The sequence below is a fragment of the Chionomys nivalis genome, chromosome X, assembly GCF_950005125.1.
Source record: "Chionomys nivalis chromosome X, mChiNiv1.1, whole genome shotgun sequence".
Classification (NCBI taxonomy): domain Eukaryota; kingdom Metazoa; phylum Chordata; class Mammalia; order Rodentia; family Cricetidae; genus Chionomys; species Chionomys nivalis.
In genome coordinates, this window is record NC_080112.1 from 44238305 (window position 1) to 44310393 (window position 72089).

Consider the following 72089-nt stretch of genomic DNA (forward strand, 5'->3'; position numbering starts at 1 on the left):
TCCCATGGTGGGTGATGTCACTCCTCGGCTAGAAGTCCTGGATTCTATAAGAAAATAGGCTAAGCAAGCCAGTAAGCAGCACCCCTCCATAGCCTCTGCATCAGCTCCTACCTCCAAGTTCCTGGCTTGAGTTTCTACTTTGACTTCCCTGGATGGTCAACTATAAACTGTAAGCTGAAATAAACCTTTTCCTCCCCAAGTTGCTTTTGGTCATGGTGATTTAGCACAGTAATAGAAAACCCTAGCTAAGATATTGCTCTTACAGAGAAATTGGGTTTGGTTCCCAGTACCTGTATTAGGTGGCTCACAAATGTCTACAACTACAGTTCCAGGGTATCTGATGCCTTCCTCTGGCTTCTGCAGGCACTGCACATATGTGTTACACACATAGACAAACATATACACACATAAAAATTTAAATTGATTATTTTTTTTTAAAAAACTGTATTTCTGAGTGTGCTCAGTTAAATTTAAGGTCTGGTTCGAGAAGGAAGCATGGCTTGGACATTTTAGTGAATACCTAGCTGAAGACATGGAATACATGTTCAAATATGGTGCACAAGAACACATTTAAACAGCATGCTCATCTTGCATCATAAAGATGGTGAAGGAAACACACCTTTTGGGGATGTTGAGCTTTTTTAAACATAACACACTGGAATGATTCTGGTAATGAGCAGATTTCAACATGAAGTTTTAAATGGTAAATAAAACAAAAAAGGACGCTTCGAAGGTGAATTAGTATGAGTCTGCCCCTTCAAGGTGACAGCCTCAATATTTGACATTCTTCCAGATGAGAGGTCTGCTAGGTTCATCTCAGTCAGCAGTTGAGCAAAGTAATTTTTTGAGGGTGTTTACAGCAACCTTTCAGGAGGGCGTGGTCTATGCAATATTAGGGAAAACAGTGATGTGATTGGTGTTCTGTTTTTTAATTCATGACTAAGGACCAGAGCAGTAACTGACCTACATGTGAAAAGTCACCAAACTAAATACATATCCCCTGGCATTGCAAAAAGACTAATTCCACTTACTGCTCTGCCAGATGCTGGCATCTACACCTGGCAGCATTATAGAGTTTCTCTGAGACTCTATCAGACACACACATTCTTTCTGAACATAGTCTTGACAAGGAAATTCACTGTTATCACCCAGTATTTGCTTTTTGGCGGCAAAGAGTGAAACCATTGGTTAACTCGCCACCAGAAAGCAAAAGTTGGTAGGCGAGATGGCAGAAAGAATGTGCAGTTGTTTCTGCTTAGTGTATCTGATGGTTAATACTGAATGTTAACTTGACAGGACCAAGAATGATTTACTGGATGTCAATATGAAATGTTCTAGACTCGACCAGCAAATAAGCCACTTAGTATAGGGATTATCTAGATTAGGTTAATCTTTGGTCATGCTTGGAAGATATTATCTTAACTGTTTTCTTTTTTTTAATTTTTTTATTTTTTTTATTTTATTTTTTTTTAATTAAAATTTCCACCTCCTCCCCGTTTCCCATTTCCCTCCCCCTTCTCCCACATATTGCCCCCTCCCCCCACTCCCCTCCCCCTATCCCCACTCCTCTTCTCCTCCCCCCACTCCATTCCCCCTCCCTCTCGATACTGAAGAGCAGTCCAAATTCCCTACCAAGGTCCTCCCACTTCTATCTAGATCCAGGAAAGTGAGCATCCAAACAGGCTAAGCTCCCACAAAGCCAGTTCATGTATTAGGATCGAAACCTAGTGCCATTGTCCTTGGCTTCTCATCAGCCTTCATTGTCTGCCATGTTCAGAGAGTCCAGTTTCAACCCATACTTATTCAGTCACAGTCCAGCTGGCTTTGGTGGGCTCCCAATAGATCAGTTCCACTGTCACAGTGGGTGGGTGCACCCCTCGTGGTCCTGATTTCCTTGCTCATGTTCTCCCTCCTTCTGCTCCTCATTTGGACCTTATGAGCTCAGTCGTTGCTCCAAATTGGGTCTCTGTCTCTATCTTGATCCATCGCCATCCATCTAAGGTGATATGCAAGATATTCATCAGTATAGGATAGGGTCATTTCAGGTTCCCTCTCCTCAGTTGCCCAAGGTACCAGCTGGGGACATCTCCCTGGACACCTGCGAGCCCCTCTAGAGTCAAGTCTCTTGCCAACCCTAAGATGGCTCCCTTAGTTAGGATATATACTTCGCTGCTCCCGTATCCACCCTTCCTATATCCCAACCATCCCATTCCCCCAAGCTCCTCCCATCCTCCCCTTCTCACGTTTCTCACCCCATTTCCCCTTAGCCCCATGCCACCTCACCCGCAAGTTCCCAGTTTTTGCCAGGCAATCTTGTCTACTTCCCCTATCCAGGAGGATAACTACATGTTTTTCTTTGGGTTCACCTTCTTATTGAGCTTCTCTAGGATCACAAATTATATGCTCAATGTCCTTTATTTATGGCTAGAAACCAATTATGAGTGAGTACATGTACATCCCATGTTCCTCTTTTTGGGTCTGGGATACCTCACTCAGGATAGTGTTTTCTATTTCCATCAATTTGCATGCAAAATTCGAAAAGTCATTGTTTTTTACCGCTGAGTAGTACTCTAATATGTATATTTTCCACACTTTTTTCATCCATTCTTCCATTGAAGGGCATCTAGGTTGTTTCCAAGTTCTGGCTATTACAAACAATGCTGCTATGAACATAGTTGAACAGATACTTTTGTCATATGATAGGGCATCTCTTGGGTATATTCCCAAGAGTGGTATTACTGGATCTTGGAGTAGGTTGATCCCAAATTTCCTGAGAAATCACCACACTGATTTCCAAAGTGGTTGCACAAGTTTGGATTCCCACCAGCAATGGATGAGTGTGCTCCTTACTCCACAACCTCTCCAGCATAGGCTATCATTGGTGTTTTTGATTTTAGCCATTCTGACAGGTGTAAGATGGTATCTCAAAGTTGTTTTAATTTGCATTTTCCCTATCGCTAAGGAGGTTGAGCATGACCTTAAGTGTCTTTTGGCCATTTGAATTTCTTCTGTTGAGAATTCTCTGTTCAGTTCAGTGCCCCATTTTTTAATTGGGTTAATTAGCATTTTAAAGTCTAGTTTCTTGAGTTCTTTATATATTTTGGAGATCAAGAACCACCCTAAAAGAGGGTGGTGGTACCATTCTGTGGGTTGGTGTCTTAGACTGAATAAATAGGAGAAAACAAACTGAGCCACTGTCACTCATCTCTCTGCTTTCTGACTGCATATGCAATGTGACCAGCTGCCTCCTTATGCTTCCCCACCATGATGGACTGTACCCTGAAACTGTGAGCCACAACAGACTCATTCTCCTTTATATTGTTTTCATCAAGGTATTTTATCACAGTGATACAAAAAAACTAAGATAGCCCACCATAGCATAACAGGTATGCACACAGACACACAATTAGGATCTACTTCTGTACACATAAACAACTTATATACTACTAAGAACCACATTGCTATTATAACATGAAAGTAGATATAAACAAGACATAAACCACTTATGTGGCTGTGTCTCGATAAAACTTTCTTTATAAATATAAATGACAGCCATGATGGCTGCAGCTTGCTGAATTCTTCCACACATTCTTTGTGAGAATCATATCAGAATGCTGATGGTGACATTGTTCTTCCTGGGGTCATATCATCATCACCAGTGATGCCCTGTGCACTGCTATTCCACCGTCTCAGAAAATGAAAAGCAAATCTTCCCAGACACATCTTACAAGTGAGGAAGGCAGTGCTTCTGAGGTTGACGCTTATGGCCATGCAGGTAGTATGCTGAAAACAGCTTGTGGACATGTACAAATCATGCTAGGAGCAGCATGTGGCTCCTAGACCTCTAAGATCTCCTCTCTGTCACTGAACTCTGAGAAGCTCAGACCATTATATGTTTGTATGGGATCATTTCACAATCCTGGTACTTCAAGAGATAACTAGCAAACATTTTCACTGCTGAGACACAAAGCTACAAGGATGGAAAAATAGAAAGGCACTTATTTATATTATAGTAAACTTTAAAAATTATTTCCCTGAATAGTCCATTTTCTTCCTTTCTGTCGGTTATTACCATCTTTATTTTCTAGCTGTAAAAGTATATGCTTGCCATTTGTCTGCAGAACAACACAGCCTTCAATGCACAGCCATGCTTGCATGGAGTCATTAGGATAGTATCTGTATGATTAAACAGGCATGCTAAGCCACAATCATCCTTGGAGCATGCCCTTAGCCAGCAGTGCCAAGCATTACCTGACTCATAGTGCAAAGACCCAGACCAAAGGGAGTTTTCAAAAGAGAAATTGTACCTTTCATAGCCAGCAACATTTGTGAAAGCTATTTTCAAGCAATTATGTGAAATAATTTCAGGAGAGCAATTTAATTCTTTCAGCCTGATGATTCAACAAAATGAAAAGCTTCAAAGAAAGAGAGAAAAATAAGGTAATTTTCCCTCTGATCACAACCCCACCCTGTGTTCTCTCAGAGCTACACTGAAAAGTTTATTGGACACAGAGTGTCCTCTGGTTATTTATTTGTAAAATCTCCATTGTCAAATTAGCAAAGCTAGAGTTCATGGCTTCTGGGAGTCCTTGTGGCCAGAAGTTCAATACTGAAAAATGGGACAGGGTTGACCCTGAGTATACTAAAGAGAAAATATCCACAGTCAATCACATTTAACTCAGACACAGCCACCCAGGTCTCAGACTCAGTAAGAGAGGGGAAGAGGAATTGCCTTTCTTGGGTGGATAGATGGATGAACAGATGGAAAAATAAATTACATTAGTTAAATGAATAGATGATAGATAGATAGATAGATAGATAGATAGATAGATAGATAGATAGATAGATAGATAGATAGATGAAAGGAAAGAGAGATGGATGCATACATAATTTGCACAGTATGTGATATATAACTAGATAATGAGATATATAACAGACATTTACATACTTATGCTTTACATAAACATGTGTACACATCAAATACACAGATATATGCATATAAAAACTTCCTTGCCCTACTCTTAAATCAGAATTAAAATTGGGTTTAGGTGGAGAAATTGTCACTCATTTAATGGCTGCTATTTGCCATTCTGCAAATTTCTGGGTGTGATGAAACCCAATTTTAAGAGCCAAGAGCATTCAACCACTAGGAATTGCTACTTTGCCTAGATGACATCCAACAATTACTACTCAAAGAAGAAGATGTAGCAGCCCACATTGCACTTATGAGTCTCCATGGCAACTGAGGTTCAGTGAATTTTGTAACTGGCCTGAAGGTTACAGAACTGTGGGGTTGTTGATCTTGGATTAAAGCCAAAATCTATGGTCAGTGCTGTCTGCTCCACTGTTATCATTCTGAAATTCCATTAGGAAGATCTCATAAAAGCTTCCAACGGTAAGGTATAAACCACCTAGAGCTCCAAATTGACAGAGCTCCCCTTTGTTGGCATTGCTGCACAAAACTGTGACTCATCCAAACATTTGAGAGAAATGAAGCTGCAAGGCATAGAGATAAGAAACCATAGTACTGAGCAAAGACAGTCCTCAAAATTATTCACCTAAGATTGCGGCACCTGCAGCATTCCTTTGTTGCCTGTAGTTGAAGAGGGTTGAGGCTTTGTGAGCTCTTCTCTGTCCAGTTTGGCGTGTTCATTGGTGTCGTCTTTGTTCAGTTCACATGTGGGCAGACATGTTGGTGAGACTTTATGGGTGCAGCTTCTGATTATTATACGGAGACACAATTCCACAACAAACTTCCTGGGCCATCATTCAATGGATCTATGAATAAGTTTCATGAAATGACAACACAGAAAATAGAATTAAAATATAATTATTAGTCATCAGAATGTTGGAGAAAGGGCTTATAAAATTTAGTTTGTGGTAATCAACTAAATGCAAGGCTCAGTCTTTGCATACATTTCTTTTTAAATATTTATTTTTATTTTTGATGTGTGTTAGTGTTTTGCCTATATTAGATGTATATCTAATTGTACCATGTATGTGCTTGGTCCCCAGGAAGGTTAGAAGAAGGTGTTACAAATTGGGATAAAAGGAAGACTATAGAGGGTAATGAGTATGAATATAATCAAGATCTGTTATATGTATGAATGAAAATATCATAATGAAACCCATTATCTATTATGATTAATATAAACTATTAAAATATCTTATGTAGTTGCTTCAGTACTGAGCTTTCAAATGTCAGCAAGTGTTTGAGAAATTTGATTTATAAGGGCTTACAATTTGGTATAACTACATTATTGCAAAATTTTCTATCTTCTATCAAGTATTCACTTAGTAACAAAAGAAATACAGACAATGGGGTCAATGAGATGGCTGAGTTTATCAATGGGGCCATATGGTAGAAATAGAGAACCAATACCTATGTATCCTCTAACCTCCTTGAAAATGTTTTCACTTGTGCACCACCCCCAATACACACATCCAAAGATTACTAAACAAACATATTTTAAGTGAAAATGTTATTCAACTATTCTAGTCACATAGATTTTACTTAGAAAAACCACAAAAGGAATACACCTAAATTGCCTACTTTGATTTCATAACATGCAGAGAAATTCATAAATATTATTTTTATGTCATTTGCTAGATAAAATTAATTTATAGTGAGTCTACTCCCTATATAACCAATATATACTAGTTTCTTGAGCTTTATCATGTGCAAAAGGATCATGCATGGGACTGAGAGATAATTCAATCAGTAAAATGCTAGAAATAGACTTCTGGTCTCCACACACACATGCACACATGTGTACTTGCACACACAAACACACACAGAGAAAGAGAAATCAAATAAAGAACTTGTTGAATTGCAAGTTTCTGCCTTTACTTGAAGCGTCCTTCTGAACTTCTCTGCATAGCCCAGATCCCTACAATGTAGATTTCCACCCCAAATCCTTTTGAAGAGTGATCTGTGCTGTTGTATACATTCATGAAGGACTGCCTGACAATTCTCTGCCTTACCATGTAATAAAAGGGTCCGTAAAAAGTAGTAATGGTTTCAGATATATGTATTCTCTATGCATGACCTTTTCCAATCTTGTCATATTTATGCTATTTGGGCATCTGTATTCTCTTAACTGTGCTATATGTGCGCTCTAAATGCTGAACTCTCAAGCTGCTTGGAATCGCCCACTGCTTCCTGGTACATCCATCACTAGCATTTCACCAGCTACCCTGACAACCCTGGACAGGGTCCCGATTTGTGACTGATTCATCTGTGTTTTTTTCTCTCCTCACAGAGGCAAGCCCACATCTACACAGTTCATGCACAGCTAGGTCACAGTCATGAAGTCCTTGGTTATCATGTGTACTTCTGGAAATACAGAATGGATGAGGGTTCAGATGTATGATTCCCTGGTTTTATCCAATTTCAGAACATGTCAACAGAGTATTTTCCTGCTCAGCCTTGGCCATGAAAAACCAGTCTTAATATAGGTGAGCTTCATTTACATCTATCTCTTCTCTTGTTTCATTTTGAAAGGGTATCTATCTAAGCTAAGTATTGTACATAGTGCCTCATTCCCTCCCTACTCCTCCTCCCTCTCCCTCATCCTTCTTTTCTACCTCCTTCCTCTATCATTCTCCATGCCCCTGCTTCCTCTTCTCTTCTCTCTTTCCATTCTCCCTGTTTGTTTTCTCTCCTCTTTCCTGTCCCCTCCTCCTCTTCTCCTATCTTCTTTTCTCATCCTCTTCTTATTTTTTATCTTTCCCTCATTATGTCTCTTCCTCCTCTCCTCCTTGTAGTTCTCTTTCTCTGTCTCCTCTTTCTCTGCATTTCCTCCACTTTCCTCTACTCCTTTTTCATTTTCCTTCTTCATCTCTCACCAACTTCCTGTTTCTTCTTCCTCTCCTATCCTCCCTCCCCATCTTCCTCCTCCTGTTCCTTTCTTGCCTTCTTTTACTGTGTCACTTCTTCCTTTCTGCTTCCTCTATTTTCCTCCTTTATTATCCTATCTTTCTTCATCCACTCTCCATCCCATCTTCTTTCCTCTCTTTTTCTCTCTTCCTCATTATTCCTTTCTCCTTTTCTCCTGTTACTTTCTCATCTCTCCCACTCCTTCCTTGTGCTGCCATGAAGCTCTTCTTATGTTCCTGGCATTAAAGAAATTATTTAGACCCATAGATTAGTGTCTTGCTCAGCCATCATCAGAGAAGCTTCTTTTTGCAAATAAACTCACAACTGGACAATGTGCACAGAGTGAGAGACTTTGAAATTTTCAGTCCTAAATGGGATGTCTCCATCAAACTTCTTGTCTCAGGGCTCAGGGATATATGTGAAAGAGGAAGTAGAGAGATTGTAAAGGCCAAAAGTGGTGAATTCCCAGGAAACAGTGTTTTCCAGGCACAATATGGCTGATACACATATGAACTCAGACTCTGGCAGCATGCATGGGGCCTACGGAAGTTTGGGCCAGACAGGTTTCCAGTGACAAGAGGGAGAAGTAGATATGCGTCCGTACCCCTAACCAGGAAGCTATCTGCAATTTATACCTGCTAGCAAAAGAAAAAAACAAAAAAAAAACAAAAAACAAACAAACAAAAAAAAAAAAAACGGTTTCTCCACTGGAGTCACATTGCAGGTATTAACCATACTTCAAGGTAGGCTCCCTGTCCAGCAATAGTTAACCAACATGAAATGAACTTAATGTAGCCTTTTCATCTCATTTTGCTTTGTTTTCCCATCTCTTATCTTATTTAACTTTTGTTTGTATGTTTTGGCTTCTATTTTGTGCATTTTTCTGAGGATAGTCTGTTTCTTAGGATTCTGTGTTCATTTGCTTTTTTTAAAGATGTAGAGAGAAAGAACATAAAGTTGTATGGGTAGTAGGGAGGGGAAAGGATCTAGGAGAAATTGGAAAATGCAAAAACATAATCAAAATGTATCATATGAATTTTTTAATAAAAAGAAAAGATTTAACATCCTGGAAACAGAGTTCTCTCAAATGCTGAATAGAAAACAGCATAGTGGATGACTATACAAAGATTAAATGAGTAGAGATGGACCACACCTGTGCAAGCCTAAAATCCAGTAAGCCCTTAGTAAATGTTTGCTTTCCTACTTTCTTCTCCAGCATAGTCTGCAACACAAACAGCTTTTATTTTCACCTGTTAGAAGTCCCTGGCCGTCTCAGATGATATGATAAGTGGGGAATGGCTTTTTCCATGAAAAAAGAAGAAGCTGGTTCCTGGAGCAAGGGGCTTAGCTTCTGTAAAGACATCTGATACTGGTACAGCCAGGGAAAGAATATTGCCAGCCTTGGAGAGCCTGTAAAAAGATTCTGGATGATGCTTCAATCGAAAGCCCACCGAAGCCCTATATTTCAGAGTCTTTTTAAGTATCTTCCTACCACTCTTCCTTGCCTTCACACATAAATATCTCAGGCACATAATTATGCTCTAGCCTGGGCAGGTTCTCATCTAAGACCAATTTTGCTTCCCTTTGTTCCAGAACCAAAAAAGACCCAACATCTGCACAACAAACATTCTACTTTCTAATGCAGTCTCACAAACAAAAAAAAATTAGGAGGGTCTAATTCCTGCCATGAGACTGGTCACCAGGGCCCAGACTGAAACAAGAGCAGGAATGTACCACTGAGAAGGAATAGAACCCAAAATTCAAACACCTGTTCTTAGGAGTTCAGCCTGGGTGTGAAGCTCATGGGTATCCTCACGTATGAGTAAAATATGAGAAACGTGGGTGAACAGACGGCTGCTAACAGAAGTTTGTTTGTATGCAGCAAACAGGTGCTTATAGAGGAGGTAGAAAGAAAACAAAAAAATACTTTCCTGCATTTTGACTCTAATGAAGGAAATTTTAGTTTATAATCTAAGACAATAATATATTTAAAGATAAGGGATAGGGTAGGTAGGTAAGTGATAGAAAGTAGGCAGATAGGTGATAGCAGACAGAAGCCTTGTATGGTGGCACATGCCTGTAATCCCAGGTGTAATCAAGAGGTGGAAGCAAAAGGATTGAGTTCAAAGTCAAGTCATCCTTGGCTACTTTAAGGCCAGTCTTGGTTACACAAAACCCTATCTCAAGGAAGGAAGGAAGGAATGAAGGAAGGAAGGAAGGAAGGAAGGAAGGAAGGAAGGAAGGAAGGAAGGAAGGAAAGATATATAAGGGCTAGAAAGGGACGTGGCTCCATGGATGAGAGTGCTTGTTGTACACTGAATTTGGGTCTCTAGTACCTACATAAAAATCCAGGTCTGACTGCTCATACCTGTAACCACAGTGCTATAGGGGCAGAGATAGAAGGGTTGCTAGCTGCCAGCTTAGTTCCAGATCTTTTCACTTAGAATGAGGTGGAGAGTGATATAGGAGTACACTCTATGTCCTTCTCTGACCTCCACACATGTACACACACACAAACACTTCCCACTATGTGTACAGGTATCTCTTCTTCTCACCCCCCCAACACACATGGGAAGAGAGAGAGAGAGAGAGAGAGAGAGAGAGAGAGAGAGAGAGAGAGAGAGAGAGAGGTGGGATTCCCCCTCTGGATGCTGTGATTACCATTAATGAATAAAGAAACTGCCTTGGCCTTTTAATAGGGCAGAACTTAGGTAGGCGGGGAAAACTAAACTGAATGTTGGGAGAAAGGAGGCAGAGTCAGGGAGGCGCCATGTAGCCCTGGTGGAGAGAGATGCTGAAACTTTACCTGGTAAGCCCCAGCCACGTGGCAATACACAGATTAATAGAGATGGGTTAAACTAAGATGTAAGAGTTAGCCAGTAAGGCTTTCTTGTCCCACCCAGCTTGCATCCAGAACCCTTCTTCCTTCTGCCCCCTTTCCTCTTTGGGCACATAACACCATCCAGCTCAGTCTGTCTGGCGCTGGGGGCTAATCCTCAGGGCAAGTAGGCAGACGAGACTTCCTTTGTCTCTCCAGCCTGCCTGCATCAAGCAAGGTAAGGCCTTTGTTTACAAACTACCCAACCTGCACAGAGATCTGATCTAGGCACCAGGAGAGACAACAGCGGGGTGGGTTTGTGACCTGACTGGCGGCGGCGGAAGCAGCCCTGGACAGGGAACTCTGAAGTTCCTCATCCCCCACCCTATACTCCCTGGGCTCCCTGCAGGACCTCTACACCCTGCATACTGCCTCTCTCTTCTTGTCCCACCCAGCTTGCATCCAGAACCCTTCTTCCTTCTGCCCCCTTTCCTCTTTGGGCACATAACACCATCCAGCTCAGTCTGTCTGGCGCTGGGGGCAAATCCTCAGGGCAAGTAGGCAGGCGAGACTTCCTTTGTTTCTCCAGCCTGCCTGCACCAAGCAAGGTAAGGCCTTTGTTTACAAACTACCCAACCTGCACGGAGATCTGATATAGGCACCAGGAGAGACAGCAGCGGGGTGGGTTTGTGACCTGACTGGCGGCGGCGGAAGCAGCCCTGGACAGGGAACTCTGAAGTTCCTCATCCCCCACCCTATACTCCCTGGGCTCCCTGCAGGGGCTCTACACCCTGCATACTGCCTCTCTCTTCTTGTCCCACCCAGCTTGCATCCAGAACCCTTCTTCCTTCTGCCCCCTTTCCTCTTTGGGCACATAACACCATCCAGCTCAGTCTGTCTGGCGCTGGGGGCAAATCCTCAGGGCAAGTAGGCAGGCGAGACTTCCTTTGGTTCACTGGCCTGCCTACACCAAGCAAGGTAAGGCCTTTGTTTACGAACTACCCAACCTGCACGGAGATCTGATCTTGGCACCAGGAGAGCCATCAGTGGGAGAGCTAATCTGGGTACCAGGAGAGCCGTCTTTGGGCACGGAGATCTGATATTGGTACCAGGAGAGACATCACTGGAGCACCAGGAGAGCTATCACTGCAGGGTGCCATCACTGGAAAAGTACATCAGTAGGCAAGGAGACCTGATCCGGTAAAAGAAGATCCATAGGGGAGCATTCGGAGAAAGAGATGGGCAGGCGCCAATGCAAGAATTCACCCAACAATCTGAAAAACTATATGAAACCACCAGAACCCAGCGACCTCACAACAGGAGGACATGAACACCTTAATCATGAAGAAGTAGATAAAATTGACTTTATGAAAGTGATTGACGCCCTTAAACAGCATGTAAAAAATGCCCTTATAGAAATGGATGAGAAGTATAACAGAAAGTTTGAAGAATTGAGTAAATCAGTGAATGATACCCTAGGAAACCAAGGAAAAACAATCAAACAAATAATGGAAACAGTTCAAGACTTAAAAACTGAAATGGAGGCAAAGAAGAAAACACAAACAGAAGGCCAGCTGGACAGGGAAAATCTAGGTAAACGAATAGAGACTACAGAAACAAGCATAACCAACAGAATACAAGAGATAGAAGAAAGAATCTCAGATTCTGAAGATACCATAGAGAAAATAAACACGCTGATCAAAGAAAACAGCAAGGCCAACAAATTCTCATCACAAAACATTCAGGAAATATGGGACACAATAAAAAGACCAAACCTAAGAATAATAGGAATAGAAGAAGGAGAAGAAGCGCAGCTCAACGGTCCAGAAAATATATTTAATAAAATTATAGAAGAAAACTTTCCCAACCTAAAGAAAGATATACCTATGAAGGTTCAAGAAGCATACAGAACACCGAATAGGCTGGATCAAAAAAAAAACATCCTCGCGCCATATAATAATCAAAACACAAAGCATACAGAATAAAGAAAGAATACTAAGAGCAGCAAAGGAAAAAGGCCAAGTTACTTATAAAGGTAAACCTATCAGACTTACACCTGACTTCTCTATGGAAACCATGAAAGCCAGAAGGTCCTGGATAGATGTACTGCAGAAACTAAGAGACCATGGATGCAAGCCCAGACTACTATACCCAGCCAAGCTTTCGTTCACTATAAATGGAGAAAACAAAATTTTCCAGGATAAAAACAAATTTAAACAATACGTAGCCACAAATCCAGCCTTACAGAAAGTAATAGAAGGAAAATCACTAATCAAGGAGTCCAACAATGACCACAGTAACTCAGACATCTAGAAACCCTTTACCAGCACATCTCAAAGAAGGGAAACACACAAAATCTACTACTAAAAAAAATGACCGGAGTTAACAACCACTGGTCATTAATATCACTTAATGTCAATGGACTCAACTCACCTATAAAAAGGCACAGACTAAGAGATTGGATACGAAAACAGGATCCAACATTCTGCTTTTTACAAGAAACACACCTCAACCACAAAGACAGGCACCTACTCAGAGTAAAGGGCTGGGATAAGGCTTATCAAGTAAATGGACCTAGGAAACAAGCAGGTGTGGCCATACTAATTTCTAACAAAGTTGACTTCAAACTTAAATCAATCAGAAGAGATGGAGAGGGACATTTTCTACTCATAACAGGAACAATTCATCAGGATGAAATCTCAATCCTGAATATCTATGCCCCTAATATAAAAGCACCCACGTACGTAAAAGAAACATTGTTAAAACTCAAGGCAGCCATCAAACCGCACACATTAATAGTAGGAGACTTTAATACTCCTCTCTCACCAATGGACAGGTCAATCAGACAGAAACCTAACAGAGAAATAAGAGAATTAATGGAGGTAATGAATCAAATGGACTTAACAGACATCTATAGAATATTCCACCCAAACAGGAAAGAATATACCTTCTTCTCTGCAGACCATGGAACCTTCTCAAAAATCGACCACATACTCGGTAACAAAGCAAACATTCACAGTTACAAAAAAATATTAATAACCACCTGTATCTTATCAGAACACCATGGATTAAAGCTAGAATTCAGCAACAATGCTACCCCCAGAAAGCCTACAAACTCATGGAAACTGAATAGTCAACTACCGAACCATACCTGGATTAAGGAAGAAATAAAGAAAGAAATTAAAGTCTTCCTTGAAGACAATGAAAATAAAGAAACAACATACTCAAACCTATGGGACACTATGAAAGCAGTCCTGAGAGGAAAGTTCATAGCACTAACTGCCCACTTAAAGAAAACAGAGAGAGCACACATTGGAGACTTAACAGCCCACCTGAAAGCTCTAGAAAAAAAAGAAGCAGACTCACCTAGAAGGGGTAGAAGACTGGAAATAATCAAACTGAGGGCTGAAATCAACAAAATAGAGACACAGAAAACAATTGAAAGAATCAATAAATCCAAAAGCTGGTTCCTGGAGAAAATCAACAAGATTGATAAACACCTATCCAAACTAATCAAACGGCAGAGAGAGAATTTGCAAATTAATAAGATCAGAAATGAAAAGGGAGACATAACCACAGACACAGAGGAAATTCAGAGAATCATTAGATCTTACTACAAAAGCCTGTATGCCACAAAACTGGAAAATGTAAAAGAAATGGACACTTTTTTAGATAAATACCATATACCAAAGTTAAACCAGGACCAGGTGAACAACCTAAATAGACCTGTTAGTCGTGAAGAATTAGAAGCAGTTATCAAAAACCTCCCTTCCAAAAAAAGTCCAGGACCAGATGGTTTCAATGCGGAATTCTACCAGAACTTCCAAGAAGACCTAATACCTATACTCCTTAAGGTATTTCACAATATAGAAACAGAAGAGTCATTGCCAAATTCCTTTTATGAAGCTACAGTAACTCTGATACCAAAACCACACAAAGACCCAACCAAGAAAGAAAATTACAGGCCAATCTCACTCATGAACATCGATGCAAAAATCCTCAACAAAATTCTGGCAAACCGAATCCAAGAACACATCAGAAAAATTATCCATTATGATCAAGTAGGCTTCATACCAGAGATGCAGGGCTGGTTTAACATACGCAAATCTATCAATGTAAATAAACTGAAAGAAAAAAAACCATATGATCGTTTCATTAGACGCTGAAAAAGCATTTGACAAAATTCAACATCCCTTTATGATAAAAGTCTTGGAGAGATTAGGGATACAAGGGTCATACCTAAATTTAATTAAAGCTACATACAGCAAGCCGACAGCTAATATCAAATTAAATGGAGAGAAACTTAAAGCCATCCCACTAAAATCAGGAACACGCCAAGGCTGTCCACTCTCTCCATACCTCTTCAATATAGTTCTCGAAGTTTTAGCAATAGCAATAAGACAACATAAGGGGATAAAGGGGATTCAAATTGGAAAGGAAGAAGTTAAACTTGCATTATTTGCAGATGATATGATAGTGTACATGAGCGACCCCAAAAACTCCACCAAAGAACTCCTACAGCTGATAAACGCCTTTAGTAATGTGGCAGGATACAAGATCAACTCCACAAAATCAGTCGCCCTCTTATACACAAAGGATATGGAAGCAGAGAGGGAAATAAGAGAATCATCACCTTTCACGATAGCCACAAAAAGCATAAACTATCTTGGGGTAACTCTAACCAAGGAAGTGAAAGATCTATTTGACAAGAACTTTAAGGCATTGAAGAAAGAAATTGAAGAGGATACCAGAAAATGGAAATATCTCCCTTGCTCCTGGATTGGGAGGATCAACATAGTAAAAATGGCAGTTCTACCAAGGGCAATTTATAGATTCAATGCAATCCCCATTAAAATCCCATCAAAATTCTTCACAGATCTTGAAAGGACAATAATCAACTTTATATGGAGAAACAAAAAACCCAGGATAGCCAAAACAATCTTATATAATAAAGGAACTTCTGGAGGCATTACCATCCCTGACTTCAAACTCTATTACAGAGCTACAGTAATGAAAACAGCGTGGTACTGGCATAAAAACAGAGCAGTCGACCAATGGAATCGTATAGAAGACCCGGATTTTAACCCACAAACCTATGAACAACTAATTTTCGATAAAGGAGCTAAAAGTATACAATGGAAGAAAGAAAGCATCTTCAACAAATGGTGCTGGCACAATTGGATGTCAACCTGTAGAAGAATGAAAATAGACCCATATCTATCACCATGCACAAAACTCAAGTCCAAATGGATCAAAGACCTCAATATCAATCTGAACACACTGAACCTGATAGAAGAGAAAATGGGAAGTACCCTACAACATATGGGCACAGGAGATCGCTTCCTATGTATAACCCCAGCAGCACAGACATTAAGGGCAACATTGAATAAATGGGACCTCCTGAAACTGAGAAGCTTCTGTAAAGCAAAGGACACTGTCATTAAGACAAAAAGGCAGCCTACTGACTGGGAGAAGATCTTCACCAACCCCGCTACAGACAAAGGTCTGATCTCCAAAATATATAAAGAACTCAAGAAACTAGACTTTAAAAGGATAATTAACCCAATTAAAAAAAAATGGGGCACTGAACTGAACAGAGAATTCTCATCAGTAGAAGTTAAAATGGCCAAAAGATACTTAAGGTCATGCTCAACCTCCTTAGCGATCAGAGAAATGCAAATCAAAACAACTTTGAGATATCATCTTACACCTGTCAGAATGGCTAAAATCAAAAACACCAAGGATAGCCTTTGCTGGAGAGGTTGTGGAGAAAGGGGTACCCTCATCCATTGCTGGTGGGACTGCAAACTTGTGCAACCACTTTGGAAATCAGTGTGGCGGTTTCTCAGAAAAATTGGGATCAACCTACCCCTGGACCCAGCAATAGCACTCTTGGGAATATACCCAAGAGATGCCCTAGCATATGACAAAAGCATTTGTCCAACTATGTTCATAGCAGCATTATTTGTAATAGCCAGAACCTGGAAGCAACCTAGATGCCCTTCAATAGAAGAATGGATGAAGAAAGTGTGGAATATATATACATTAGAGTACTACTCTGCGGTAAAAAACAATGACTTCTTGAATTTTGCATGCAAATGGATGGAAATAGAAAATACGATCCTGAGTGAGGTAACCCAGACCCAAAAAGAAGATCATGGGATGTACTCACTCATAATTGGTTTCTAGCCATGGATAGGGGCCACTGAGTCTATAATTTGTGATCCTAAAGAAGCTAAACAAGAGGGTAAACCCAAGGAAAAACATATAGATATCCTCCCAGCTATGGGAAATAGACAAGATTGATGGGCAAAAAATGGGAATCTTGGGGGGTGGGGTGGGATGGGGATGAGGGGAGATGGGGAGAGAAAAGTGTGAAGGAGAGGATGAGGGGAACTGGGGGAATCGGGGTGATTGGGGGTAAAGGAAGGTTGGATGGGGGAGCAGGGAAACTCATACCTTAGTTAAGGGAGCCACCTAAGGGTTGGCAAGAGACTTGAACCTGGAATGGCTACCAGAAGCTCAGGGCAATGTCCCCAGTTAGTTCATTGGGGCACCTGAGGATAGGGAACCTGAAATGAACCTATCCTATAATCATACTGATGAATATCTTGCATATCGCCATAGAACCGTCATCTAGCGATGGATGGAGATAGAGACAGAGACCCACACTGGAGCACCGGACTGAGCTCCCAAGGTTATAATGAGGAGCAGAAGGAGAGAGAACATGAACAAGGAAGTCAGGACCATGAGGGGTGCACCCAACCACTGAGACAGGGGGGCCGATCTATTGGGAGCTCACCAAGGCCAGCTGGACTGCTACTGAAAAAAACATGGGATAAAACCGGACTCTCTTAATGTGGTGGACAATGAGAGCTGACGAGAGGCCAAGGAGAATGGCACAGGAACTTTCATCTGGCGATGGATCGAGAGAGAGACAGAGACCCAATTTGGATCAACCGTCTGAGCTCTTAAGGTCCAAATGAGGAGCAGAAGGAGGGAGAACATGAGCAAGGAAATCAGGACCACGAGGCGTGCACCCACCCACTGTGACAGTGGAACTGATCTATTGGGAGCTCTCCAAGGCCAGCTGGACTGGGACTGAATAAGCATGGGTTGAAACTGGACTCTCTGAACAAGGCGGACAATGAAGGCTGATGAGAAGCCAAGGACAATGGCACTAGGTTTCGATCCTAATACATGAACTGGCTTTGTGGGAGCGTAGCCTGTTTGGATGCTCACCTTCCTGGACCTAGATAGAAGTGGGAGGACCTTGGTCTTCATGTAGAGCAGGGAATTTGGACTGCTCTTCAGTATCGAGAGGGAGGGGGAGTGGACTAGGGGGAGGAGAAGTGGAGTGGGGATAGGGGGAGGGGGCAATATGTGGGAGGAGGGGGAGGGAAATGGGAAACGGGGAGCAGTTGGAAATTTTAAGTAAAAAAGAATTAAAAAAATAAAATAAAATAAAATAAAATAACTAACATGAAGCATAAATCAAAAAAATGCCATTATGAAATCTACTACTTTGTAGCTAACTTAATAATCTTGTAATGGGAAATACTTGTTCCTGTAGCCATCGTCCCACTTGAAATGGAGTCCATGGGGCAGGTGTTGTGCTATATTAGTTCAGACATCTATTACAGTACCAGGCATATGGTCATGCGTAAAGCATTTGCTGAGCCAGTTGTTGCCATGCATGCATCTAATTCCAGCATTTAGAGGACTAAGGAAGGCCCAAAGATTCTGGCTAGAGACTCACCTAATCTGAGCAAGACCTAATCTTAAATAATAATTGCCTATTTGCCAAATACATTTTGATGGCAATTATTGAGCTTTGTATATTATGTCTGTCGGTGATTGGTTTGATTTTATTATGATGCCTATAAGTTGTTGTACACGCATATAGTAGCCTCTTGATAATTGTGTTTATGTTCTATGACAACTCTCATGTTTAAAAACCATCTGACCTTTAATTATTTGAAAGCATTCATCTGTAAAATAATTTGTTATTAAATCTTTTTGTGAGAGTTAATATTTGATTTTTTTCTGGTTATTTTGACTTTTCCATTTTGATATTTTATTGTTTATGCTGTAATCCCTCTTAATATCTATTTTCTAAAATTTAGAAAGGTTTTTGCTATACATACCAGGGTAACCTTGGACTTGTTATGTAGCTCAGGCTAACCTTGAACTCAAGATTCTCCTCTCAGCTTCCAGAGTGCTGGGATTACTGGCATGCACCACCATGTCTTGCTCAATTATTTTTAAAATAAATTATGTGTCTAGGTGTTTTGTAAACTTTGTACATCATGTGCACACAATGTTCAAGTAGGCCAGAAGAGGGCATCAGATCCAGGGGACTGGAGTTACTGAGGGTTGTGATTGACCAAGCAGGTGCTGGCAATGAACACAGGCCCTTTGGAAGAACAAGTGCTCTTAACTGCTGAGCTACCTCTTCAGCCTCTCGTCAATTATTATGTACATGTATATTTATGCATATAAACATCTTCACTGCATGTAAAAAAAAAAGAGTTAGCCAGTAAGAAGCTAGAGCTAATGGGCCAAGCAATGATTTAAATAATATTGTTTCTGTGTAATTATTTCGGGGCTGAGCAGCTGGGAACCAACAAGCAGCCTCATTACAAGACAGACAGAGAGAGGGAGGGGAGGTTATTTCTTGCATTTTAGAAGGCAATAATGCAAGCAGTGATTTCTCTCTCAAATCCCCTCTTAGAGCTGTTTTTGACAGGCTAGAGGCAAAGAGACACACATGCATGCTTGAAGGTCTCTTTGCTACTGGGGGAAGAATTCATGGGTTATGTTGTATGCTCTGTCCCACAAATGCATTTCATGCTGTGCCTTTCAAGACAAACAGCCTTGCAAATACAGACGCAGTTCAGGACTGACAGACAAACTAAGACAAAATAACACTGGGTATTTTGTGGTCTAGTCATTACATTGAAGATATCTATATTCTACTCAATTTCTGAACCTTCCAATTAACAGGATTCCATTATTTACCACTTCTCACCTATCCTTCCAACTACATAAATATGGCTTCTCTAATCCAATTAGATAATTCTCTAATTCAACTAGAGGGGATTTCAATATACCAATTAACATGAGGCCATCCATATTTTTGACTATTGAAGGAAAAATAGATCAGCAAATGATGTCATGATATACAGTGACATTTGTCAAGTTTGCATTGCAAGTCATGGGAAAACCATGCCTGGTACTGAAAACCTAATACCTACTCCATGCTAGTGAACTAATGGTTATTGAAGAAGAATCTACATCTTCTAATTTAATAAACAACATAATCCCCAAAACAATCTATGTACATGTGTCCTTATATCAACAGATAAGTCTAGTATTCACCCCTCATCCAGGAAACCTATCTTTGTAACAGATTGAGACCACTACAGAAAACTACAACCAATTAAAATGCAGACTTTTTGATCCCAGACCCATTATATACATTTACAAAACAATTCCTGCACCTAAGGATCACAGAACATTGTGGAAGAGGAGACAGAAAAATCCTAAAAGCTAGAGGATCAGGGAGTTTGCTGTGAGGCTATGTTTCTTCATAATGTCAGGAACTACACACATAAAGTCTGATCAAATGGACTATCCAAATGTAACCCAAACAATGATGACATCAATAGATATGCCAGAGTGGACTGGAGAAAACCAGTGAGGCCTCAACCCTGCACAAAGAACTTTAAGCAAATAAAGAATGCTGAGAATGAAAGAAGTAGTCTTCCCCCAAGGAAGAGCACACCAATTGGTTATCCAATACTAAATGATCCATCCTAAAAACATGTAGACAACTAATACTGTAAATCTAAGTATTTTATATTTAAGAATATATACAGACACGTATGTGCATGTAACAGCAATGGATAAAGAGGCCGTGAATGTGAAAGAGATCAAGGAATGATATATGGCAGTGTTTGGAGGGAGAAGAAGAAGCATAAAATGTAATTATATTTAATATCAAAAATAAAATGAATAATTTTTAAAAAGAAAGCAGAGCATAGTGACACATACTTGTAATGTTAGCCCTGAGGAGACAGAGACAGCAGGATTCCTGGGGCACACTGGTCAACTAGACTAGCAAAATTAGTAAGCCCCATCCCAAAGGATAGGCTCTATTCAAACAACCAGTGGATGTCTGTGGGGCAATATTATATAGGCCACATATTCTGCATTGTACCAGCAGCCAGCCTCTCAAGTCACAATAGCAACAGAGGTGCTAAAAGCATCTTCAAACTGGCTGTCTCAGGAGCTCAGGATATGCTGTTCCTTTCTTTGTAATTATGTAGATCACCAGAGAATGCCAACTTCAAGCTAGTGACAGAGCTGTGGACAAGATGACAAGACTTTAGTCCTGCTACCCTGGAAACAGAATGCTAATGAACTTCCCCCTCAGTTTACCTTGGGAGATAAAAGATGTTTGGAAAACAAACACGGGTGATCTTCAGGATTTGAATGAACCCGAACCCTGAGATTCCCTTCCGATATTGCTGTGTGAACTGTGTCTCAATTATTCCTACACCTTTACGCTGGTGCAGAGAGTTAGTTTATGTTGGGGTTCAGGCCCCAACAGATGTCATCCTGAGGAATGACACCTAAGGCTGATCTCTGGCCTCCACACCTACATGTATATCATGTGCACCTGCTCATACAAGAGCATTAATATATACAATACCCAGTTTTATGGAAATAATCTTTCACTTGTGGGCAAATAACATGCAAATTTATGACTGTGCTCGGCTTTCACTCCATGGTATGGGGTCCTCATCTTGTGGGAACTGGAAGTTGGAGGATGTGTTTTGTCAGTATTACTATGGCTGCTACTATGGCTCTAGCCTTTGTTTCTGAGACATGTTTCCCCTTCCGGCTAATTTGAACCACTACTAGATTAACATGCTAGTATGGTAATACTTCCTTAGTTGGTTGGAGTTCTTTGACACATCTAAGCTCCATGCTCAAAGAAATCATCTCAACCGAGCATCACAACATCTCCATTGGGATTAGCAGTGTCTTAACTGTCCTCGTTATGTAGTCCAGGACCCAAGCTTATGGGGTAGTGTAGCCACATTGAGGACAGGTTTTCTAATCTTAACTATCCCAATCTAGAAACTTCCCTACAGGTATGACCAGAGGCTTGCCTCCTAGGTGTTTCTAGAACTTGTGAATTTGACAATCAAGACTAACCGCCCCAAAGGACATTCCAAATTCAAACTAAGGCAGAAGCACTGTCTTGGGGGAAGAGGCCAACTGTATACAAGAATATGTTAAGGTGAGTTAGATTATGAAGAACTTGAAATGACAAGATATAACATCACAGCTGTAGAGCAGCAAGCAGTGGGAATTTGTTTTGTGATATTATGTAAATTAAAAGAAGTGCTGAAACAATTTTATTCCCAAGTTGGCACAGTATACTTCTGTGCAGCTTATCAATCCAGGGCCTGACTGATGGATAAACTGTAAGCAGATGGGAAGAAAGATGGAGGGCTTTCTCGGTGGCTCAGCAGCATCTGCAGGAGCAAGGTGGCTTGGAACTTAAGTCTGCTTGGCAATCTCTCTTTCATTTCTCTTATTTCTCCGCTCCTCTATCATCTGTTATCTGTCATCTATCTGTTAATATGTTTATATAACTTTTAAATATTATCTACCCATCATCGTCTATATATCTATCATCTACTCTTTTACCTATTATCTATCTATATCCATCATCTAAATATCTTGCTATGATCTATGTGTATATGTATGTGTTGTTGTAAACAAATGTGTATGTGAGGACACATGTGCCCATGTATGCATGTGTGTAGCTTAGAAGTTGATTCTGGGTGGCTTCCCTTATCCTTCTCCACCTTGTTTTTTGACATGGCCTTGCGCTGAACCCAGAGCTCAATCACCATTTTGGTTAGATTAGATGGCTATCAATCCCCTGGGATCTTCCTATGTTCCTCTCTTCCATCCACTGAATACTAGTGCTACAAGCAGCTGCTGCCATGTCCAGTTTTCATGCATATGCATCCTGGGTATCGAAACTCAAATCTTCCTACTTGCACAGCAAGCACTGTACCCAGTGTTTCCAGTTTAAAAAAAAAAAAAAACTGGCAATGTCATTAGTGAAAAACTAGAAATAAGAGGAAAGCAAAAGAGTTTCTTGCCAAGACATTAGCAGTCTGTATTGAACAACAGCATAGCTGCATTTCCCTAAGTAAACCGTGGTGGTTTGAATGAGAAGTATGCCCCAGATGCTTAAGTATTTGAACTCTTAGTCCCATGTTGGTGGTACTGTTTAAGAAGGTTATGGAACCATAAGATGGTGAAGACTTGCTTAAAAAGTACATCACTGAGAGTGGAATTTGAGGCTTTACAGAGTCACTCTACTTCCTGTTCACTTTCTACTTCCTGTGTACAGATAAAATCAGATCAGCAAGCTTCCTACCTCTGCTGTCATGCCATGCCTTCCTTTTTTTGATGAACTCTAGCCTTCTGGAACTGTAAACCAAATCAACACTTGCTTCCTTAAGTTGTATTTGGTCATGGCATTTTGTCACAGCAATAGAAAAGTAACTAATGCAGAAACCCATCTCTTTTCTGCTGTAGCATGTGAAACATCACCAGGGAATTCACTTGCGGATGTCACTCCCTGTCCTTTGATCAGTCACAAGATTCTTGCCCTGCGTCTTAATTGGGGTTACTATATCTGTGATGTAACACCATGACTAAAAGCAAGTTGGGGAGGAAAGGGTTTATTTGGTTTATGCTTTCATATCACAGTTCATCATTGAAGGACATTATAGGTTCCCTCCTCTCCTTTCAAATAACTTTAGCTTGTGTCAATTTGACATCAACTATCCAGTACACCCTAGGATTATTTACTATTTTCAAGTATAAAAACTAAGTAACCAGGACTAGGTAGGTGGTTCAGTAGGTAACGTGCTTGCCATGAATACACAAGGACCTGAGTTCAAATCCCAAAGACCACATAAAAAGGAAGGTATGATAACATAAATTTGTAAACCCAGGATAGGGATGGCAGAGACAGACAGATCTCTGGGGCTCACTGTCCAGTTAGTCTAGCCCATGTGGTAAATGCCAGGAGAGTGAGAAACCATGTTTCAAAACCAAAACAAACCACAAGATGGACCGCTTCTGAGAAACAACAACCAAGATGCATGTGTTCACATGTGCACACACATGAGCACATACATAACCCAAAGACAAACGATCAAGGTGCCTAGTGTCAAGAAACCTTGAGCAAGCATAAGAAGCAGAGATAAAATAAAAGCTCTGCATATTTAAAGTATGGTTGTTATTAAAGTAAGGGATATAAAATTTGAAATGGATCAGTGCCAGTGCGCCCCATGGCTTGGTTAGCAGTGTAGGCAACCTCAGACTTACAACAAGCCTGCTTCAAAATGCTGATGCTCTGCCCCAGAATCATCACAAAAGGACCAGAGAGTAGAAAGATTGGAAATGGCCCAGGCATGGGCAAAAGTATACAGGAAGAAATCACGCTGGGAGTAGAGCTTGGAGAAAATTCTTAGTGCATTGAACCACATGTGGGTGGCTCTGCAAATAGTTACTATTTTAGAGAGTTTGAAAGGTTAAGGGTAATTCATTCACAGCTTGTGCTTCATATTAAAAGCTTCATATTAAACATGCATTAAATATAGTTTGCTCAATTAAAAGCAAAAGGAAAGAAGTTTTCATAATCTCAGGACTGCATTCTCTCTGAGTGGGAAACACACCAGCATCTGAAGGCTGGTAGGGGACATGTTTCCTGCTGTCAGCCTCAAATCCACCCTCAGGAGTAAAACCATTTGAGCCCAAGCCTTTTAAATCCTTACCCGCTCCTTGGAGATTCTACACAATGGCCTTGCCTTAGTCCCTGGACCTCTTCCTAATGATGGAGCATGTGAAGAGGGTGATGGATAGAGAGAGGATGATGGGTACCATGTAAAGATATTGAAAGTGTCCTGGGTACCAAGAAGAAAGCTTTCACTCAGCTTTCACTTTCCCTGTATGACAGTAACAGTCTCCACTCTGCCTGTGGGAAAGCAGAAATCACACCTCTGGGTATCCATCCTAACTTTCTCTCTTTCATGCTATAACTAACATTAATGAGATACTCTGGCTCCACGGTGCATTATGTATTTGTTGTTCATTACTATAATGATATTCATGAAGCAGGTTTACAAGGAAAAGCTGTTCATTTAGTTCATAGTTTTGGAGGGAAGTCTAATTAGCAACGGGACTGATTCTAGAAGGGCCCACATCACTTGGAAGGAATGTAAGCAGATAAAAGGCATCATGTGTCAAAGTAGGAAGCTAAGGAAGCTAGGAATCCCATAATCCTCTTGGAGTACATATACACCCATAACATAACGTCCTCCCATTATGCACTATTTCTTAAAGGTAACACTACCTCCCAGCCTTGAAACACTGAGAATCAGATTACTGACACGAGAAACTTTGTGAGACATGTTAAACCACATCCACACACTACAGTAAGTACCTGCTAACTGCTGGACCATTTTACTCAGGTGAGTATCTACCATTGCTGCTGCCTGGCTGCTTCCTCTTATATCTTGCAACATAAATAAACTACATTTCCCAGCTTCCCTTGAAGACATATGTGCATATGAGAGAAAAAAACTAAAAATGTAAAAGAAGGGGTAGAGTGGAAGAGAAAGGTATGCTGTTTGGTTTGGTGTGTAATCTGCTGGGCTTTTCTGAAGCCACAGGAAACACGTTCTGGTTGGGAAGGACATTCCCAGAGCCATGAACTTGGAGAAGTAATAGGACAATCAGAATAATGCACTTTCCAAGAACTCACATCTAGTTTCCATTCTGCTGGAGTGCTTTCAGGAAGATCAGTAAAACTTGCTGCAATTTAGATGTTGGGGTCTACCTCTAAAACCCATGTAGTAAAAGTTTTGTGTCCAGAGTGGTATGTTGAGGGACAGTAGAACTTTGTGGAGGGAGAGCTCTTACTGAAGGTCTTTGGGTCATTATAGGTGTGCCTTTGTAGGTGGTGGGACCTTGGTTCCCCTCACTCACTCCTTGATCCTTGATTCATGTGTGTGTGTGGTTCTGCTTTACCACACACTCCCGCTACACGGCCTCCTCACTACAGACCAAGCCCTTTTTTAAAACAGAAATGGAGGAGGAGTGGTTGGGGGTAGGGAAAGAGGGGATACTTGGAGGGAGTTAGGGAAAGGAGGGAGGGAAAACTATAGCCAAGAAATAAAATAAATAAATAAATAAATTTTATTAAAAATAAACAAAGGAAAGGCATTTGAGCATCTATGGGGCAAGGAAACTAAGCCCTGTGAACACTAAGGGCTAAGTGTACATTATCTTGTATCCCCTATCATAGCTCTAGACAAGCTGAAGATCCCAGTACCCCATGAAAGACACAGAATGAAGCAGTTATGTGTGCAAAATATAAAACATGAGAGGCAGAACTGGCTGAACTAAACACTTTTCTTCACTCCTTCCCACTCAGATATACCCTGTTCCTAAAACAATTGATCACCATGGTCAGTTGCCTTATGAGTTCTCAAGCATTAATAATGTAGGAAAATGTAATTTATAGTTTTCTCACGGTGTTTTTGTAAACTAAGACAAAATTTTAAAGACATCAACTCCCAAAAATACATTCCTAAAAGCTTCTGGGGGCATGGGATTTTGGCAAAGCTTGAGTTTGTACACAATACTGTATAAAATAGCCAATGAAGACCACCAGTTAAGAGTTTTCATTGAGCCGAGCAATGGTGGCGCACGCCTTTAATCCCAGCACTCGGGAGGCAGAGGCAGGCAGATCTCTGTGAGTTTGAGGCCAGTCTGATCTACAAGAGCCAGTTTCAGGACAGGCTCCAAAGCTACAGAGAAACCCTGTCTCAAAAAAAAAAAGTTATCATTGAGGCTGGCAATTCGGTTTAATAGGTAAAGGTGATTGCCACCAAGTTTGATGACCTGAGTTTGAAACTTAGGACTCACATGTTGGAAAGAGAGCACCAACTCTCACAAGTTTTCATCTGACATACACACTACTGGAAAGCACTAGAATGTGTGCTCACAAGTGTGCATGCATGCACACACACACACACACACACACACATAATAAATAAATTTTAAACTAAGAATTAGTATTGAAGTTAACTTAGTGGTGGTACATGCATGTAACCCCAGCCCTCAGGAAGCTGAGACAGGAGAAGTGCTGTAAGTGTGAGGTCAAGTAGGGCTACAGGAAGTATCCAGCCAGCCACAGCTCACTGCAAGACCTGGTCTCAAAAAGAACCCAAAAGGAAAAATAAAAGACTTAACACTGAAGAAATGTGTGAATGAGGTCTCAGCTACAAGTGTCATTTTGTCTGACTCATTTCTTCATTAAATAACATCCAGATAAATGTTTGATTGACTTTTTCACACATCTCAATCATTTCAACACATTTCCCAAACCTATTGGCACCTTACTGAGCTGTGCCAGACACAAACAGCACTTGCCCACAGCAAACTCAAAACTATAGCCTTTTACTGAGGCCTTCATTGTTTGTGGTGTGTCTGTGTGTAAGTGGTGTATATGAGTGTGTCTATCACTGTTTACATGTGTGTGGATGTACATGAGTGTACAGGTACACATACACAGGTTCAAATACATGCAAAGGCCCAAAAGTTGATGTTAGGAGTCTTCTTCAATCAACCTCCATTTTCCTTACAGATGTAATATCTCTTAATCGAGCCCAGAACTTGCTGGACAGCTAACTAGCTAGCTTGCCGCAGGGATACCCTGACTCTGTCTCCTGAGTGCTGGGATTGCTGGTGACCACTATAGCAACTCAGCTTTTTGGTGTGAGTTCTAGGGATCTGAACTCCAGTCCCTATGTTTGTATGTTGAGAGCTTCATCTGCTGAGCATCTCCCCAGCCCCTGGGGTCTTTACTGGTTCGTTTTACAGCTAGAAAGAATTTTTAACTGTTTTCATTAAAAACAAAATTTTTACTCAATATATTTGATCATGTGTTTATCCTACCAGAACCTCCCTACTTTCTTACTCACCCAACTTTATATTCTCTTTGTCTTGCTCTGTCTTTAAAATAAACAAAAACTAAACAACAACAAAACACATACACACGCATCTCACAAAAACAAAAAATCCAAGTAAATAAGCAAAAAAATGCCCAAACAAAGCAAAATGAGACAAAAAGTCTACAAAAATACCATAAGTTCATTTTGCACTGGCCATTTAATGTTGGGCACGAGGCCTACCCTGAGGTGTGGTTAATACACCCAGTGAGATTTCACTGGAGAAAACTGATTCATCCTTTGTCAGAAAATACTGATTACAGATGGCTTCCTGATTATGGGTGGAAGCCCATATCCCCTCCCCCATCTCAGTGCTTGGATTGTGTCTGGTTTTCCAAAGGGTCCAAAATGGAATTTTACTACATTTTTTATTTATGCAAATGCGTATGTACAGATGTATGTGTGCACATGCAAATGTTACACATGTTGAAGTCAGAGTATAGAGCACTGAGGAAGCCCTGAGTGAGTGAACTCTTGAGTGAATGTGTACCATTGACATGAGACAGCCATGTCAACGATTCCAAGGCCTCAGACACATGGAATACCAGCAAAGCCATTCCCTATAGGGGTCAAGTTCAGAGAAATAACCAAGCTTTCCTTGGGGTTCCAATTGCAAGCAAGCAAGTGGCCAGTATTACAAAAACTGGCAACTATAGCTTCCCTCTTCTGGATGTTTACAGCCTGAGACTGCTGACCTACAGAGCCTGCCCACTAAAACTAGCTAATCCATACCCCTCTGCTGTACCTAATAAACACACTGAGGTTCCAGGTTGCCAGTAGTAGTAGTGCCATTCCATAGGAATGAGCACACCAATACACACCTAACCCCACCTTTCCCGTGTCTGTGTGTCTGTTCTTTCTCCATCCCCTCACTGCTCCTAGTCATAGTTCCAGGACCCAAACAACACAGGGCACAGCATCAGAGGAGGACTTATGGTAAACAGTTCTCTCCCACTGTATGCCCAGGCTCATATCACTGGCCTGGAAGCAAATGCCTTCACCCACTGGGCCATATCCCTGGCCTAGATCTTTAACAAAATAAAAATGAGGAAACTGTGACTGGGGAAATGTCTGTCGGCAAAGTGCCTGCTGTGGAAGCTGGGGGATTGGAGGTCAGGCCCTCAACAGTCACATGAAAACTGGACACAGCAGTGTGTGTCTATAATCCCAGTTTGGGGATCAGAAACATCGGATCCCTAGAGTTCACTGGGTAGCCATAACAATGATGAACTCTGCCGGGCGGTGGTGGCGCACGCCTTTAATCCCAGCACTCGGGAGGCAGAGGCAGGCGGATCTCTGTGAGTTCGAGGCCAGCCTGGTCTACAAGAGCTAGTTCCAGGACAGGCTCCAAAACCACAGAGAAACCCTGTCTCAAAAAAACCAAAAAAAAAAAAAAAAGAAAGAAAAAAAAATGATGAACTCCAGGTTCAGTGAGAGACCCTAGCTCAAAATTAAGTTGGAGAGTAATTGAGGAGAGTATCTGACGCCAGCCTCTGGCCTACACACACACACACACAGAGAGAGAGAGAGAGAGAGAGAGAGAGAGAGAGAGAGAGAGAGAGGTACATATATACATAATATATACATATATACTCACATGAACAGACACATATGACACACACAAAAGAGGGGATAAGGAAACAGAGGTGGGGGAAGTAAGAATGAGGGGAGAAAAGATAAAGAGATAGACAGACATAGGGAGACAAAGAACAAGATGCAGGAACATGCAAACAGAGAAACAAAGAAGGAGATACGGTGCTGTCAGATAAAAGCCCCCTCATACCTGGGGTTCCCACTACTTTCAAAGCTTGGCCCACATGTGGGAGAGGCTAGCATCACCGCAAGTGCACGGAAAGTTGCCAAGCAAAAAGAAAAACAATCACAGAGTAACGAGCGTATGAGCCTTTTTGCCTCTTCCAAGGAATCAAACAGTGACTCAGAACAGTGCATAGAAATCAAAGACGGCTGCTTCAAAGCTTCAACGAAGATGAAAAGAGGACAGAAAGCAGCATGACTAACAGCAGCAGGCGGAGCCAAGATGAAGCCCACTCCATCATTATCTCCTGAAAGTCAGCTTCGACTTTGAAAATCCACTCAGAGATTTGTACGGGGAGCTTTATGGAAAGTTCCATAGCAGACACAAGGACGAGGCATCCTAGGTAGGGGGAAGTGGAAAATAAAACTGCACTTATAAAAAGCTTCCAGATCAATGCATGCCCTGACTCCAAAGAAGGATGGTCTTCCACTATGTCATGTAGCTTAAGCTCAATTTTAGATGATAGTCCCAGAGGTAGATGATGGAAAAATGGCTCTCAAGTTAATATATACTCCGCATTCCCCTTTTTAAAGTGACTTTTCTGTAATGTCTCCAAGTGTGGGAAAGGAATACATGTTAGTCCTACGCTATTTTTAAAGACTTAGGATTTGACAGTGGGTTTCAATAGAAAGCAAGTGAAATGATCTCTCTCTCTCCCCCTCTCTCCATCATAAAATATTTCCCTGTCACTCATGCTTACAGAGAGAGAGAGAGAGAGAGAGAGAGAGAGAGAGAGAGAGAGAGTTACTGCAGAGAGAGTTCCATCAGCTCTACATGTGATAGCACTCCTAGAACTTCACACCATTCATGGAAAACTGAGCAGTTGTACTTAGTGATGGATACAAGCTATTAGGCCTCTTGTGAAAGGTGAACTTCAAGAACAGAGGTATGTTGTTTCTGATGACAGGATGATGCGTCACCTGAATTCTGGGCTCTATCTTCCTTACTTTGGAAGTCTCATAAACTCTCTACACTCAAACATTATTCATGATGTTGTCCTTCTTGAAATATTTCTAGAACTGCATATTTCAGGCTGGCTGTAAAGGAACACATGAGTAAATAGCCAAGCACACAGTGGAGCTAAGGCGATGGCTCAGGACATGAAACACTTGCTACACAAGCAAGAGGTGTCAAGTTCAGATCTTCACAACAGACTGAAAAAGCAGGGCGGTTATGGTTGCAGCCTGCAATCTGAGCACTGAGGAGGAAAAGGCAGGAAATACTCCTGACAAGTTGACTACCTAGAATAGCTAGAATTGGACACCTCCAGGTTCAGTAAGAGCTCTATTTCAACAATTACAGGGGAAAGCAATAGACAAAGATGCTCACTGTCCATTTTGAACCTCTGTATGAACTCATACATCCATGCATACATACCCACACACATGTATGTGACCCACACACATCCAAATATGCATGCACTAATTCACATTACACATACACACATTTAAAATATAAAAGTAAAATAATTTTTAAAAGTCAGGCAGTGGTGGTGTACACCTTTAATTTCAGCACTCGGTAGGCAGAAGCAGACAGATCTCTGAGTTTTAGGCCAGCTTGATTTACACAGTGAGTTCCAGGACAGCAAGGGCTACACAGAAAAACCCTGGTGTCAAAAAACAAACAAAACAAAACAAACAAAAATTTTTTTAAGAATATAATATAGTACCTGAACATAAGCTCAATAAAAAATTCATTTAAAATAGTTCCTTTTTTAAAAAAAGAAAGAAACCTTGATGCTGTTCTTTCATAAGAGTGAAAACACATACATTTCTAATCTCATGCTCTTCTTGATTTTTCCCATATATTAAATCCTTCTCACTACCTTGGGGGACCACAACCTTCAGGTTCCTAAGAACACCTTCACATTACTTCAGTGGACTAAAGCTTCCAGTGTTTGATACTTGACTCTTAAGCAATTTGCACAGAACAGACACACACTACACACTACATACACACACACACACACACACTACATATGAAGATCCAAAGCTGTTAGAAAATATCTGTTCTTCCTGACAATGTTCTGTACCTTATCATGTCACATGAAGTCTTCCTCTGTGGTTAAATATGACTGGAACCCACATCTGCCTTTTTTTCTGGTTTGACAAGATTACAAGTAAACATGCAAGGAAAAAGAGAAAGCGGTGTGTATGCCACTGGATGGTTCTCACTTTATTGATTCATTTTATCGCATTATAGTTAGCTAGTTCTATAAATGCTGCCAAGTTTACCAGACCAAAAGCATTACTCTTTCAGAAAAACTATATTGACCCTGTTTTTTCCTATTGTTCTGTTCTTTGCCAATTTAACACATGTATATAATACATTATGATTATTCTTCTCCCCAGCTTTGTTTATGTCCCTCTCACCCTGTATTGCTTCCCTCCCTCTTTCCTAAATAACTACTTCCCAGATTTGTGGGGTTTTGTTTTGTGACCCACTGAATTTAACCGAGGTCATCTGTTTGCCCATGAGTTTGGACTTATTCACTGGAACATATTGGGCTTATGGGTGATAGACAACTAAAGCAATGACTCCCCCTCTCCCAGAATCTATCAGTGGTCAATAATTCAGCAGGGAGAGGCAGTCTCCTGGGGCCCTCCCCATCTACTGGCTGAATTTTCAGTGCAACCTGCTGAACAGAAACAGATGGTGTGTGATGTGCCTAATTAGATAACGAGGACAGAATCTTACTCCCTCAACAAAGCTGTCTTTGGATGAGGCGTGCTACACAGCACGTACACCAGCCATAAAAATGAGTCTGCCAAGCAGGGCATCCCCCTTGATATCATCAATCAAATCAGTTCTCATTCCCTTCCCTTGTCTCTCCTCTGCCCCTGGGCTACATCTTCCTGTTTTTATACACATTGACAAATATGAACAAAGATGGAAAGATGCCAGTAGTTAGTCACTAACTCTTAAGTCAATATAAGAATACCTGGAAATTTGAAAACTTTCCCAAGTGAGCATGCTTCTACTGCCAATAAATTTTCAGGGCTTGGGGTGTAACATGCATTTTTTGTACATAGGTAAGAAGGTTAATACTGAGTGACCACACCAAGACATCAAACCAACTCTTAAGTTCCCTGCATCTCTCTGCATAAAAACATACCAGAAGTGCTGCCTGGGGATTATCAATGCTATGTGTAATCCTTATGCTGCCAGACTGTCCTGCGTCACACAACCCCTTCCCAAAATACAAAGACTCCCAAAAGTTCAGGCACATATAGAAGCTTATCTATTTTTCTATACTAACAAGTCGGTACTGATAATTAGAGGGTAAAACATTTGTCACAGCAACTTTATAGACTGTAGTATTTGGTTCCTTTATTCTGCATCATTATGGACTTTCTAGAAATAAAAAGGGATGCATTGTGGGCCACAAGTCCTTTCATCTTCACTCTACTGTGATGGTAAGAGAAACGTCAATAATGCAGTAAATCACCCACAAGAACTTCATTAACTTCGGGTAAGTGGTATCTGTGACTAGCCAACAGAAGCTGGCTTTAATGGTTTGAATGAGAATGGCCCCATAGGCTAATATGTTTAAGTATTTGGTCTCCAGTTGGGGGTACTGTTTGGGAAGAATTGGGAGGTGTGGCCTTGTTGGAGGAGGCGCATCACTGGAAACGGATTTTGAGGTTTCATTAACTTCCTTAGTTGTAGCTCTTTTTATGGGTGGGGGATGTCTAATTTGGTCTTTGTGTTACCTATTATTAACAAATCTTTTCCTCTCCAAGTTCTGCTCATTGCTCAGATGGAGCACAAAGAAGGTAGGTACAAGTTAGCCATCCTCTTAATCTTAGACTCCCAGAACACTCACTGTTCAGCATAAATGGTACTCAGGTAAGTGGCATCTGTGATTGGCCAACAGAAGCTGGTTGTAATGGCTTGAATGAGAATGGCCACATAGTCTCATATTAAGTACTTGGTCCCCAGTTGGTGGTACAGTTGGGGAAGGATTAGGAGGTAGTGTGTCCCTGGAGGTGAACTTTGAGATTTCAAAAGATCATTTCATTGCCAGTTACACATCTCATCCTTATTGTTCAAGACTCATGCTTGCAGATCAAGATGTGAGTTTTCAGCTACTACTTCAGTGTCATGCCTTGTCACCTGCTGCCATACTCCCCACAATGACTGTCATGGACTCCAATCTTCTGAAACTGTTAGCCCCCAATAAACTTTTTCATGGTGTCTTATCACAGCAATAGAAAAGTAACTAAGACAGGGACTGTTGCTTTCTTTACCTGTAGTATTTACAGATGCCTTGAAGCCCTACCTTCCCCATCAGTGCATTCTCCTCTCAAACACAATCTCCAAGATGAGTACCCAGATTAGCTCTGTTTCCCTGGATAGTACAATCAACTATGATCAGGGTTTCATTGTACCAAATGATAAAAATGTGTTGCAATTCATGCCCAAAGATAAGGTTTGAACTTATTTTGTCCTGTCTTTTGCGATTGCCATTGGTATTTCAAGGAAGATAAAGTCACAGTACTGTGTAACTGTTAAAGCCCATAAATCTGAATGTACATGAACAAAAGAATGATTTAGTAAAACTGAGATTCAACACAGCCTGTTCCCATCAAAATCAAGTAATATCATAGATGTAGAGACTCCCTAACTACAAGGGCTTTCCAGACTGGGGTCTGGGCAAGAGGAAGACAAAGAAAGCATTAGTGTTTTGTGTCACGGCCCCTTCATCCAGCAAGGAAGACGCGCAACACCGGAGCTCTTCTTGCTAAGCAGTTTATTTCAGGACTTTATTCACAGCAATCTTTTCCCTTCTCTTTCTCTCCCTCTCTCTCCGGGCAAAACCTCTCCCAGCCCTTAAGTAGGCCTGGGCCGCCAACCCCAGATTGCCAGGTGGGCATTGCTCATAGGTCCACGCATATGCAAGCAGCTGACAATCATTGCGTGATAATAGCATATGTCAGGCTTTAGCCATAGGAGTTGATTATCACAGAGAGCACTCGCTTTCGGGATCGCGGAGGGTGGGAGCCAGCACCATCAGGTGTGACTCCACACAGCTCTCTACATTGCCATCAGGTGTGGCTTCACGCAGCTCGCTACAGTTTTGGTCAGGGGTCTCTTGAGTAACAGGACTGATAGAATGAACACATATTACATGGGGATTTACTATACTGGCTTACACCATTTTGATAGGAAATTCAAATATGCTGAAGGTGCTACAAACTTACTGATTGCTCAGTCCACAAATCTAGATGTCTTATCAGTTCCAGTTTGGTACTGAAGGACTGGAAGAGACTCTTGGTCTTGGTCCATGCTGAAAAACAAAGGAAGCTAAGGTTCAATGACAATAAAGAACAGCACCATCAGCAGCAAAAATAAAGCATATATGTCTTCCAGAAGCGAGAGAAGGTAGACTTAAAAAGTAACAGCTTTTGCAGCTAGAGAGATAGTTCAGCAGCTAAGGGCACTTGTTGCCCTTGCAGAGGACCCAGATTTGTTCCCAGAAATCATATGGCAGCTCATAACCATTAATTAGTAGCTCCAGTTCCAAGGAATTGAGACACCCTTTTCTGGCCTCTTAAAGCTCCAAGAAGGCACATGGTACACAGATATACATGCAAGAAAATCATTCATACACATAAAAATTAATCTTTTAAAAGTAACAACAGTTTTTCCCTTGAATGTTCTTCTATCGACACACATACACACCACCACCTCCACAAAAAAAAAAAAAAAAAAATTGCCAACTGTAAGGGAAGATTTTTCTCCTCTGTTATCCCTTCAAGGAAACACCTTCACTGTCCATCCAGAAGCATGTCTTATACTTGATTCCAGATCCAGTCAAGTTGACAACCAAGGTTAACCACCATAATCAGGAACTCTGGCCAACTCAGAAACAAATGAACCCTAAATCACAGATTTGGACCATGAAACTCAACTGTGAAAAAGGAAAGAGAAGTTCATGCCAGTTTTACTATTTTACCTCACACTGCAAAAAATTACAACCATGGTGATCCATGAGAACTCAGTTACCACCCTTGCCTTGTCTGTCACGGAAGTAGGCATGGCACAATTTCACATCACAACAACAGGAAACATGGAGAGAAAGGAGCATGATGCCATATGATACTTTAATTGTAATACCAGTTATTTGTTGTGTGTATGGTACATGTATGTTTGCACACATGTGTGTTTACATGCACTCATGTACAAAGGGCCAAGCAGAAATTCAAGGATCTTCTTCTATTACTCTTCACCTGATTACCTTGAGGCCAAGTCTCTCAGAGAACTTGGAGCTTGACTATGGGGGACAGGAGCATTAAGCCAGTGGCCAGTGACCCTTGGCTATCCTTATCTCTGTGGTAATCCCACCAACACCCAGTACTCAGGTTATCTCAGCACACAGCTATGCACAGCTTTTATATGAATACTGGTTCAGGTCTCCATGCTTCCACATCTCTCCAGTACCCTAAATGTCCTACATTATTACTAGTAATTTTCAATAGTCTCTTAGTATGCCTAACTTATAAATAATATTAACAAAGGCTTGTGAGCATAAAAACAGTGTATATACATATGGTTTTATGTTATGCATAATTTCAGTTACATAAACATAAAGAAGTTATTAGATACAAAAGCAAGACTAAAAGAATTTCATTCCACAAACTCCTGGAACAGACCCAGTAAGGTTTCCTTCAGGACAGAGTCCTCATAAAGCAAGAAGAGTCCCAGTTGACTAGGACAGCAAGAAGAAAAACAAAGATGAGGCAGCCCAGTAAAATCATAATCTTGTTAACTCTACACAGAAATAACCAAGCAGAACAATTTATGTCATTAACATGCCATTTGGAGCACAGCTTTTTCTTAAAGCTCAGAAAAAAATAATTTTATGTAAAATGAACAATAAGATGATGTGATTCGAATGTATTACACAAATAGGCAGAATAAAGCAGAGTAACACCCCATGGACAAGAAAAAGTATTCCAGAAAATGTATTCTTATTACACACTTGAAAATTGCATTTTCATGTCAAACAGAACAAAAGGGCATCAATGGCATGTATCATGGAAATAGAGCACAACTCAGATACTAAAAAACTCAGAAATCTTATGACAAAATGCATTAAAATAAGAAAAGGTAATTTCAAAAGTAAAGAATAAACTAGAAAAATACAAAGCAATATACTAACCATAAGTAGAAAAATAAATTTCAGGAGTTTAACATTTTTCTATTTTATTTTATACATATGAGTGCTTTGCCTGTTATATGTCTATGTGTCACATACATGCCTGGTACTCAAGATGGCCAGAAACCTGTGCTGGATCCCCAGGAACTGGAGTTACAGATAGTTGTGAGCTGCCACATGGGTGCTGGGAACCAAGTCCAGGTCCTCCAGAAGAGCAATTGATGCTCTGAACAACTGAGCATTCTCTGTGGCCCATAGAATTTTAATTTTTCAAATGTAAAAACATAAATAGATCAGAAGAGAAATGCATATATATTTAAATAAGGAAATAAGCTGTGAATAGTGGAAAGAAGTCCCTGAAAACTCAGCACCTGAGTGGTTAAGACAAGAGGATCAAGAATTCAAGGTCTCCCAGGGATACATGGAGACCCTGGATCCTATACATACACCCAGGCAAATACCACACAACAGGAAAATAAATAAATCTTTAAAAGAAACTTCAGCTCCCCCTCCACCCATGATGTCTTAGAGACAAAGACTACCCAGCAGCAATGACAACCCTTGGCATCAAAGACTATGTTCATGAGACCTGATTTCTCAGGGAAGGATGCCAAGTGAAAAAATGGCCAGTGTCGAACATGGAGCATAAAATGTACAAGATGGCCTCTAAGATCTTGTCACAGCACGCATTTATCAAGCCATCAAGGAATTTGTGTGTGGAAAGGACTGACGAACCAATATAAAGAGGTTTCCAGTGACCACACACAGGAAAAACTGGCTGTCAACCATATAAACAGCACTAGATAAGTCTTGTGTGTATAAAACCAGAAGTTCATGACTAATTGTCATAGTTTCTTTAGTTCCTTTTTTTGAGAATCATCTTGAAATCTGGAAAACATGGATTCTTTTTACTCATTACTGGGTTTCACGTAATCACAGACATGTGCATCTACACGCACATATGATATCACTGCTGATACATGGTGGAGTTAGAATTGAGTTGAATTCCAGACCAAAAGCAGGTGCTGGCGCACGCCTTTAATCCCAGCACTCGGGAGGCAGAGGCAGGTGGATCTCTGGGAGTTCAAGGCCAGCCTGGTCTACAAGAGCTAGTTCCGGGACGGGCACCAAAGCTACAGAGAAACCCTGTCTCGAAAAAAACCAAAAAAAAAAAAAAAAAAAAAAAGCAGGTAAACAAAGTAAAAGAGCCAAGTTTTCATCCTGCTTTTTCTGTTTTTTTTTAACTACCTGGCAACAATAAGAGGTGAGTCTTTAAAGATTATTACAACTAATAAATGAAACACAATGACAGGATGGGTTCAGAGATTCATTCCCCCAGTCAAAGGCAGAACCACTGGGAAGAGACAAAAGATCAGAGGTTGGTGACTAAATTGCTTGCCTTGCAAGCATAAAGGCCTGAGTTCAGATCCGTGGCACTCATGTACATGGTGGCATTTTCCTGCACTTCAGAACTAGAGGAGGGGTAGAATGGCTGATCCTTGGGGCTCCTTGAAAGAACAATAGTGAACTTCATATAAAAAAGCAAAAAGCCCAGAATAATCAAAACAATCCTGTACAATAAAGGAACTTCTGGAGACATCACAATCCCTGATTTCAAATTCTACTACAGAGCTACAGTACTGAAAACAGCCTGGTATTGGCATAAAAACAGACAGGAGGACTAATGGAACTGAATCAAAGACCCAGATAGTAGTCCACACACCTTTGAACACTTGATTTTTGACAACAAAGAAAAAAATAGAAAATAGAAAAAAGAAAGCATATTTAACAAGTGGTGCTGGCATAATTGGATATCAACATGTAGAAGAATGAAAATAGATCCATATCTATCACCATACATAAAACTCAGGTCCAAATGGATTAAAAACCTCAACATAAAACCAACTACACTGAACTTCATAGAAGAGAAAGTGGGAAATACACTTGAATGCAATGGCACAGGAGACCACTTCTTAAATATAACACCAGTAGCACAGACACTGAGAGCAACAATTAATAAATGGGACCTCCTGAAACTGAAAAGCTTCTGTAAAGCAAAGGACATGGTCAACAAGACAAAAAAGGCATAACCCACTAAATAAATATCCAACCTTACTGTGCATGGTGTGTCTATCCATCTCAGTCTTCACCCACATTGCAGCTCCCTGCCTAGGGCCCACTGACCCTCATGACTCACAGACCACTTGGGGACTCCCTGACTGGGACTCACTGCCCCTCATGGCCTGCATGCACGACTAGGGAAATGGCAGCACCTTTTAATTTTTACCATTACAGAACGTAGAAAAAGACAAGATTTCCTGAGTAAAGTAGGAACGTGTGTATCATGGGAAAGGGTAGAAGGGGAGGAAGGAGGAAGAGAAGGGAGCAGAGAAAAATATAAAACTCAATTTAAAAAAAATAATAAAAATGTGCAAATTGAAAGATACAGAAAAACGAGGACACATAGCTTTGCATGCCCTTGGATCTTTCCCAGTAACTTCCAGAAGATTCCTTTCAACAAGAGGGACATTAATTATTTTAATTGATATGTGGGTGCTAACATCTTACAGTTCCAGATGCTACCATTGAAAAATCTTTGTAATGCCATAGGCAAGGACATACCTCTAAACATAAGAAAACTCATGTTCATTGGAAAGCCGGTTTCATAGATTCCTCCATGTCAATGAACACTCTGTGTGTGTTCTTGTGGGTGTATGTTGCAAGGTACCTGCATATGTGTGCTTGTAGAGACCATAGTTTGGAACTTGTCTTCCTCAATGACTCTTCATCTTATTTTTTCAGAGTCTCTTACAGAACCTAGAGCTCACTGACTGAGCTAGGATAGTGAGTTCTAGGGATCTACTTTTCTTTGTCCTACCCTGAAATATCCCATTCCTATTCTGAACAGATGTGCCAAGATTTTATGTGAGTGCTAGGGACCTAAATGTATGTCCTTGTGTTTTCAGGACAAACCCTTTATCAACTGAGTTGTCTTCCCAACCTAAATGACCTTCAGGACCGCGAGGGTGCACCCACACACTGAGACAATGGGGATATTCTATTGGGAACTCACCAAGGCCAGCTGGCCCGGGTCTGAAAAAGCATGGGATAAAACCGGACTCGCTGAACATAGCGGACAATGAGGACTACTGAGAACTCAAGAACAATGGCAATGGGTTTTGGATCCTACTGCACATACTGGCTTGGTGGGAGCCTAGGCAGTTTGGATACTCACCTTAATAGACCTGGATGGAGGTGGGGGGTCCTTGGACTTCCCACAGGACAGAGAACCCTGATTGCTCTTCGGGCTGATGAGGGAGTGGGACTTGATTGGGGGAGGGGGAGGGAAATGGGAGGCGGTGGCGAGGGGGAGGCAGAAATCTTTAATAAATAAATAAATTTAAAAAAAAAGAAAATCAAAATTTTGCCAATCCGTTTATACTTATAGTCTCAACTGGTAATGACAGTGTGTTGGGGTTATATCCATCCTAAATTTAAGTTTCAGCCTAAACATGAATCTCACATCAGATCCAATTTAAGAATGTCCCTTTATGTCAAAAATATAAATTGTATTTTAATGCATTTATTCATAGTCAAAAAGGCAAACATGCACTGGTGATTCATTTAAAAATGCATTCAACCCAGGTACCTTCAATTATGTGTTGTAGCTACTTAGTATTGCACTAAGTTAGGCTTGCTTCTGCCCAAAGTCCAAATAAAAAAAAATAAAGTTGGAACTTCTATATACTTTCATGATTATAGACGGAAAAACTTTACCATCTGGGGAATTTTCCTCTCCTATTCCCTAACTCTTTAATCATCTTCCAAATAAACAAGTGTGATTGATTAGAAGTGAACAACAGATTGTACCCTATTTGGGGACTCAAAGGCAACCACCTCCCATGAGCATAAGCCTAGGGTTGACTAGAAGGCATACATTTATGGAAAGCCAAAATATAATGAACTTCATGACTCTCATAAGGTAGAAAACTGACCCATTTTTACCTCGATATCAGTATACACTTGAGTTGCTTCTTAAGGAGGGGAAATTAAATTATATTTGTCAGTCATCCTTGATCATTGTCTGGAAACTATTTGAGACACAGTAAAATCTCAGCAAATTCTACCTTATGTTCAGTAAATGCTGATAAGCTTAAGCCAAAAACAATAAAAACTGCACCGGGGGCTGGCATTCAGCCATCCTGCCAGTTAAGTTGGTTGATCTGTTTTGTTAGATAGATTGGATGATGTTATTTTTCTTATGTCATATTTCTGGAATAAAATTTCAAACATGATTGTGTATATTATTTTAGTGAGTATAAAACTAATCTGGAACTGGAGTGATGCCTCAGTGGTTAAGAGCACTTCTACAGGACCTGGGTTCTGTTCCCAGTATCCAGATGATGGCTCATAATAGTCCATAACTCCAGTTCCAGAAAAACTGATGCCTGTTCTGATTTCAGTAGGCACCTTGCACTCATACAATATACATACATATATACATACACATACATACACACATATATGCATACATACAAACAATGCATAAGTCCATAAATAAAATGCATAATCAAATGCATGACATAAAGAAACCGAAAGATCTTAGATAAAGATATCTGCAATCTAGGAGATACCTTACCTTTATCTTAGATAAAGATAGATAGATAGATAGATAGATAGATAGATAGATAGATAGATAGATAGATATAGAGAGATGATAGATGTTTCATTTCAGACAGATATAGTAGTGAATGTCTGTCATCCTAGCACTAATGGAGATTAGATCATGAGGATCCTGAGCTACATAGTGCAACACTGTCTCAAAAAAAATGAAAGAAGGTAAAGAAAAAGTGGAAGGAAGGATGGGGGAGAAAAGAAGGGAAGTAATGAAGGGTAGAAAAAAGGAAGAAAGGAAAGAAGAAAGAAAACACACAAAATGTTTCCAAATAGCATTTTTTAAATTCTTAAGTCTCTTCTCGTTATAATGTTAATTTAAAATACTTTATCCATGAATTATTTTATGTGTCTAGGTATATAATATATTGTTGTCACCAAAAGCTATGGCAGAAATCGAAACTTTCATTCATCATAAATACAAACTGAAAATCAGTTTTACTAACATACAATTCATAAGACAAGTCTTCCCACAGGTCCTAGTTAGGGTGAAAATTGCTCTTATAAAACACCATGACCAAAACCAACTTGGAGAGGAAAGGGTTTATTTGTTTTACACTTCCACATCATAGTTCACTGCTGGAGGTAGTGAACACAGGAAGCAAAAAGGCCAAGAGCCTGGAGGCAGGAACTGAAACAGAAGCCATGAGGAGCCTATCACAATGCTCTACCTGCTTTTTATAGCACTGGAGGGGGGCATCAGCCCAGGGGTGAGACTGCCCACAGTAAGCTGGACACACCCACATCAATCATTAATCAAGAAAATGCACTACAGACTTGACTATTGGCAACTGTTACAGAAACATTTTCTCAACTGAATCTCTCTTTCCAGTGACTCTCTCTGGTTTATGTTAAGCTGACATAAAACTAGCCCATAAAACTAGTATACTATGGCAGGCCAATCAGTAGATATTCTCCTCTTCGGCAATTTGAACCTGAGACTCAAGAGATACCCTGCCTTCTCACATACTTAAACACACATATCTGAAAAGACTTCCATTGTAAAATGAAGACCTGTATTTTCAACATGAATAGAACTTAATTAAGCAAGGCAAAAACATCTTGCTGGCAACTGTGCTGACAAGCCTCGGTAAGCAAAACCACTTTCTCCTAAGCAAAATGGCCATATAAAATAATCAAGTATGGTAGAGCTTTCTTAGTGACAACCCATAGGTTGGAGACTGTGAACTCTGCTGTCTAGGTAAGTTTTGACAGTACTGTCTTTTAGCTTGCATTTCCCAGTCACACTGATTTTTTTCCCCTCTGCCTGTCTCCTTTTCAAATGTTAAGGGACTTGATCTTCAGACGCTGTTTGGATTGCTGATGAAGAGTATGAATATTTAGAAAGCTTTCCTCTGAAAGAGTTCTCAGCGTGTGGTATTGCCAAGTACAGACCCAAAGCCCTTCAATATTTATGCTCCTTCTATCTACACTCCTTAACAGAGAACTGTAATACCTGAATGATCCGAACCATCTGCTTCGTTGCATTCTTCAAAATGAGCTGGTGCTGGAATTTTACAAGCACTTTCTCTTATCTCTTGTTGCCAAGGAAACCGCTTTTCTTTTTTTGGTGGTGGTGGAGGGGTACCTATAATTCAAGCATCTCTCCAGCACCAAGGCACAACCTTCCTTCTTCCCCCACTTCTTCAAATAAAATAAGCATCTCTCCCAGGGAAGTCTCCTTCTCGGTCATGCTGGGCACTCGGTCCCCAAGGACATTAGAAAGAGCCCAGGTCACTGAAAATGCAGCGACGAATGCTTGTGCTGAGCCTTTCCCCTACGCAAAACGAAGGAGGCTGGGAAGCTCGAATTGCCCAGCAAAATGATTGCTCACTTGCTGGAGTTTATGAGGTGTTATTTTGTCATTTGTGCACATAAGACTCTGGAGAAATGAAAAGATTCATTCTGTACCCTCGCCCCATCCAATTGGAAGTTATTTTACCAAAAGGACCCCTTGCGTGATAAACACAAAATAAAAAATAATTGTGCTCGGCTCCGTGTTGCTTTCTAACTGAAAACATAAAAGAGAATCACCAAGCAATGTGGGAAACTACCCACGGTGTTTATACCCTCAGGGTCTTGAAAGCATTAGTCTGCTAAGGAGGCAGCCCACATCCTACCATGGGCGAGAACACGCCGAAAGAGCTATTGAAATGCATCATTTATGTGTCATGAGTTTGTTTACTTGGGAACAGGCTAAGTGCCAGCGGCACAGCTTGTACTAGGAAGGTGGTTGTGCCCGGAACAACAGAAGATGGCAGTGAACAAAAAAAAAAAAAAAAAAAAAAAAAAAAGGCATTCTGTCTTTAAAGACACCGGAATAACATGTGACATTTGCAGAAGTCATTTACACATCTCCTCATTTTCTTGTTCCCAGAGTAGCTGTGAGGGTAAAAATTGTTTTAATTTCTCCCCCACATAATCTCTGAAACAGAAACCTTTACACACAGGTAAGCAAGAGAAACCTTTTATGGGTTTTTTTTGTTGTTGTATTTTGGGGGTTTTTTGTTTGCTTGGTTGGCTGGTTAGGTTTTTGTTTTGTTTGTTTTATTTTTTGAGTGAGGGAGAGAAAAGGGTGGGGGTCTAATGCATCTCAGACTGACTTTGTTGTAACAAACAACAAGCTTGAATGGAACTGCTGGTCCTCCTGCTTCCCCCTCCTCAGTGTGGGCTTGCACCAGTGTGTCTGCACTTCCCCTTCCTCAGTGTGGGCTTGCACCAACATGTCTGCACTTCCACCTCCTCAGTGTGAGCTTGCACCAGTGTGCAAGACCTAGTCCAAGACCCTATTTAATATGCGTGACTCTACAGTTCATAACATTTGCAATCATAAACAAGACTGAAGGAAAACAGAAATATGATGGATGAGTTAGAAGAAATGAAGAAAGAATGCTGTCATTACAGTGGGGATTGAGGACTGCAGAGATGACTCAGCACTGGAGAGCTGGTTTGATTCCCAGCAGCCCCATGGCATCTCACAACCAGTTCCAGGTCATCTAGTGTCCTTTTCTGATTTCCTTGTTGCAAAAACATGTGGTGCATAGACTCATATGAGGGAAAAACGTCCTCACACATGAAGTAAAAGTAAAACAGAATATTTTAAAATTTTTACAAAGTGGAGACTAAAAGGAGCACATAAAAAGTCAAGAATGTATTAACCTTAGTGAAAGGAAAAGCAACACTATCCATGCAATAGCATCTCAGAACACAGGTCAGAGAACGGAAAGACTGGGAGAGACTCGTGAGCAGAAAAGCAATGTCTTCTCTTCTCTTTGGAGTTCTGACAGGTATGTTTCATCTTAGCCATGGAGTTACTGCTTCTTGGGTAGAAGTTACCATTAAAAATATACAGTCAGAGGCTGGGGTGGTAACTCAGTCAGTAAAGTGCTTGCCATGCAAGCAGGAAGACCTGCTTCAAACCCTCAGAACTTATTTTTAAACAAAAGCCAGATGTGATGGCATGCACTTGATATCGCTACAGAGGAGGAAACAGGTGGATCCTTGTGGCTTAATGGCCAGCAGCCTAGCCTATTTTTCAAGCTTCAGACTAGTAAGAACTCTGTTTTAAAAAAAATAGTGGACAGTGCCTGAGGAACAAAAATAAAAATTGTCTTCTGGCCTCTATGCTTGTGGATGCACAACCGCCACACAGAGACACACAAAAAAGAAGTAAAATAAAATACTAAAATGAATATACAGTCAAGACTAGTCTATAGCTTACTAATGCAAAAATGAAGGTCACCATCATTTCCCATGACTAAAGTTTTATACAGGCTGACATACTCCAGATAGAAAGTAAAGCTTGGTGTCCCCTGGGTCAAGCAGAAACAGGTTCATACTATATTATTTTAATAGAACTTGCTGTGGAACACATCATACACATTAGAAAATTATCCTGACAGCCCAGAAGTACTCTAGAAAACTATATTCAAGTTTAGCCTTTAGACTCATTTTCTACCCAAATGGATTTCACTTAAAGGGAAGGCTCATCAGGGGTAGGACATCTATATATAAACTCATACCTTCCAGTTCTCCCCTCTGTCTCATCTACCACCTAAGTATGATGGGAAGTCAAAACACCTAAGAACACAATTCCTAAATAAAGCAGTGCTTTGATTGTTATCCCTATCAAGGTGTGTATCCCAGATTAAAAGTCTCAGGGACTTCAAACTTTCAGATTCAAAAAAAGCAGAAATCAAACTAATACTCAAAAGCCTTAAAAGCTGATGTTATCAGAGCTCTTTGGGTCAGAGCCCGGCCTATGGCAACCCTAACAAACCACCCCTCACCCATCTTCAAGTAAAGTAAAAAGCAGAGAAAGGAGGTTTAATCAATGTGGCCCCAAGTTCACCAGCAGGGCTCCAATATGAGGGCAAGAGGTGTGGATGACTCAGCAGTGAATGTATGACCCCAACTGTAGCTGACCCATCTTCTCCTGGCTCTGTCTGGTCTCTTTTGCAAGGTTGTCTGACAAGTTGTCAAAAGTAAGTAAAATCTTTTCGTAGGTGACAAGTTCCTGGTTGACAACTGCCTTTAACCATTTCCTTTTCCCAGCATGAGACTCCCAGGGAAATTCCAGTTTCATGGGGCCCATTGTCTCAATATTCTGATAGTGGGAAAAAGGAGTGCAAGTGTCTCTTGGAATATCTTCATTGCTGCAAGGACCATTGTTATCATTTCCTCCTCAATTACCAGGACCTAAAGAAAAAGTTCTTCTTCCTAAACTCAGTCTTGTCCTCTGCTCTGCCTATACCTCACCAGGTCCAAGAGACACTGGGACAGTTCCACAAAGCCTGGACCACAGTGAAGAAACCAGATACCCCAGGACATGGCCAGTATCCCAGCTTTCTCAGGTCCCCCAAGGTTTTGACGCCCACACATCAGCAGGAAGCAGTTTCTAGAACTTGACTCGCTCATCCCCTTAACCTGCCGTGTCTAACTCCTCACTGTTTTATTATAAGAAAAATATGGGAATGTTATGATTATGCTGGCCTGTCGTGTCACCTGTGTACCCTGTCCCTTTAAGAGACAAGCTCCGCTCACTGCCAATCCCCTTCCCCTTTCCATTGAGGCAAGCTGGTCTCAGCCCCCCCCTCTCCCTCCCTCCCTACCTCCTCTTCTGAAGAGGCAGAAGCCCTCTGACTCCCTCCTCCCCTCTCTTCTTCCTTCTCTCTCTCTGTCCCTCTATTCCCCTCTATACCCTCCTACCCTTATACCCTCCCAGTACCCACTAAATAAACTCTCCATACCCAAGCTCTCTCTGCATGGTATATCTGTCTGTCCCTTGCCCACTGCAGTCTTCCATCTGCCAGGGGATCCACCAAGGGTCATTTATGCCATAAATCATAACAACTATTACAATTGTTTCCCCACAGTTTTGAAAATGCCCCTGAGCTACCTCAAGCAAACTCCCTCAGAGAATCCTCTGTCACTGAAATGGTCCCCATTTTACTTCACACTAGTCACTTTAGGTTATAAATGACAAGAGGCATCAAAGAGTGACCAATTAGTCTAGATTCAGAAGGTGTCTAAATTTAGTCTGGGAACTTCTGACTCTGGGACAAGTACTAACCATATTTACTTCGTTAGAGATTCTGCAGTCTTCTACAAACTGAGAATGAGGACTGCCTTACAAGGCCCTTTGGTAGGTCTTGTAAGAATGATAAAAGCAATATGCTCCCATGCAACATGGCTCTGCATAAAGGAATAGGTTGACACCAAACAATAGCATCTGGTGTAACAGCTAATCTTGGCTAACAACTCAATTCAGTTCAGAGACACCAAGAAGATTAATAAAACCATACTCTGGGTGTGTCCATGAGGATGTATCAGAGAGGACTTAATTCCAAAGGCTCTGATCCTATGAATGGTTGGGTCTACTGATGAATTTGAAATTTGGAGACTATTGGTAAGTAGTGGAATTGAGAAAGGTGTAGCCCGATTAGCGGAACTAAGACACTGGGACATGTCCCTGAGAGCTACCTTTCCCTAACTCCTTTTTGCTGTTTCATTCTGTTTCCTATCTACCTATATGTGTTTCCTATCACATTCCTATAATGTGAGTTTACCCACCACAGTTTCTCTACTGAATGGACCAAAACCTCTCAAACAATGAGCAAAATAAGTCTCTCCTCCATCAAGCTGTTTCTGTGACCAAGAAAACCCTTTCTCTCTTAAATTATTTTTGATCAGGGTAATTTTTGAATCATGCTTTTATTTATTATTTGGGAACAAATATTGATCATATTCTTTACCGTCCCCAACTCCTCCCAGATTCTCCCCCACCTCTCTAACACACACAACTTAATATTCTTTCTCTTTATATAAAAAATGGGGTCTACTCTTGGGAACTCCAAAGGACTCTATATCCTACTACATTTGCTCGCCCATGTTCAGTGCTTCTCTATTCGTGACAGTCAGAAACTGGAAACAACCTAGATATCTGTCAATGGATTAATGGATAAAGAAAATGTGGTAAACTTACACAATGCAGCATTACGCCAGAGTTAAAACATGTGAAATTGACATATGAATGGATAGAACTAGGAAAAAGTCATCCTGAATGAGGTATCCCAGACTCAAAAGATAAATACGGTATGTGTTTGCTTATATGTGGATATTAGCTGTGAAGTCAATGATAACAAGCTACAATCTGTAGAACTACAGACAGTAGGTATAGCGTAAGGGACTAGGAGGGACACATAGATCTAGTTAGAAAAAGAAATACAAGAGACATGGATGGATGGGGGCTAGAATGGGAGAATCAAATCAGGAGAAAGAGGGGAGAGGTGGATTAGGGAGAGAATGTGGGGAAAGACAAATAAAATTAAGGGCCATTGGAATGGTAGTATGTAAACCTACTACAGTAGAAGCTTCTTAAAATATATACATATATGATGGTGATCCAAATAGAATCACCAAATAATGGGGGACACAAAGTCATAAATGAAACTTCCAGTGACAGGGATGGATTACATATAATTTGGCTTGTTGGCCAAAGGGGCCCATGAACATTCTCAAACAACCCAGGCTATGGCCAAGGCTATTGGTTGATCTCCACAAACTGAAGGTAAGGCCATATTGCTGAAGACAACACCTATAGAGTTTATTTAATATAGAAAGGTCAAGCTGATGCAGACATGGAGCTTTCACCCATACTGACTAGCGTTCATGATACTAGAAGGTACTCTGTATGCTACCAGTGGAAAAAGGTAAACACTAACCAAGTTATAAACCTTTCAGTCTACAACAGTGACCTTCCTGCAAGATGCAGTAGTGCAATAATAAGACAATAACCAACCAATATCTGATTAGATTTAAGGCACACTCCATGAAATGGAATCCATGCTTGACACTGCTTAAATGTCCAAGAATCTGAGACTAGATAAGCCATGGATCTAGGGGAAAACCAAATACTACTGTTCTAAATAGTGGTTCTCAACCTATGGGTTGTGACTCCTTTGGGGTCACCAATCAGATATCCTTCATATCAGATATTTACATTATGATTCATAACAGCAAAATTACAGTTATAAAGAAGCAACAAAACAATTTTATGGTTGGGGATCTCCACAACATGAGGAACTGTATTAAAAAGCAATAGCATTAGAAAGGTTGAGGACCATTGTGCTAAAGGAACACAGGAATAAAATGACACCTAATGGCATTCTATTATGTGCATAGATCAATGTTTTATTCAGCCATCATCAGATAAGCTTCCTCCTGTAGCAGACAGGAACTAAAACAGAGACCCACAGCCCAACAATATTCGGAGAGTGAGAAATCTTGGAACACTCAGCTCTAAATGGGATGTCTCCATCAAATCCCTCCTTTCAGATCTCAGGGAACTCTGTGGATGAGAGGGCATGAAAAGTATAAGAGCCAATGGGAATGGAAGGAAACAAGACCTTCTAACCGTAATAGGACTGATGCACAAATGAAATCAGGGAGACTGTGGCACTATGCAAGAGCCTTCAGGAGTCTAAGCTAGATGGAGTTGCAGCATTGAGAGGGAAAGTGGACACAAGCTCCTTACCCCTAATCTAGAAGTTATATTCGATTAACATCCTCTCAAAAAAGGAAAAGTAGTTTTTTCTAATGGGTCTCACTGGGTACACAGACCACACTTAATGGCAGCTCCATACCTACTAGTAGATGGGCAACATGAAAGGAACTCAATGGTATGGTATTTTTGTAGGTTTTGGGGGTCTATTGCTGTTTTGTTTTGTTTTGTTTGTTGTTTGTCTCATAATGCTTTGTCTGGGCATTTTTTTAACCTTACAGGTCTATTGTTTTTTTTTTTCTTGCTGATTTTTTTTATTAATTAATTAATTTAATTATTAAAGATTTCTGCCTCTTCCCCGCCACCACCTCCCATTCCCTCCCCCTCCCCCAATCAAGTCTTCCTTCCTCCTCAGCCCAAAGAGCAAGCAGGTTTCTCTGCCCTGTGGGAGGTCCAAGGACCACCCACCTCCATCCAGGTCTATTAAGGTGAGCATCCAAACTACCTGGGCTCCCACAAAGCCATTACGTGCAATAGGATCAAGAACCCATTGCCATTGTTCTTCAGTTCTCAGTAGTCCTCATTGTCCATTATGTTCAGCGAGACCGGTTTTGTCCCATGCTTTTTCAGTCCCCGGCCAGCTGGCCTTGGTGAGTTCCCGATAGATCATCCCCATTGCCTCAGTGTGTGGGTGCACCCCTCGCCGTCCTGAGTTCCTTACTCGTGCTCACTCTCCTTCTGCTCCTCCTTTGGATCGTGAGACTTCAGTCCAGTGCTCCAATGTTGGTCTCTGTCTCTGTCTTCTTTCATCGCCTGATGAAGGTTAATATTCAGGGGGATGCTTATATGTTTTTCTTTGGGTTCACCTTCTTATTTAGCTTCTCTAGAGTCACGAATTATAGTCTCAATGTCCTTTATTTATGGCTAGAAACCAAATATGAGTGAGTACATCCCATGTTCCTCTTTTTGGGTCTGGCTTACCTCACTCAGGATAGTGTTTTCAATTTCCGTCCATTTGTATGCAAAATTCAAGAAGTCATTGTTTTTTACTGCTGAGTAGTACTCTAATATGTACATATTCCATACTTTCCTCATCCATTCTTCCATTGAAGGACATCTAGGTTGTTTCCAGGTTCTGGCAATTACGAACAATGCTGCTATAAACATAGTTGAGCATATACTTTTGTTGTATGTTTGGGCATCTCTTGGGTATATTCCCAGTAGTGGTATTGCTGGGTCAAGAGGTAGGTTGAACCCGACTTTCCTGAGAAACCGCCACACTGCTTTCCAAAGTGGTTGCACAAGTTTGCATTCCCACCAGCAATGGATGAGAGTGCCCCTTTCTCCACAACCTCTCCAGCAGAGGCTATCATTGGTGTTTTTGATTTTAGCCATTCTGACCGGTGTAAGATGGTATCTTAATGTTGTCTTGATTTGCATTTCCCTGATTGCTAAGGAAGTTGAGCATGATCTTAAGTGACTTTTGGCCATTTGAACTTCTTCTGTTGAAAAGTCTCTGTTCAGCTCAGTGCCCCATTTTATAATTGGATTGATTAACCTTTTACGGTCTAATTTTTTGAGTTCTTTGTATATTTTGGATATCAGACCTTTGTCAGTTGCGGGGTTGGTGAAGATCTTCTCCCAGTCAGTGGGTTGCCTTTCTGTCTTAGTGACAGTGTCCTTTGCTTTACAGAAGCTTCTCAGTCTCAGGAGGTCCCATTTATTCAATGATGTCCTTAGTGTTTGTGCTGCTGGGGTTGTACGTAGGAAGTGTTCTCCTGTGCCCATGTGTTGTAGAGTACTTCCCACTTTCTCTTCTATCAGATTCAGTGTGTTTGGACTGATATTGAGGTCTTTAATCCATTTGGACTTGAGTTTTGTGCATGGTGATATATATAGATCTATTTTCATTCTTCTACAGATTGACTTCCAGTTCTGCCAGCACAATTTGTTGAAGATGCTCTCTTTTTTCCATTGTATACTTTTAGCTCCTTTATCGAAAATCAGGTGTTCATAGGTTTGTGGGCTAAAGTCAGGGTCTTCTATTCTATTCCATTGGTCGACTTCTCTGTTTTTATGCCAGTACCAAGCCGTTTTCAGTACTGTAGCTCTATAATAGAGTTTGAAGTCAGGGATGGTAATGCCTCCAGACAATCCTTTATTGTATAAGATTGTTTTGGCTATCCTGGGTTTTTTGTTTTTCCATATAAAGTTGATTATTGTCTTCTCCAGATCTGTGAAGAATTTTGATGGGATTTTGATGGGGATTGCGTTGAATCTATAGATTGCTTTTGGTAGAATTGCCATTTTTACTATGTTGATCCTCCCAATCCAAGAGCAAGGGAGGTCCTTCCATTTTCTGGTGTCCTCTTCAATTTCTTTCTTCAAAGACTTAAAGTTCTTGCCAAATAGATCTTTCACTTCCTTGGCCAGAGTTACCCCAAGGTATTTTATGCTATTTGTGGCTATCGTGAAAGGTGATGCTTCTCTGATTTCCCTCTCTGCTTCCTTATCCTTAGTGTATAGGAAGGCAACTGATTTTTTGGAGTTGATTTTGTATCCTGCCACATTACCAAAGGTGTTTATCAGCTGTAGGAGTTCTTTGGTAGAGTTTTTGGGGTCGGTTATGTATGCTATCATATCATCTGCAAATAATGAAAGCTTAACTTCTTCCTTTCCAATACGGATCCCCTTGATCCCCTTATGTTGTCTTATTGCTATTGCTAGAACTTCAAGCACTATATTGAAGAGGTATGGAGAGAGTGGACATCCTTGTCGTGTTCCTGATTTTAGTGGGATGGCTTTGAGTTTTTCTCCATTTAATTTAATGTTAGCTGTCGGCTTGCTGTAAATAGCTTTTATTATATTTAGGTATGACCCTTGTATCCCTAATCTCTCCAAGACCTTTATCATAAAGGAGTGTTGAATTTTGTCGAATGCTTTTTCAGCATCTAATGAAATGATCATATGGTTTTTTTCTTTCAGTTTATTTATATGGTTGATTACATTGATAGATTTGCGTATGTTGAACCAGCCCTGCATCTCTGGAATGAAGCCTACTTGATCATAATGGATAACTTTTCTAATGTGTTCTTGGATTCGGTTTGCCAGTATTTTATTGAGAATTTTTGCGTCGATGTTCATGAGTGAGATAGGCCTGTAATTCTCTTTCTTGGTTGGGTCTTTGTGTGGTTTTGGTATCAGGGTAACTGTAGCTTCATAAAAGGAATTTGGCAATGACTCTTCTGTTTCTATATTGTGAAATACATTAAGAAGTATAGGTATTAGCTCTTCTTGGAAGTTCTGGTAGAATTCTGCATTGAAACCATCTGGCCCTGGGCTTTTTTTGGAAGGGAGATTTTTGATAACTGTTTCTAATTCTTCGCGACTAACAGGTCTATTTAGATCGTTCACCTGGTCTTGGTTTAGGTTTGGTATATGGTACTTATCTAAAAAGTGTCCATTTCTTTTGCATTTTCCAGTTTTGTGGCATACAGGCTTTTGTAGTAAGATCTAATGATTCTCTGAATTTCCTCTGTGTCTGTGGTTATGTCCCCCTTTTCATTTCTGATCTTATTTATTTGCGTGTTCTCTCTCTGTCGTTTAATTAGTTTGGATAGGGGTTTGTCAATCTTGTTGATTTTCTCCAAGAACCAACTTTTTGTTTCATTGATTCTTTGGACTGTTTTCTGTGTTTCTATTTTGTTGATTTCTGCCCTCAGTTTGATTATTTCCAGTCTTCTACTCCTCCTGGGCGCGTCTGCTTCTTTTTTTTCTAGAGCTTTCAGGTGTGCTGTTAAGTCCCCAATGTATGCTTTCTCCGTTTTCTTTAAGTGGGCACTTAGTGCTATGAACTTTCCTCTTAGCACTGCTTTCATCGTGTCCCATAGGTTTGAGTATGTTGTCTCTTTGTTTTCATTAAATTCAAGGAAGACTTTAATTTCTTTCTTAATTTCTTCCTTGACCCAGGTGTGGTTCAGTAGTTGACTGTTCAGTTTCCATGAGTTTGTCAGCTTTCTGGGGGTAGCTTTGTTGGTGGCTTCTAACTTTAATCCGTGGTGATCTGATAAGACACAGGTGGACACTGATATTTTTTTGTATCTGTGGAGGTTTCCTTTGTTTCCAAGTATGTGGTCAATTTTCGAGAAGGTTCCATGAGCTGCAGAGAAGAAGGTGTATTCTTTCCTATTTGGGTGGAGTGTTCTATAGATGTCTGTTAAGTCCATTTGATTCATTACCTCCAACAATTCTCTTAATTCTCTATTAGTTTTCTGTCTGATTGACCTGTCCATTGGTGAGAGAGGTGTGTTGAAGTCTCCTACTACTAGTGTGTGTGATTTGATGTCTGCCTTGAGTTTTAGCAATATTTCTTTTACATAAGTGGGTGCTTTTATATTAGGGGCATAGATATTCAGGATTGAGACTTCATCCTGCTGAATCGTTCCTGTTATGAGTATAAAGTGTCCCTGTCGATCTCTTCTGATTGATTTTAGTTTGAAGTCAGTTTTGTTAGAAATTAGTATGGCCACACCTGCTTTTTTCTTAGGACCATTTGCTTGAAAAACCTTTTCCCAACCCTTTACTCTGAGTAGATGCCTGTCTTTGTGGTTGAGATGAGTTTCTTGCAAGCAGCAGACTGTTGGATCCTGTTTTCGTATCCAATCTCTTAGCCTGTGCCTTTTTATTGGTGAATTGAGACCATTAATATTAAGTGATATTAATGACCAGTGGTTGTTAACTCCGGTTATTCTTACTGCTTTTGGTAGAAGAGTTTGTGTGTCTCCCTTCTTTGAGTTGTGCTGTTGAAGGGTCGCTAGATGCCTGGGTTATTGTAGGCAGTGTTGGCAATGTTGGATTCCTTGGGTTGTGATTTTCCTTCTATTACTTTCTGTAGGGCTGGATTTGTGGCAACGTATTGTTTAAATTTGTTCTTATCCTGGAATGTCTTGTTTTCTCCATTGATAGTGAACGATAGCTTGGCTGGGTATAGTAGTTTGGGTTTGCATCCATGGTCTCTTAGTTTCTGTAGTACCTCTATCCAGGACCTTCTGGCTTTCATGGTTTCCATAGAGAAGTCAGGTGTAAGTCTGATCGGTTTACCCTTATAAGTTACTTGGCCTTTTTCCTTTGCAGCTCTTAATATTCTTTCTTTAATCTGTATATTTTGTGTTTTGATTATTATATGGCGAGGGGACGTTTTTTTTTTGATCCAGTCTGTTTGGTGTTCTGTATGCTTCTTGAATATTCAAAGGAATATCTTTCTTTATGTTGGGGAAGTTTTCTTCCATAATTTTGTTAAAAATGTTTTCTGGACCTTTGAGCTGTGCCTCTTCTCCTTCTTCTATCCCTATTATTCTTAGGTTTGGTCTTTTTATTGTGTCCCATATTTCCTGAATGTTTTGTGATGAGAATTTGTTGGTTTTGGTATTTTCTTTGATCAGTCCGTTTATTTTCTCTATGTTGTCTTCAGAATCTAAGATTCTTTCTTCTATCTCTTGTATTCTATTGATTATGCTTGTTTCTGTAGTCTCTGCTCGTTGACCTATATTTGCCATATCCAGCTGGTCCTCAGTTTGTGTTTTCTTCCTTGCTTCCATTTCAGTTTTCAATTCTTGGACTGTTTCCATTACCTGTTTGATCGTTTTTTCTTGGCTTCCCAGGGTATCATTTACGTATTTACTCATTTCTTCAAACTTTTTGTTATACTTCTCATCCATTTCTATGAGGGCGTTTTTTACATGTTGTTTAAGGGACTCTATTGCTTTCAAAAAGTCAGTTTTTTCCTCTTCTCCTGTGTTAGGGTGTTCAAGTCCTTGTGTTGTAAGATCATTGGGTTCTGGTGTTTTCATGTTGTTTTTCAGATTGTTGGGTGAATTCTTGCCTTGGCGTCTGCCCATCTCTTCTTACCGATGCTATCTATTGGGTTTGATTTAATTGTAGCGGGGCAATCTGTTCTCAGTGCAGGCTTCACTGTTTCTTGCCCGCACTATCCTGTATCCAGTGCCTCCGCTGCCCATGCCTGCCTGCCGGTGCCTCCGCCGCCCGGAACTGTCTGTGCGCCGGTGTTTCCGCCGCCTAGGCCTGCCTGCCGGTGCCTCCGCCACCTGGTCCTGCCTGCGCGCTGATGCTTCCGCCGCCTAGGCCTGCCTGCCCGGCCTGACTGTCGGTGCCTCCGCCACCCGGGCCCGCCTGCACGCCGGTGCCTCTGCCGCCCGGACTTGCCTGCGTGCTGGTGCCTCCGCCGCCCGGGCCTGTCTGTGCGCCGGTGCTTCCGCTCCTAGGCCTGCCTGCCGGGCCTGACTGCCGGTGCCTCCGCCACCCGGGCCTGCCTGCACGCCGGTGCCTCTGCCGCCAGGACTTGCCTGCGTGCTGGTGCCTCCGCTGCCCGGGCCTGCCTGCGCGCCGTTGCTTCCGCCGCCTAGGCCTGCCTGCCGGTGCCTCCGCCACCTGGGCCTGCCTGCGCGCCGTTGCTTCCGCCGCCTAGGCCTGCCTGCCGGTGCCTCCGCCACCTGGGCCTGCCTGCGCGCCGGTGCTTCCGCCGCCTAGGCCTGCCTGCCGGGCCTGACTGCCGGTGCCTCCGCCACCCGGGCCTGCCTGCACGCCGGTGCCTCTGCCGCCAGGACTTGCCTGCGTGCTGGTGCCTCCGCTGCCCGGGCCTGCCTGTGCGCCGTTGCTTCCGCCGCCTAGGCCTGCCTGCTGGTGCCTCCGCCGGCCGGAACTGTCTGCGCGCCGGTGCTTCCGCCGCCTAGGCCTGCCTGCCGGTGCCTCCGCCACCTGGGCCTGCCTGCGCGCCGGTGCTTCCGCCGCCTAGGCCTCAGGTCTATTGTTTTTATATGGTATTTTTCAGTTTTGTGTTTTTATGAGATTTCTGTGTATGCAAATATGTGTGTCTCTGCATCTTTGTGTGTTTCTTGTGGTCTTATTTGGCTCTTTTTGGTTCATTTGTTTGTTTTGCTCTGTTCTGATTTATCATCTTATCATTATCATTTTTAGATGCCTGTTTGTTTTCTGATGAGAAAGAGCAAGACAGGGGATGAATTTGGATGTGTGAGAAGGTAGGGAGGCAATGGAAAGAGTTGGGGAGGGGCAATTGTAATCAGAATATATAGTAGGGAAAAATCTATTTTGAATTCTAAAAATAATAAATTATAATGGCTAACTACACATGAGCATGGACATGCTCTCAAGTGTGGTTGATATTGCCGGAGTCACTCCATTGAACAGATTTTTTTCCCTCTCCTAGAAGCTATCAATTGAGAATAATGCCTTGGTTAGGGGTTGCACTTTGAGCCCACTTTCTCTCCTCCATGCTGAATTCTGTCCAACTTGTCCCACTGTCACAGCTTCTTTGAGTTCATATGTGTGTCTGCTCCATTATGTTTGGAAAACAAGATACTTTCTTTGAAGGGATCCATCCACCACCTCCAGCTCTTAGGATCTTTCTGGCCCCTCTTTTGCATAGATTCCTGAGCCTTGAGGGGTGGAGTATGATAAAGATATCCCATTCAGAGCTGAATATCCACCAGTTTCTTTTTCTCTGCAAACTGTACAATTGTAGCTTTCTGTGTTAATTGCCATCTACTGCAGAGAGAAGCTTCTCTGATGAGAGTTGAGTGAGGCATTGATCTAAAGTTCTGGTTAAACCTCCAGGTTCAGACTCTAAGTAATCCCAGACCAGCATGGTGATTGATGTCACAGGGTGTTGTCTCACAGCAAAGGAAATGAAACTGACACAGCTCAGCAGGTAAAGCGCTTGCATGAATTTGAGTTCAACACTTAAAACCCACGTAAGAAGCTAGATGTGGGCCAGATGGGGTAATGGCACACACCTTAAATCACAGCACTCAGGAAGCAGAGGCAGGCAGATCACTGAGTTTAAGGCCAGCCTGCCTGGTCTGTAGACTGAGTTCCAGGACAGCTAAGGGCTATACAGAAAAATCTTGTCTCAAAAAAGACAGACAGACAGACAGACAGACAGACAGACAGACAGACAGAAAGAAAGAAAGAAAGAAAGAAAGAAAGAAAGAAAGAAAGAAAGAAAGTCAGATGTGGTGGCATGTGTTTGTAATCCCAGAGCTAAGAAACTGGAAACAAATGAATCCCTGGGGCTCCCACCAAACTAACCTACTTGCTGAGCTCCAGGCCTGTACATGACCCTGTTTCAAAAACAGGTGAGTGGTGCCTAAGAACAACCTTTGATTACACACACAGACACAACCACACACACACACACCACAACTAGAGGCTCTGGTATCATTCTGCCTGGGTGTTAGACACTCCATGGGGCAATATAAAAATGCCCTGTAGCATAATTATCTTCAAGAAGACAGATACAGAGACCTGGACTCCCCTAACCTCCATGACTTTAAACTGTCTTCAGTGAGAAGGATGTGGAACAACAAGCCAGCGGCAGAGATAATGACCAGTACAGCCTGGAGATGCTCCCTGTATTTTCCTTTGCTTGAAAGGTAAGAAGAAAATTGTTTACTGCTCTAGTGAGGTCTACTGACAGTTCTAAATACTGAAGATGATACTGCACACAAACAATATTTACAAAGGGAAAAAGAAAAGGCGACATGCCACTATAATGATCTTAGAAAAGGCAACATGCCACTGTGAAGCTCTTAGCTCCCTTCATGTTTTCATTTTGGGAGCACAGCATAATTTCTGCAGGCTTTCTGTCCTCTGTTGTTTGTAAAAGACAGCAAAGAGCAGCTTCTAAGAGACAACACAAACATATAAATTGCCCTCCCCAGATCTGGGGAGGCTCAGGTCTCTGGAAACTGCTTGCCTGGAACTTACCTTTCTTTTAAGGGACCCTGCTCTGTTATTTTCAAAGAGAACAGAGAGCCTTTCTGGAGACTGTTTAGGTTCCTACAAAAGATAAATAATCATTAAAATCATCTTGCCCAAATTTATATTACAAATGACTTTTAAAACCCAGTGAGAAAGTCTGTTTATTTTTTATTCAAATTGCATCATTTCCTTCCCACAAATAAACTCGAGTTCTCTATGCAGCTTGAAAAAATATCTAAACCACACATGTAATCTCAAAACATGATGTGGGCTCCAGGTCAGCATGAACTGAATAGTGAGAGCCCATCAAAAAAAATTCAGAAAAACAGTGTGCATAATGTATCCTGCATTATGTATCTGTTCTATTCTTCTAACTAAAAAAGAGATATATTTGATATGTTTATATAACTATACATTACTGCATATAAGCTATATAATATATACTAATATATTATAATTAAACTATATAATTATATGTTTAGAATATAAGTATATAGAAAATATGTATAATACATAATTATATAATATATAGTAGTATGTTACTATATATTTATATATGATCTTGTCATGTATGTTTCTATAAAATAGTCAAATATCTATTATGTAATTTTAATATAAAAGTATATCTATAAAATATATTATTATAGCATTACATACAATATAGATGCATCTACAACATAATTATAATTTTATAATTAGAAGTACTGGTTTTAGAACTCAGTGGTAGATCATTTGCCCTAAGTTTAATTCCCAATACTACCAAAAGAATTCCTCATATAATTCTACAATATAGGTATTATAGATTAATATGCATGCTATGTGTAACATTACATATATATGTGTATATATATATACATATATTACTTGGTTGTAAACAGAAGGAAGTGGGAATGGAGGTAATAAGGGGGAAACAATAAAGGAAGGAGAGAAAGAAAGAGGGAGGAAGGCTAGCTGACATATATAATATAATAACATAATATATTTTATATATATATATATATATATAAACTTATATTGTTGCTGTGACAAAATCTCTGATGGAACTAACTTAAGGAAGATGGGCTCATTTTGGTTCACAGTTTGAAAGTACAGTTAGTCCATTATGGTGGAGACATCATAATGGAAGGAAATTGAGGCAGCCAGTCCCATTGCATCCCCAGTCAGGAAACAGAGATGAATGCTGGAGCTCATCTCCTCATTTTTCCGCAGTTCAGGACCCCAGCCTGTCAGGAGTGCTGCCCTCATCTAAAGTAGATCTTACTTTTTCACTTAAGCCTTCCTGGAAATGCCTTCCAAGACACATCCGGAGCTATGTTTCCATGGCGACTCTGAATCTAATCAAGTTAACAATGAATATTAACTACCACACTATATTGCCCAGATTCTTGCCAACACTTTCAGAAACAGTTTCTATCTGGCCTTTGTAACCTATACTTATACTCACATATGTGTTTACTCTGCTTGTTTTAGAGACTGGCAGAATGTCTTGGTGTGCTTATTTTACAAGTAATGAATGGTTCGGTTCCACTTATATTTCCTCTGTGACCAAGGCAGGGGTTGGCAACTATTGTATATGAGGAGCTAAATGGTAAATAGTTCAGGTTTTTTGGGCCACACGTTATCTGTGGTAGATGCTCTGCCATGCTGTTGCAACTGATTACAGGCTTAAAAGTATACTGCTCAGTGAAAGCAGCTAATCTGAAAACATATTGGAGCTGGGAAAATGGCTCTATAGGCAAAGTACTTGCCTTGCAAGTACAGGACCTTAGTTTAAGTCCCAGAACAGAGCACTGTGGTACATGCCTATAACCCCAGTACTAGGAGCAAAGGGAGCTGGGACGAACCATAGCCAGCCAACAGAGTCCAATCAGTGAGTTCCTGATTCAGTGAAAGACCCTGTCTCAAAAATACAAGGTAGAAAGCAATTGGGAAAAACATTTAACATTGATCTATAGCCTCTATGTGCTCAGAATCGCATGTGCATGCATACCCAAACACCTGTATACACATATGAACATGCATATATACTCACAAAAAGGCAACATAATCTGCATTCTAGTTCTGTTTATGTTGCTGTGGTAAAATACTCTGACTGAAAGCAAACTTTAGGAGGAAAGAGGTCTATCAGTCTTAAAATTCCATACACTCCATGTAGGTAGTTGGAATGTAGTTGGCCCCCATAATCTCATATGGAGTAGCATTATTAGGAGGTGTGGCTTTGTCGAAGTAGGTGTGGCCTTGTTAGAGGAAGTGTGTCACTGTAGAGGTGGGTTTTGAGGTTTCCTATGCTCAGAATACTGCCCAGTATCTCTTCCCAGTTGACTTCCTGTTGCCTGCAAGCCAAGATGAAGCCAACACCACATGTGCCTGCACACCACCGTGCTCCCTGCCATGATTATAATGAACTGGACCTCTGAAACTATAAGCAAGCCACCCTAATTAAATGTTTTCTTTATAAGAGTTACCCTGGTCATGGTGTCTCTTCACAGCAATAAAAACTCCTAACTAAGATATTCACCACTGAAGGAATTCAAGGCAGAAACTTTAAAGCAGGCCTGCTTGTCATTCTACATATCATTACCTCTAATCAAGGACCTTACTTCACAGCCAAAGAACTGTGGCAAGAATGATGAAAGATGCTGCTTGCTGACTGGCAAGCTGTTTTGTACTCAGCTAGATTTCTTCTACAGTTCAAGATGAGTTGCCCAGGGATTGGTGCTACCCACTGTGGACTGAGCCCTTCGTTATAAATTCAAGAACAAGACAATACCCCACAGATATGTCCACAGGCCAATTGAGCTAGGGACTTTCTCAACTGAGGCTCTTTGCCCAGATCATTCTAGGTTATAAAAAGATGAGAGTTAAGGCTAGCCAGGACATTGTATGGCACCAATGTTATCATGCTGTGGGAAGAACAAAACTACAAAGACAGTAAAAATATTTTAAAATCAGTTGTTTCCAGGGCCCGGGGGAAAATGAATGGGTAAGGTGGCCGGGGGTCTTTAGGGCTATGAACAACTGTGTATCATACTGGCATGGTGAATGCAGGGCATTGTCCATCTGTCAACCAGTACAGAATATACAACACAAGTGGTAGCCAATGTCAACTCTGTAGTAAATGGATTCATCCTATAGGAGGATATCCACAGCACATAGGACAAAAATGAAATTGAAAATAAGACAGGTGCTCTTCAAAGCAAAAAATAATAAAATAAAAAATAAACCAAACACAGACTTACTATATAATCTAGCCATGCCACTTCCAGGTGCATGCCTAGAACAATGGAAAGCAGGAACATGGAAGCATACTTGAGCAACTATGTGTTTAGCAAAATTATTTCTATGCCCAAAACAGAAGGCCAGCAAAGTGCTCACTGAGAAGCAAAAGGCTAAACAAAATGTGATTTATCTGTACAATGGAACTTTACTATGCCTTTACAGGAAATAAATCACGAAATATAGTACAACATAAATGAACCTTAAAGACATTATGCTAAGTGAAATGACTCCATCACAAATGACAGATATTGTATGATTACACATGTTGTGGCTTGGATGAGAAATGTCCACCATAAGTTCATGTGTTTGAACACTATTTCGCTAGATAGTGGTACTGTTTGGGAAGATTGTGAAACTTTCAGGAGGTGGAACCTTGCTGTAGGAAGTGGATTACTAGGGAAAGGCCTCAATGTTTATGGCTCTTCCCCCATTTCCTGTTCTCTGCTTCCTAAGTGTGGACGCCAGGTGATTAGCCAGTCTCTCACTCCTGCCACTACATTCCGTAGTGCTAGCATTCCTTCTCCACCATAATGGGCTGACTCCCTCTGACTGCAATCTAACACAAAGCCTATTCTCTTTACATTGCTTCTGGTCAGGTATTTGGTTGGAGCAGGGGGGAAAGTATGATAGTCAGATTTATAAAGACGGAGAATACAATGGGAAAAATGAGGAGTTCAGGAAACAGAGTTTCTATTTCATGATCACAGAATTTCTATCTGGAAGAACAGAAAATTCTAAAGATGAATGTGAATGAGAGACTGATGGTAATATAAATGATCTGCATCATAAAATGGCTGATATAGTAAATTGTATAAGTATTTTACTATAATTAAACATTTTGTAGACATGAAGTATTGTAAATGGAGGAACAAATAGCATTTTGCTATAAAGTTTTCAATAAGCAAGTCATTATAAAAATGACTAATTTGCGGTTTGGAGAAATATCTCAGCAGATAAGAACACTGACTGCTCTTCCAAAAGACGTGGGTTCAATTCCCAGCACCCACATAGCAGTTTACAACTTTCTGTAACTCCAGTTCCAGAGGATCTGGCATCCTCACACAGACATACATACAGGCAAAAGGCCAATGCACATAGAAATAAATAATTTTTAAAAACTAGTAATACATTTTTCTGTGTTTGTGTGTGTCTGTGTATGTTATATGTACGTTTCCTTGTATGTGTGTGTACATGCGCAAGTGCATATGCATGAGTCTTCATACTCATAAAGATGCCAGAGGTAGACATTAGATGTTTTCCTTAGTGGATCTCCATCTCATTTTTTAAAACAAGGTCTTTCACTGAGCCAGAAGCTCATCAATTCCTCTAGACAGACTGGATAACAAGCTCCAAGATCCTCCTACCTCTGCCTTGCCAGCACTCGGATTACTGGTGTATACCACTGTGCCCTGTGTTTCATATGGGTTCTGGGGAGGATCAAACTCAGGTATCCGTGCTTGCACAGATAACACTTTACTAACTTAGCCATCTCTCTAACCTCTGTGTCTGTTTTTAAAATGAAAATTCAAAATTATATACCCTATATTTTCAGTGGCCCAAGTACTACAATTCAGTTACATGAGCTTCCAGGTCCTGGGAGGGAAAAACAAGCAAGCAGCCTTTTCAGGATTCACTGATGGGTCTTTTTTTCCAAGAGACTCATCCACTATCTTATTCCTGAAATATTTACATTCCAGCTTTTCAAAGACAGGTCTGTGATCTGTGCTCCCTAAAAAGATAGCACCACTATCTTCGGGGTTGAATTGGGCTCAGGAGAAGCAACCATCACTCTGGAGGTTTTGCTGTTCAGATAGCAAGTGGTAACCTGTCTGCTAGTAACAAAATCTTGAAAAGCTAGGAAGAGCTGTCCAATTTGGGACTGATGATGTCTTTGTAAAGATAAACCACACATTGTCAAAAACGTCCTGGATCTATGCATAATGACTACTTGTCTGGAATTTATAATGTTTCCTCTTAGAAGTGTTTATCTGGCTGGCCTAGTAATTGTTTTTATTTCTCATCAAAGACGTTGCAAAAAACACAGGATGCATGCAGAACGAGACAATGATAAAAATCATTTAATGTACTTGGGGAAACCCTAGAATCCCCAGGAGAAAATACAATTACATGAGAGTATAGCTCTAGTGTTGTTCTTTTTATTTTACCAGATGTATGATACATCTCTGGTTTGATTTCCTACCTGATCTTACTTCTAAAAAGAAATGCAGGGGGAGAGAGCTCTTGTAATACACACCTGGTGCTTCTTGTTTCAACTGCTGGCAACGTTTTCTCTATGAACATCACAGACACGGCTAGGAAGCTAAAAAGTAGTGAATAGGCCTACCACATAAGGCACACACTCTGAAAAAAATCACCTTTTAGATTGTTCTGTCTGTTTCACGTCCAAAATACGTGTTGCAGCAAAATTCTTACTGATTAAAGAAAATTATATGAACTCAGTCTAAGATTATTTTGTAAATATGACTTAAATTTTACTTAAAGATGGCAAATGTAAGCCATGAATATAAATTCATGTCCCGTCCCTAAAGCTGGGTCAGAGGACAGCCAGCCAACATGTTATGAGGCTACTCAAGCATTCACACAGAAAGTTCACACAGGAAGAAATCAACCTGCCAACACCAAGCTGTGAAAGAGCCAAGATGGGGACAGATTACTCAACAAGGCTTCAGATGACCATATCTCATGTTACATTATACTGCTATCTCGCCAACTAAGTCACAACTAATCACAACTGTCACATTGAGCAACTGCTGAATTCCCAGCCAGCAGAAACCTTGAGAAATAATAACAAGCAATTGTCATTTGAAGCAGCTACGTATGGGTGATATTTGTACTGCAGTATTCCAGAAACGAAAGTAGGATTGAAATGAAAGTTGGATTAAATACATCTGTTAGCTAGTACTCTGCAACAAATGGCCTGCAAACCTCAAAGCAGTGCTTCTCCACCTTCCTAATGCTGAGACCCTTTAATACGGTCCCTTGTGGTGGTGATGACCCCCCAGCCATAAAATTATTTTCATCGCTACTTCATAACTGTAATTTTGTTACTTTTATGAATTGTAATGTAAATATTCTTGGAGATAGAGGTTTGCCAAAGGGGTTATGACTCACTGGTTGAGAACCACTGCCTTAAAGCAACAAGCTTTCAATGTTGCTCAGAGTACCAACCTTGGATCTGTGACTCGACATGAAGACTTAAACTAGGGAGGCATCTACTTCTGATATTACAGAGTTGTTAGTGGGGCTAAGTTTCCTACTGAACCCCCAATGCTGACTCAAAGGGCAGCAAACTATCATATTGTGAGTTGTTTAAGCATTTGCATGGAGAGCCCACGTAGAAAGAAACCAACTTGCCAACCTCAAGTTCTAAGAAGCCATTATTAGAAATGTGCTGCTTAGAACAAGTCAAATGTTCGGACGGCAGGCAAATAAAACTGAGTTTCAAAGTCAGACATAGAAATAAAGTTGGTTAGCAAGATGAATGCTGCAATCTTTTATAAAGTAATCATCTGAATGGTATGATACCAGGTTCCAAATAAAAGAAGCAAAGCACCAAGTCAACCCACATTCAAGATGAGAAGCAGGAGTGAATTGCACAAATTCATGTAGAAGTATCATTAGAACATGGTAACCATGGGTCATCCTAAAAGTCTGTCTAATGTTATTAAACGGAAATAGAATAACATATACCGGGCAGTGGTGGTGCATGCTTTTAACCCTAGCACTCGGGAGGCAGAGAGGCAGGTAGGTCTCTATGAGTTTGAGGCCAGCCTGGTCTACAAAGTGACTTCCAGGACAGCCAGGATTACACAGAGAAATCCTGCCTTGAAAAAAAAAACAATCAATCAGTAAATAAATAAGCAGATGAATAAGTAAATAAATAAAATAACATACGTATTCATTTTTACAACCTAGAGTTTAACAAAATGAACTTTGGAGCTACTTTTAAGTCTGCCTAAGCTTAAAATACTTAACCTGCCTCAATTTACACATACACAAAATGGCAATTGTAATAATACCACCAAAACATAAAATACTGGTTTGAGAATGGAACCATCAATAAGTGGAAAATCTGTGGTGACCATTCTGTAGGTTTCTTAATACCTTCAGGCTTTTCTATGAAAAGCAAATGGCATGTTCCCAAGTTACACAAACTTCTGTGGAATTGGGAGAAACCACAGTGGGTTTTCCTCTTTTTTAAGATTTATTTATTAATTCTTTATACAGTGCTCTGCCTCCATGTATCTCTGCAGGTCAGAAGAGGGCACCAGATGATATTACAGATGGTTGTGAGCCACCATGAGGTTGCTGGGAATTGAACTCAGGACCTCTTTCCAGAGTGCTCTTAACCTCTGAGCCATTTCTCTCCAGCACAGGTTTTTCCTTAGGACTGGGACTAGAGAAACGGCTTAGTGGTTAAAAGCACTGACTAGTCTTTCAGAGGATCCAAGTTTGATTCCCAGCACGACATGGTGGCTCACAACCATCTGAATTTCCAGAACTAGGGAACCTGATGCCCTCTTCTGGTCTCTGCTGGTACTAGGCATGTATATGGTACACAGATACACATGCAGTTAAAACACCCATACACAATAATAAAAATTAGTAATAATAATAACAATGGTAGTAATAATAATAAAATTCCCAAGGACTTGCCTCATTACAACTTCAAGGATAGGGCTAAATTTTAAATAAAATTTTTATAATAGCTTTAGTAGGGTATCCTGCATGAACAGATAATGCCCTTCCCAAGCCATGGGTTATTAAAGGAGCATCCCAGTGCCAGGTATGTGACACTGGCCTAAAAATAGCTAGTCAGAAAGTCCCCCATGTGTCCCCTAAGAAACTATGCAAGCGGGGGCTGGAGAAATGGCTCAGTGGTTAAGAGCACTGACTGCTCTTCCAGAGGTCGTGAGTTCAATTCCCAGCAACCACATGGTGGCTCACAACCATCTGTAATAAGATCTGGCACCCTCTTCTGGCATGTGGGCATACATGGAGGCAGAATGTTGTATACATAATAAATAAATCTTTAAAAAAAAAAAGAAAGAAAGAAAGAAACTATGCAAGCTATAGACACTGCCCTTGGTTGCCTACCATAACTAGATGGTAAGACTGTATTGTGGAAAACAGCACACACTCTGGTTATAGGACACAGAGAAATCATGCTGAAACTGAGTTAGAAGCTCCTCTCTCCAGGTAGGTTTGATCATTTTGAACAAGTGTTATACAGGACACTGGGAAAGAATAGTTTTACCTAGCAGTACCTCCTGTATGCTACAAAACTGACCTGACAGACAAAATGTGGCCATTAATGCAATAGTGGCATGGCTGTTATGGGGGTGGCAAATAACTTTCTGGTTGTATTTGGGGTCCATTCTGGAAGAGGAAATGCATAACTGGTTCCATAATCTTTTCAAAATCCCATGTCTCTAAGGATGATAAACATTAGGGTTAAACTTACTGCTATTGTTTTGATAAATAGGCATAATGTCAAACTGTCTTCTAAATATTTATGCATATATCTGTATATTGGTGCTACTCTCAGTCTAGATGGGAGAAGCTTCTATTTGTAATAGGCAAAGTTAATACAGAAACTCATATCTGGTTAAAGTGGTGACAATAAATGTTGAACACTCAGTCCTGACTGGGACATTATATCACCCTTGCCCAAGGCTCAAAAAACAACATGGAAGAAAAGCTGAAAGAATGTAATAACCCAAGGATGGAGATGAGAATGGTGAAACTTTTGTATATGACATGGACAATGCAATCATGAACTCACAGCAGCTTTGGGCACCGGCACAAGATCTATACACACAAAAAGACATGAGAATAGAAGGGGTACTAATTTGGAAGAAGAAGGGGATAAGTAGGACTGAGAAAGAGATCAAAGAGAGTAAAAATGGTGATTAGGATCAAAATAAAGTGTATACACTTATGAAATTGTAAAATTAATAACCTCCCCAAAAGCCAGGCATAATGCCATAGCCTTACAATCTCGGTGCTGGTGAGGTAGAAGCAGGTAGATCCCTAGAACTCACTGGCCAAGACAGTCAGTCTAATTGGCAAGAACCAGATCACAGAGAGAGATCCTGTCTCAAAAATAAAAGGGTGGCAAAAAAAATGAGAAAACACTAACAAAAAAGAGAAATGAAAAAACATAAATACTTTCAATTTTAATAAAAAGAAAAAAACTAGATGTCACATGAAGAATGACACCCAAGGTTGACACAGCTTTCACATGTACACAAACACTTGTGTAGATTAAATGCATTAGCAATTAACTCCAAGACTCCAATAATCCACCAGTGTCACATTAAACAAATAAATAAATGCACTTCTCCTTGGAGTCACTTCACTGAGTCCAGATTTGAATTCACTACTTTATGCTCCCTGTGTCTTCCATCCATTGTCTGTCTGTTGTAGGAGCCTGAATCTGTGCCTACCTGAGGGTTGTCCTGTGAATCACTATCTGTATTGGTGTCTGTCCCTGTGTGTGAGTCTGTATGTTTGTGTTTGTCCATAACAAAGGGCTTTGCTCTGTCTATTGAACAGCATAGAAAGCATCATATTGGAAGGAATGAGTGATAATTTACATAAATCTTTCATAGAGTTTTACAAGGGACTTAGTCAATGGCTCTAACTGATCCAGACAACAGTACTATGTATATTATTGTTTCTCAAGAAATAGCCAAATATTGTGTTCAAAGTTTATAGTGGATATCATTTTAGAAGATTGCCTTCAAACTCTGTATTTACAGCTTTCAACAAATGACACACATGTATTATTCTCGGTGGTAGGCATGAAAGAGTACTATCCTAAGATTACAGCTATGCATTAGCTTGTGTTGTAAAAAGTTGATTGTATGGAAAATCCAAGGCAAATACTACAGTTGATTGCTACATTGGTCTCCTAAAAGCAGGTTAAACAGGCTGAGTACACAGTAGGATATAAATCTTAAGAGACCTCAGTGTGTACTATTAACTTTGGCTATGAGGTTCAGCAAACGTTCCAGTCTCCTAGAATGTAAGAGATATTTTCACAATATTGCATTGTCACACATACTTATACACATATACACAAACACATGCACATATGAAGATGTGCATGCAAACATGAGAATGCACACAAACACATAACACAAACACATAAATATGCACACATACACACATCAAACAGAAAAAATCATGGCAGAAAAAAACATACTTCAGTAAGAAAAAGCAAACAAAATAGGGGGAAAGTTACTGCATTTCTTCAGTGACAATGACAGTCAGTTGATAATGCAAGAATGACTGGGACATTCTACAGGAGAGAATGTGACATCCATTCAAGATGATATTTGAGCCAAGAAGTGGCAGAAAGCTGCTCACCAATAAGAAACTCAGTGACACAGGCCCATGAGTACTCTTGATGATGAACTTGAAGATGAACTTGAGACTTATAAGAGGACAGAGAACTAAAGGCTTAGGGATGGAGGATCTGCAACCACCCAACAGGCAAGCTACAAAGAATGTACTTCAATAGAAATTTTAAACAACTGTCGGGGGGGGGGGAAGGCTGCTGAGCATAGTATCACTGTTTCATAAACCAACACAGCATGAAAGCAGTATGGTAATGAAGAAAACCACAAGGGAAGATGGAAACAAGTATAACATGACTAATGTCTTGATTTTTTTTTAGCATGGTACATAAGCAATTGCAGAGAATTAGTATTATCTAAAATTGAATATGGGACCTAAAATGCAGGCAGAAACTGTGTCTCAAAAAAGTGGAGTAACTGAGGAAGATATCTAATGTCGACTTCTGACCTCAACGCACATACATGCACACACAGGTCCACACACATAAACACAAGCACACATACTCTGCACCAAATAATAAATGAAACTAAAAACTGTAATTCAAAAGCAAATAGTGCCTGTAACTTGTTAATCATAGCCATCATTTTATTTATATGGTATGCCTTTATAATACCTTTAAAATACTTTTTATAATATAAAGAATTTTTATACAAAGGATAAGACTTTTATAAAACTGTATAATCCATACATATAACCTGCCAAAACAAAGATTTCAGAAAACTATGTCTCCACCTTTACTTCTAGCATTATCCCAGGTCCCACGATGCTGGTGAAAGACTGCAGCAGCAGCATCAATAACAACAATAACAACAACAAACATGTACCCACCAACAAGGAGTGAATGAGGGCAAGCAAAGCAGCCCTGATTTTCCCTCAGCCTTCTTATACCTCACAGACCCTAGATCTATTTAAGTGGAATGCAACAGTATCACATGTGACCCTTAAAAAACATTGAGTATTGTGGTCATCTGCCATAGATGGCATTTATTCCTCATTGGTGATCATTTTTAGTTGCTTTTTATTTTATTATTTGTGGAGTTTTATGTTGCTTAATCTTCATTTCTGATCAAGGAAAAAAATCTTCATGGTATCACATGCTCAGCTTCATTCAACCATTTCTATTGTACTCCAGTGCTGCTCAGAGTAGGAATTCATTTCATTTAGGACAGCCAAGGACTGCCAAAGCGCAGAGAAGAAGCTGAGGGTGGGGTTTATTTTTAGTTCCTTCTCTTCTTTCTAACTGGAAGCCTCCTTCAGAAATGTTATCATCATATTTATGAAGCAAAGAATTTCAATTGTGCTTCAGGAAAGTCAGATTTTGCCTTTTATGGAAAAATCCATTTTTAACTTTTTATTGAAAATAGATTTTTTTCATATGCTATATTATGATTTTGGTTTCCCCTCCCCCAGCTCCTCCCAAAGCCTCCTCCCTCCCCTGCTCCACACACTTTCTTTTTCCCTCTCAATACAATATAAATAGGCTTCTAAAATAAATTATTAATAATAATAAGATAAAACCAAACAAACTAGAATAGGGCAAAACAACAGAAAAAAGAGACAAAGAAAAAGCACAAAAGGCACATACAAATATAAAGACACACACTCACACACACAGAAATCCCATAAAAACAAAATCAGAAACTATAATATATAAGCAAAAGATCTGTAAGGTTTTAAAAAATAGCCTCAGACAAAGCATTGTGAGACAAAAAAAAATCTTTAAAAATACTGTTCAATTTGTTTGCTGTTAGTCATCATCTACTGCTGGGCATGGGGCCTGCGCGTCAGTATGGTTTGTGTCTTAGTCAGTGTTCTAATACTGTCTTGATGTGATGAGACACCATGACCAAGGCAACTCTTAAAAAAGAAAGCATTTAATTAGGGGCTTGTTTATACTTTCAGAGATTTGGTTCATTATCATCATGGTGGGGAACATAGTGGCACAGAGGCAGACCTGGAGCTGGAGCAGTAGCTGAGAGTTACATCCCAGTCCACAGGCGGAGAGGTGGGGAGGAAGAGGGAGAGGAGAGAGATGAGAGACAAGAGTCTGGGCCTGGCATGTGCTTTTGACAGCTCAAAGCTAACCACCAGTGACATACTTCCTCTAACCAGGTCACATTTTCTAATCTTTTTAATCCTTTTAAAGAGTCCCACTCCACTATGGCTCAGCATTCAAATATATGAAATATATAAGCATTTAGGGGCCATTCTTTTCCAAACCACCACAGTTTGCCTAACCATCGAGACTCTATCAGAGAAAGCTAATTTTTCTTTTGCAAGTGGTTAGCAATAGCTTCTAGGTTAGGGATGGGGGCCTGTGTCTATTTCCACTTTCAGCACTGGGACCCCACCTGACTTCGACTTGTGCAGACTCTGCATGCTGCCACAGTCTCTGTTAGTACATAACTGTGCCAGTCCTCTTCTGTCTAGAAGGTCTTGTTTCCTTGGTGCCCTCCATCCCCTCTGGCTCTTACAATCTTTGCACCTCCTCTTCTGCAGCGTTCCCTGAGCCCTGAGAGGAGGGAATTGATGGAGACATCCCATTTAGTGTTGTAAGGTCCCTTACTGTGAACATCATCCAGTTGTGACGCTATATATTTGTTCCCATCTAATTTAGGAGGTAGCTTCTCTGATGATGACAGAACAAGACACTGACCTATGAATATGTCAGAATATCATTCGGAGTCATTTTATTGCTATGTTTCTTTAGCAGAAAGTAGTATTTGGTTTTCCCCTATGTCCCTGGTCTATCTAGTCTCAGGTTCCTGGCCACCCAATCAGAGCCAGGCACGGGTTCCATATTATGGAGTGGGTCTTAAATCCAATCAGATATTGATTGGTTACTCCCACAAACTTTGTGCCACTATTGCACCATTGTATCTTGCAAGCAGGTCACCATTGTGGATCAAAAGGTTTGTACCTGAGTTGGTATTTACTTTTGGTAGTGTACAGAGTACCTACCTGTCAGTATCATGAACATTTGTCAGTAGGGGTGAAGGTTCTATTTAGGTACTAGTTTGACTTTTCTATTTTAAATAAAGCTATATAGGTGTTGTCAGCAGCAATACAGCTTTACCATAAGTTTGTGGAAAGCAACCAGTAGCCTTCACAATAGTCTAGGTTGTTTGGAGGTTCTCATATTGACCTTTTGGTTAATAAC

The 72089-nt window shown here is 40.7% G+C and overlaps 1 long non-coding RNA gene across 2 annotated transcripts; it reads right to left on the reverse strand.

Moving 5' to 3' along the window:
- Positions 1 to 1633: 1633 nt before the first annotated feature.
- On the reverse strand, positions 1634 to 43089 carry LOC130868300 (uncharacterized). Of its 2 annotated transcripts, XR_009056513.1 has the most exons (4): positions 42923 to 43089; positions 34835 to 34920; positions 5559 to 5778; positions 1634 to 1996 (listed from the first exon to the last, which is right to left on the reverse strand). It is a non-coding gene; the product is annotated as an uncharacterized LOC130868300 (long non-coding RNA). The 2 variants fall into 2 exon arrangements; XR_009056514.1 differs by lacking the exon at positions 34835 to 34920.
- Between the last annotated feature and the right edge of the window lie 29000 nt (positions 43090 to 72089).